At 41.8% G+C, this 72,089-nt stretch overlaps 1 protein-coding gene across 2 annotated transcripts; it reads right to left on the reverse strand.

Annotated features, from left to right (window-relative positions):
- Positions 1–15,329: 15,329 nt before the first annotated feature.
- Positions 15,330–59,271, reverse strand: Ppm1a (protein phosphatase, Mg2+/Mn2+ dependent 1A). Of its 2 annotated transcripts, none has more exons than XM_038335824.2 (6): positions 59,163–59,271; positions 26,596–27,449; positions 24,582–24,699; positions 20,458–20,566; positions 17,855–17,912; positions 15,330–17,156 (listed from the first exon to the last, which is right to left on the reverse strand). In XM_038335824.2, exons 2-6 carry the CDS (start codon positions 27,427–27,429, stop codon positions 17,127–17,129), a joined length of 1,149 nt encoding a protein of 382 aa, XP_038191752.1. In that variant the 5' UTR covers positions 27,430–27,449; positions 59,163–59,271; the 3' UTR covers positions 15,330–17,126. The 2 variants fall into 2 exon arrangements, with proteins under 2 accessions (XP_038191752.1, XP_038191753.1); XM_038335825.2 differs by lacking the exon at positions 59,163–59,271 and adding an exon at positions 58,345–58,684.
- Between the last annotated feature and the right edge of the window lie 12,818 nt (positions 59,272–72,089).

The raw sequence follows: 72,089 nt of genomic DNA on the forward strand, positions 1-72,089 counted from the left end.
CCAGCACTCAGAAGGCAAAGGCAGGTGGATCTCTGCGAGTTCGAGGCCAGCCTGGTCTACAAGAGCTAGTTCCAGGACAGCTAGAACTGTTATACAGAGAAAACCTATCTCAAAAAATAAAAAGAAGGGGGTAGGATGGGGGTGGGGAAGTTCAACCTCCTTCAGTTCTGTAGTACTATCTCTGTGAGGTCAACCTGACTCTCTAGTCTACAAATAAATCTCCCATGAGTTGGGAGAGGCACATGTAGTCAGACCATTAGCACAAGCAAACCAGGTAATTTAGAACATGATGCAGGTACCTTGCCATGCATAAGATTGTAATCTTGGAAGGCCTTTTCCTAGCCAGTCTTCCCCACCACCTTATTTACTGACCCTTGTCCCTCCCCTCGACCCATGTTGCTCCATCCCTGGGAGGGATGTAGGAGAGTAGCAGTCCACCTGAAAGAGGGTTTCCCACCTTTGGCTTTGCTGAATTCCTGTGTCTAATTTTGAGACTGATAAGGATTGTGCATCCGGGATTAGTAAACTCTGGTCAGTCTTATCTCTACGGAGTCTGAGGCTCAAGTGACATCCATCTGCCATTGTCCTCAGTGACCTTTTTTCCAAGGGAGGACACAAGTTACTCTGATAGCAGTTGGGGTGCTGTGCAGTCTTTATTGTTCCTAGGTGGGAGGCTTGGTGAGAGCTGTAACCAATAGCCTCCCACCATCCTTGTTTATCCTGTTTGGCCAGTTGTTGTTTTGCCCAGTCCCTCTTGCTCCAGGGTGTATTCTGGGTGGTCAGGTAGACTACTAAGACTTGGAGAGGCTCCACGGGTTCTAGGGCCATTTCCCTGGTGGCCAAGTCAGCCACTCAGCCACTCCGTTGCCTCTGGCTTCTGGGGAATCCCCTTTTCAGCATCTTATGGAATGGACAATGACCACCCTCCTGAGGAACCAGATATCTTCCAATCGGGCTAAGATTTCTTCTCTATTTTGATCTCTTTTAGCAATCTTCTTTTCCTGAACAGAGAGAGCTCCATGCACATAGGCCATGGCAAAAGCATATGAGCTATCAGCATATCCGACGATAGCCTTAGCTTTCCCCCAGCAGAGTGGTTGAGTCAAAGCTAAAAGCTCAGCTCAGTGAGCTGAGGTTACCCAGCTTAAAGAGTACTCTTACCTTGGGTCACCACCACAGCCCCTGCATACCCGCTTCTGTCTTGGATGAAACTGCTCCCATCTGTGAACAATACCTCATCTGAGATTGCCAATGAGACATCAGTCATATCAGGTCTGATAGGCTGGTTCAGGTCAGTTACCTCAAGACAGTCATGCAGAGGACCCGTGGAGTTGTCAGTTAGCAGGAGACTGGCAAGGCTGAGGGCTGACATCTTGTGTAACCAAATGTGGGACTGATCTAGAGGCAGGGCTTCATTGGGTCACTTGGGCATTAGACATCCATCTCTCGAGTGCCCCCCCCCTAAAGAGGGACTCAACAGAGTGTGGGACATCAGGAAGAGTTTGTGACCTAAAGTTAATTTGTCAGCTTCTTTTACCAGCAGGGTTGTGGCAGCCATCCAGCTGCAAATAGGCCAAGTTCCTTGGACAGACAAACCACGGGTCTTTCCCAGAGTTCCAGGGTTTGCATGAAGACCTCCACTGGCGATACCTCCGGCCTCATCCACACACAAGTGGAATGGCTTAGGAATGTCTGGGAGGTCCAGGTCCAAGGCAAACACCAGGGCCTTCGTCAAGGCTTTGAAGACTATCTTGGTTAGGATTTCTATTGCTTTGAAGAGACACTGTGACCAAGGCAACTCTTAGAAAGGAAAACATTTAGCTGGGGTGGACCGCTTACAGTTCAGAGGTTTCGTCCATTATTTTCATGGCAGGAAGCAAGGCAGTGTGCAGGGAGACATGGTGGTGGAACGGAGTCCTTACATGAGTCCTTATATCTTGATTCAAAGGCAACAGAAGTGAATTGACTCACTGGGCATGGCTTGAGCACCTCCACAATGACAACCTTCCTCTAAGACCACACACACTCCAAAATGCTACACCTCCTAAGGTGCTACTCCCTTTGGGGGCCATTTTCCTTTCAAACCACCACAAAGACCCTCTGCTTTGTCTCAGTCCATTCTAAATGCTGCATACCCCCAGTGCTGGTAAGGGGCTTGACTATCTCCGAACATCCCATCATCCATAGCTGGCAGTATCCAACCACCCCAGTTATTTCTGTACTCTTTCATTGTTTTTCTTTTTCATACTTTCTTTTGATGTGAGGGTCGGGGATTTACAGGATGGCTGAAATAATTTTGGGGGAAGCAATGGCTTTCCTTATCTAGGTTGTAGATTGGGTATTTGCCCTGAGGGACACACAACTGAGACTTCTTGGCTAGACTCTGTACCTTAAGGCTTGGAAGGCCCTAAAAAGGTCTTCCCTTTGCCTGTCTACATTCCTCCTCTGTGGTCAGAGCCACGAGGAGGCATCCAAACACTGGAGCGGGGTGTTTTGTGGACATCTTCATGGGAACCCACAAAAGTGGATCCTTTCCACCTTGACTAAAGGTCAGAGAGTTCAGGCCTATTCTTGCTCCTTCAAGGTTATGGCAGGAGGTTTGACCTAAGCTGTGGCTACTAACAGGATGCTTTGACCTAGGGTGTGGTTATTTGTTGCTTTGGGTATTGAGAAGGTAATTAGTTTGTTCTTTGTTTCTTGGTAAAGAAGTCTTTTGCCTTCCCCTCCCTTATGGATTGGGGTATATAAAGGCTGTAAGAAACCTGAATCAAATCTCAGTATTTCCTAGATGCCCTCCTGACTCTATCTGTTGTCTCTTGTCTATTTCTTTCTTAATCCTCACACTTCCCTCCAAGCATGGAAGAATAAACCAGGTAGGACCTGGCAGTTGTCACCTGGATGCAGGACACAACATATCTTTGTCTAAACTCCAACAGATCTGCACTCAGGGCACCATAAAGCAATGTTGGTGAGTTCCTAAATCCCCTCTCCTGGTCTATTTCCCCCATTTTCTCTCATCTGTTTCCCTAAGGGCAGTGGTCACAGTTGGACATAATTTATTTCCCTCTCTGTCTTTGACTGAATCTTGACTATTATAAACTCTGAGAAATTTCCAAAAGTTGAGACCTATTCATCCCTTCAAATCCCTGTAATTTCTGGAGCTTTCTCCTTATGTCTGGGACCAACTTCATGACAAATGCAATATCATTGGCTTGCTGGGGTTTGGGGGAGCGGTCCCTGGGTCTCTGGGAGTAAATATACAATATATCTCACAGAGCCTTTCCAGAAACCCAGCAGCCCTTGAGTAACCTGGTCTACCTTGGATCAGTTGGCATGTTTCTGACTGCCTCTTTTAATTCCCCCAATAATGTTTGGCAGAAAAGAAAGTCCAATGCCCTCTTACTTTAAAACAGCTTCCAACAGGCTGATATGGGCCTGCAGCCTGGAGGGCTTGGGGGTCTTTGAATTATCCAAGCCACTGGAGAAAAAGAAGATGTGAGTTGTGAATGTAGAGGAGCTGAACTTGCACTTTTTCCCAGGCATGACTCGGCGAATTGCTTCTTCCTGCCAGGTGCAACCAGGTGCTTAGAACAGTCTGGGAAATGATTACAGAACACATTGCTATGGGACCTATTTCTCCCTCCAAGCACTCGGGGGCCCTCCAATAGAGACCAGGATCAGGACCCCAGGACTGAGTGAGGGCCAAGTGACCAAACAAGTTGAAATTGAGCACTCAGGAGTAAGAAGGGTCAGGGAGATCAATTTCCAGTGTCAGGTAGGGCTGAGAGAACACATGGAGATTTTGGGGTTTCTTTGGGTAACCTGGTGTGGCTAAAAGGATTTGGGTCTCCAAGAAGAAGGCACAGGTCTTAAGCCAAAGGATGGGTGGGGGTGGCGTCTCACACCAGAGAAAGCCATTGTTTATTACATGGAAGCTGGTGACTATAGCTGGCTCCAAAGCAGCAGGTATTGCCATACCAACAGAACTAGCCAGCCACGTATATGCGGCCACAGTCACCACTAGAAGGGAGACACCGCAGCATGGGTGGGCAGCCCTGGAGTGGCTTGTGAGCCTGGAGAAAATCATGCAACACTTCAGCTAGCTATGGCTGTGGTCTTGGGACAACTCATTCCATGCTTCAATATTAGAACTGTTTTCTCCAACCAACAGAAGTGACAGAATCACACAGAGTGTGCTGGATAGTTTTATGTCAACTTGACACAAGCTAGTCATTGAAGATGAGGGAGCCTCAATTAAGAGAAATTCTTCCATGATGAGGCTATAGGCAAGCCTGTAGGGCATCTTCTTAATTAATGATTGATGGGGAGGACCCAGCCCATTGTAGGTGGTGCCATCCCTGGCTGGTGGGTATGAGTTCTATAAGAAAGTAGGCTGAGTGAACAAGCTTTTGATGTTGAGCAAGTCAGTAAGCAGCATTCTTCCATGACCTCTGCATTAGCTCCTGCTTCCAGGTTCCTACCCTGCTTGAGTTCCTCCCCTCATTCCTTTTGATGATGAACTGTGATATAGAATTGTGAGTAAAAAAAACCCTTCCCTTCCCAAGTTGCTTTTGGTCATGGTGTTTTATCACAGCAACAATAACCCTAAATAAGAGACAGCAAAACACAGTAATACAGAGAAACAGACAGTGAAGGCAAACAGGTGTGGCCACCAGACATTCACACACCTGAACAGAGCAGGGGAGTTTAGTGATGTCTCACACAAATCCCAGACACGGGATCTATAGTCACATTGAACCTCCCCTCTTGTGTCTTAACCAGATGGTGCCTCCTACAGACCAAACTTACTTCTGGAGGTGTTCAGACAAGATGACTTTCAATTTATAATTTTTCTCCTTCAGGTGGCAGGGCTGGGTACTCTGCAGTGCTTGGTAGTGATGGTTCAGAGATGGAGCCCTGGAACTTATCAGTGTGCAAACCCTAAGAGTCCTGTGCAGCAGGCTCAGTCTTCTCCAATCCCGGGGGGCCTGAGGCATCTAAGTATCAGAATCCAGTGTCTAGCGATCTCGCTGGGGCCTCTAAAATATCACAGGGAGTCAACTACAGCTGACCAGATCCAGTGCATAGACAATTGAAAGTCTTTATTCCATCCAGCTGGGACCACACTCAGGTATTTGGGGACCCAAGTGTAGCCCCTCAAGCGTTTAGACCAAAGAGCTTTTAAAGGCAAAAACTACATTCTGGTATCTTGCTCAGCAGCTGTAGGAGGTAGTTTGCATAAGCAAGGTGCTTAACAGAAGTTAAGTTAGCTGGGGCATCTTGGCCTCAGATCCTGGAACAGAGTAAGGTAAATTTCCATAGGTTTTTCTATCAAGGAGATTAAGTTGCAGTTTAACCTGACATGGCCTCAACAAAAATAAAAGATGGTGGAATCTTTGCACTGTCTTGCCCTGTCATAACTGGGAACTAAGTGTTCAAATCCTGAACCCTGATTGGGGGGGGGCGTTATTTCTCATTCAAACCCACCATACCCCACCATATATGCTAAGGACAGATCTTTCCTCTAGTTATCCAAATATACCTATTCTGACCTGTTTTGTAGCCTTCACATTCACAACTGTAAATAACTCCAGTTTTAGGAGATCTGACACCTTCACACCAATGCCTGTCCTGGAACTCCCTTTGTACAACAGGCTGGCCTCAAACTCAAACTCAGAGAGAGATCTACCTGCCTCTGCCTCCTGAGTGCTGGGATTAAAGGCGTGCACCACCACCGCCCAGCTGACCATAGCATCTCTTATGAAGGAAAACTTTTTCCCCCCCGAGACAGGGTTTCTCTGCAGCTTTGGAGCCTTTCCTGGAACTAGCTCTTGTAGACCAGGCTGACCTTGAACTCAAAGAGATCCTCCTGCCTCTGCCTCCTTGAGTGCTGGGACTAAGGGCATGAGCTACCACTGCCCGGCTGAAGGAAAACATTTCATTGGTGCTGGCTTAGAATTTGAGAGTTTGGTCCATTATCATTATGGCAGAACATGGCAGGCAGACATGGTGCTGGAGAAGGAGCTAAGAACCCTACATCTTGAGCCACAGGCAACAGAAGGAAAAACTGTGTACTGGGCATAGCTTGAATATATGAGACCTCAAAGCCTGTCCTTAGAGTGACACACTTCCTCCAACAAGGCCTCACCTCCTAATAGTGCCAGTCCTATCGGCCAAATATTCAAACACCTGAGTATAGTGGGGGGCATAACCTATTCAAACCACCACCACAATGAGCATTTACAGCATGAAGCCATTTCACATGGTTGTATCATCACTGCTATGGTGGTGTACACCTTTAATTCCAGCGCTTGCGAGGTGGAGGTAGGTGGACCTCAGTGAGTTCAAGCCCAGCTTGATTTACATAGTTCTAGGCTAGCTACACAATGAAAAATCTTATCTAAAAACAACAAAAACCCACAAATGAAATGGCGCAGCAGGAGACAAGACACATAAAACCAATCTCTTGTCTGCACAGACACACATGCAACCCTGTTCAATCGAATGCACACTGGATTCCCCCAGTAAAGACCAGGGTTTGTTCTTTCAGGTTTCCTTGAACTCTCCTGTGACCTGCGTTGGCCAATGAGACATCCGGGAAGGGGTAAGAGCGAATACCTGTAAGATTTTAGGGTTTGAGACAGGTGCAGTCAGGAATAGCCAGAAGTGTGGCCAAGGCAGAAGGAAGAGGGAGGTGAGTCTAGGCAGAGAAACCAGACATTAGAGGCTTTGTAGAGCAGCCCAGGGATGTCTTTGGGTCATGGTCACTAGTGACCTAGGTGGCCTCAGACTTGGTATGTACCAGAGGACCTTAACCTTTTGATCCTCTTGACTTTCTGTCCCAAGTGCTGAGATTATGGGTGTGCCCTCAGCACAGGTTCTCGTGATGTGCTAGGCTAGCACTCTCCAGAGCTGCATGCCCAGCCCCAGCGTGGGGATTTGAAAGGTGGGTCAGCTGACTGTGAGCCAAGGGGAGGCAAAGGAGGGTGCCTGCTTCCCTGGGGAGGAGCTTAACTTTCAGTGGGAACTTCCCCATAAAGCAGTCCCTGTAAAGTGTTTGGTTTTCAGGCTTCCAGGTCATTCCATCTTGTTGGTTAGGTGCAGACTACCGCTTCAAAGGTTTGGTAATAGAGGGGCATCTGTAATTTCTTCATCTTTGATCACTATGAGCATATTGATGATTTATGGTGACTAATTTCACTTTAATATCAGAAAAGTAGCATTTTCTCAACTTAAATATTATAACCTTGTTTTTAACTTTCTAACCTTAAGCATTATATCATTTTCTCCACATTCCCTTTGTTTCTTCGTCATCCAACAGGAAAATGTCAAGTTCATTTTTTTATTTTTTATTTTTTGGTTTTTCGAGACAGGGTTTCTCTGTAGGTTTTGGAGCCTGTCCTGGAACTAACTCTTGTAGACCAGGCTGGCCTCAAACTCAGAGATCCGCCTGCCTCTGCCTACTGAGTGCTGGGATTAAAGGCATGTGCCACCACCGCCTGGCCAAGTTCATTATTTAAAATAATTTCATTAAGTAACTTCAAGTTGCAGAGTTCAATCATTTCCCCCATGAAAACCCTTAAGTTTTATACTTGAACAAAAGATTTTTAAACAAAAACATTTGACATTCCACCCAGAAAATCAGAATATGAACTGCTCCAAGAGAGCCAACCATGTAATCTTCAAAACCTAACACCCCATTCCTAGCTCACTATGGAGACTTGCTCTACAGAAGTTCCCTTCACGAAGCACTGCTCCTCCTGGGCTGAAACTTCCCAGACAGATCTGGTCTCCAAGCCCTCACGCCTCTTTGAAGGTCAAGGTGACTGTGGAGTTGACTTTGAATAAGGACATGATAATATGTAATATACTTTGACCCATAACACAGCATGCCTACGGAGTTGCACAAGTCAGGAGAGAATATACAACCAAGAGCCTACAAGGACGTGCAAGAATGTAGACTGGAGGCCGGGCGGTGGTGGCGCACGCCTTTAATCCCAGCACTCGGGAGGCAGAGGCAGGCGGATCTCTGAGTTCGAGGCCAGCCTGGTCTACAAGAGCTAGTTCCAGGACAGGCTCTAGAAACTACAGGGAAACCCTGTCTCGAAAAACCAAAAAAAAAAAAAAAAAAAAAAAAAAAAAGAATGTAGACTGGATTTCAGGATTCTCAGAGTATTCACCAAAGTCCTAAAGCAGAGTGTATTCTGGGAACGTGTGTATTTAAAATAAAAACAACGGATGGGGTAGGGGGCCCTAGAATTTCTAGACCCTAGACCCGCAAGTAAATATTTAAAAATAATGGCAAGTCTGCATGCGTGCACGCACACATACACACACACACACACACACACACAGAGGCATGCCCGCAGTTTAACTGCATCCAGGAAGTACCAAGGCCACTTTCATTCTAAGGGTAAGTGTAGCAGGGAGCCTAAAGGAGGCAATGGGGGTCAGTTACACAGGTATCTACTTACTTTGCCTAACAATGAGTTGTCTTTTTAATCACTTCCTATAAACGGGGACTTTACCATTATTTACTATAACCACCAACAATGTGTCATCTTTTAGAAACATTCTTGAAACTGTTAGTGTAAAAAGGTTTCTGCAGTTCTGAGTAGTTAAAAAGTTAAATAATTGAGAATAACTATGTTCTTAGCATAATAAACAGTGACTACTTAAAAAAAATTTGTTACACAGAATCAAATGCGGTCAAGACTGTTTGATATACTGAGAATGAGAAGCTCAGGGTCTACTTTCAGGCCCCGGCAAGCCACACACTGGCATTTGATTTTTTAATTCTATACAATGTTGCCAATTGTTACATAGACAAACATAATAGTAAAATACAAGTTAAAAAAGATTTTCAGAAAATTGCCAGTTTAAATAATTTTCACATCCCGAAGGAAAGCTGGATTTAAAGAACAGTTATTTTCAGAGAACTTTTAAAAACTGAGTTGGACCCCCCAACACCAATACTCCAATAAAATATTAAAAAGAACTTTCTATGCATCTCAACTTATACCGTTGTTTGTGAGCATGCTGTGTCATATGGTGTGTGTGTGTGTGTGTGTGTGTGTATGTGCACACGCGCAGAAGTTGCAGCATGTGTGTGGAGGTCAGAGGACAAATCTGTGGAGTTAGTTCTCTTTGCACGAGTCCCAAGGATTGAACTCAGGTTGCTAGGATGTGCGTGCGAGTACCTTTACCGGATGAGTGACCTTGTTGACTGAAGGTAGGATTATCTTGCCATCTTCAGTTTACTATCTATGAGGGAACAGTGCTCTGAACGTTTCGGCTTGGCACCATTTCCTTCCCTCACCACTGCTGGAGAAACACACCCCGGAGTGACATGCAAGCTGTACACTGGCTTGGATATATCAAACCTGTATAAACGTAGTATTGCCTATTATCAAAAACTCCCTACCTGCAAATTTGCTGATGTAGGTACCTCTATACAGATACATACGTGTATTTTTCTCACCCATTCCAATGGTGAAAAATACCTGCTACTGACACCCTAGCTGGTTGAAAACAACTCATTTCAAAGGACATCAAATTGAAGAATTTAAAACAACTTCTTTAGTAGATCAATAATGGCCAAATATTGGAAATCCTGCTGATTCAAATTAACTTCTGGAAAACACTTTGTATGTGGTTGTAAGGACAGCTGTAGGAGCACTTTGGTCTAGAAGATGCCAGCCTGTGCCTAAAAACTAAAGCCATGACGCTCTTGGAGTAGCTAATCCTACATAGGCAACAATAAAACTATCACCATAAAACCATTTAATAAAAAGCCCTTAGAATATAAACATAAAATATGAATCTCATGCTGACTCCAGGCAACCAGTGAAGCAAAATCTTTTCTGGGGCCATGTGGTGGATTCTGCTGTAAACCTCACATCCTCTAACAGTTCATCGAGAATATTATCTTCAACTAGAATCACACCTGATTTGACAGCAAGTTCAGTCACGGCTAACAAGGAAAGGAACATTTCAGAACACTAGATTTTAGCAAGCATCGAGTAGAAGCAGCTTGCAACGTACAGAACTTCCATTAAATCACCTACTCAGTTTTCAAATTTCTAATGGTGGAAGTGAAGCCCAGACTGGAAATCTGGAGGTCATTTTGAGACCTGGGTGAAGACGAAATATCCGCTAGAGCCAATCATTAGGAGCCGAGCAAGCGCCTCCTTCTGCATCCTCCTCATACACACATACACCAGGGCTGCTACCAGCTGACAGGCCTGCTCCAGATCACTTCCATCCCAGTCTCCACTCTTCTTGTCCAAGAGGAACAACAACTGGCTTCTTTATTTCTGGAGTCTTCATAACAATAACCACCAACCCAACCTTTGTGGCTATCAACTATCTCCCAAAAATTAGGGACAATTCTAGTTCAAATTATTATTTCATTGATCTGATCAGCCAATTTACCAAGTTCCACTAGCGAAAAAAATTCTCTTAAGATCACATAATAATTAATCCCCAGATTTCTAGATTCCTCAGCACAACACACACGCTCCTGGCAGCAAACAATCATGAACACACACATTATGCAATTGCCTGTTTATTTAGTGGCACCGATTTTGCAAACTAGAAACTTCTACTTCCCACCTCACATACAATCTGTAACCATCCACAGGCGGAATGCAGTTTTTCAGAGAACTAGAAAACAAAAGTACAGTCTTAAAATTAGGACTAAATTCACATATTTTCTTTGGACCAGGAAATGGTACATAATACAAAATATACATTTATGGAATTTCTTTAAAACTGTGGGTCACATAAACTGCAAAGTGGAGAATTCTGTTACATATTATGTTTAAGAAAAATATTTCTGCAGTTCTTACATCGATAAGTTTAAAAAACTGAATTTATGTGTAATGCAACATGCTTGTAACATGTACAATGTCTCCCCACTCAAAACACTCATAGAAATGATGTGAAATAATTACAGCTGTAAAACTAATTAGTGCTGGGCATCACTGCTACACAGTATTCTCCTGCAGATATGCTATGGCGTTAGTTCAGGGCTAGCCAGGTAAAATAATGAATTCTGTTTCTACTTCCACAGACATAAATCAAGCTAGAACTGAACATGAAATTTTGGCAACAAATTTAACAATCATTTTTCAATGTAATTATGGTATCTTTGTAGCAGTATCATCAACCTTCTACACTGCTATGTAAGACCTCATTTTAAATGTTCTTTATTAAGTACTTAATTCCTTAGAATCTGAAACGAAGTTCGTATTTAATGAAAATCTTAAAGCCTGAGTGAGACCCGACAGCTAATGTGCTGTTAACATATGTTAACAAATTAACCTACACTCTGGAGGGTCAGAAACACGCCAGCCACATCCAATCTCCATTCTACTTTTTGGGTTACAAGACTGGTAAACCTTAAGTGACATTGACCTCCAAAAGCTGGCCTCATTGCCATCCTTCCACTTTTACAGATAGGTTCCCACAACATAGGCCCTCAGGGGAAAACCCAAACCAGACAAAAAACAAAACGAAAAACACCCTCACACCAGATTCCAGTCAGGATCCGGCTCTCCTCCTTTCTCTTTTCAAAGTAAAACAAACAATCTCTTCTATAAGACTGCTGTGCTCTTGGGATATTTTGAGCTCTGCTGGAGAAGGACGGTGCCCCACTATTTAAGAGAGGGTCTTGACCAGGCCAAAGAGACATTCTTGGGGAGTTATATATATCATACGCATTTTCCCAGGTGCAGTCAGATTCAAAGGGTTGTGACCCCCAAAAGCTTAAGACCCTCAAGAACCTGTGCTATTCGATGTACGCAATCAAGATCTAAGTTTGTTCTATAGCTACCCAAGCTCTATATGAACTAGCTCACTTCAGACAGGACCATACAGACACAGGCATTACTCAGCGGTCCTTCATTAGTCAGGACTATACACAATGAACAACTGTCTTAAACATTTAGTTTAATGAGAAGGCAGCCAGTAGAAATGGATGGATTTCTAGCAATGAAGAGCAAAGGAGTGGATGTGGGTGAATAAACAGCTTCTCAGTTGCTTGTGTTGAATCAGTAACTATCAGCAGATCAGAAAAGCAAACTCAATTGTCTCTGGCTGACTTCTGTGACGCTCAGTTCTGGAACAGTGGCAGCCAAGGTCCAAAGCAATTATAGTGACCCCCCCCCCACACACACACTATTCCACATCCTGAGTTTTCCTACTTTTAACCCAGTAAAATAAAGTTATTAATTGGCCTTGATGAGGTAATTCATGGTTATTCTTGTTCAAGAGAATAGAACTGGCCTATTTAAGAAGTGTGTGGGGGGGTGTGGCACCAAGGGAAGAGAGAAAATGGAGGTGGGTGTGTGGGGGGGATTATTTCATGAAGAATGAGGAAAAATGGTCATTTATTGTTACTTCAATTTAAACAGCGTTCCTGTCTTGTAAAAGCAACTGCAGTTTGAATACCATTTGAGTTTTTCTTTTTTGGGAGGTTGAGACAGGGTTTCTCTATGTAGCCCTGGCTGTCTTGGAACTTGCTCTGTAGACCAGGCTGGCCTCCAACTCAAGAGATCCACCTGCCTCTACCTCTGGAGTGCTGGCATTAAAGCTGTGTACCACCGCACCTGGCTCCATCTGAGTTTTTCTGACACTCCACCATGCTGTTTAAATGGATAGGAAGAAAGCAGAAGCCAATAGCTGAGTACGTAGCAGATAAAAAACAAAGAATGTGTGTTGAATTGACCCTGAATGGGAATTGCTCATTTGACAACACAGCAGAGGCAATGCCTGTCATATGGCATTCTCCCGGTAATGGCAGTTAGTGAGTTACTGACCAACATGAAAACACAGTCTTAAATATTTCAAGCATATTCTGAAATAATATATAATTTAAAACAACTGCAAACCAAAACGAACAGCACATTATTGTTAAGATATAAAGTAAAATCAGGCTTCTAAAAGACATTCAAATGCCTGAAAGAAAATCTAATTAGAAGACTAGTAAATTTAAAATGGTTATCTCATTATCTCATTACCAGAATATGTGAGAATATATAACATCCTTGAAGGTCCCTCCAAACAAAAACCTTAAATGAGAAACATTTACATGCTAAAATATTTACATCTTCTCAGATACCAAATGTATACTGTAAAATCAGCGAAGTTTGAACTAGAAGTATAGCATGAAGTTAAAAACTAAAACAAAGCCAATTCATCAGTCTTTTGGGAATTCATGTGTTAAATTCCCAGGCTAATTTGTTCAGTAAGGACAGGCAGTAAGCATGGCTACTCTAAAACACTTAACGCGCATTCGATAGCACGACGATTCCATATGAACACTGGTGCTGTAACTTAAGGAAGAACCTACAGAAGGCCCTAAGCTTAGATCCCACCCCATCCTGGGGGTTGGAGAACTCTAGGACATCCATTACTTGCTTGTGACTTGCTGTAGTCAGCAGGAAAAGTCAAGGCCAAGAGAGAACAGGAATTCTATATAGACACTAAGACACACTTCAGCAGTCCATTTACTCTTATGCGGAGCATACTCTTCAATTGAATGATTTCAACTTTTGGGAAGAAGAAACTAAACAATTTTGGGGAACAAAGGAATAGCAACTATTCTTCCAGGTGGTGACCTACTTTGTTGAAGAAAGTTCTAGGAAAAGAGGGGGCAGGCAATGCATCTTTATTTATCTGAATGATCCACTTATAATACATACACTGGATTCTCAATTCTGCCCAGACGTGAACTCCCTGAGAACAAGGACCTCCTTCATCTCTTTACAGTCCCCAGGGACCTAACCTAGAACAGTAGTTTGGTAACACTGAACACTTTGTGGGAAAGCAGAGCTTTGCTGGTTTAATGTGTTCAAACACACGGTCTCTGTAAGCAGTACTGTAATTCAAACTATTTGTATCACATAACTCTTTAATTTAAAAAAAAAAATTCAGAGAGGGTATCACTTTGTGGCCAGTTTAAGTCTTAAGCCCATGATGCTCTTGCTTCAGCCTCCCAAGTGCTAAGATCAGAGGCAGAGCCTTCACACCGACCGGGCTTTCCCACCAACTTCCTAACACTATGGTGGTAGCAAAAGAACAGCTGCTTCGTGATCTAGAGTCAAATAAATGCACAATAACTGATGGTGTTTGACAAGTGTTCTGAAGCCAAGCAAGTGACCATTTGGTTTTTATAAAGTTTATGCTGGCCATGAGATGCTTTTGCTATCAGTGGAAGAATACTCTACAAGAGAGTGAAAATGGGACGAGTCTCACTGTGTAGCCCCAGCAGTCCTAGAGCTCTGAGCTCTGTAGACCACACCGGCCTTGAACGCAGACACACCTGCCAAGATTGTCGAGTGCTGGCATTAAAGGTGTGCACCACTGTGCCTGGCTTATTTTACTCTTATGATCACTTGTTAAAATAGTAAGAGATATGAAAAGCATTTTTAGTGGAGGGGTTGAGACAGGGCTTCTCTGGGTAGCCCTGTCCTGGGTCTTGCTCTGTAGCCCGGGTTAGCTTTGAACTCAAGAGATTCACATGCCTCTGCCTCCCCAGTGCTGGGATTAGAGGTGTCCGCTGGCTTACTCAAAACTTTTTAATGTAAGTTAGCAAAAGATTGCTATGCAGAACTGAAATTTTCACTGACATAAAAAGTATATTCTGCATGTTATATTACCATCACACAAGAACTTTTCCTCTCCACATAAAAACAAAACAAAACCTACACATCCGAATATTTTGAGGCATTTGTCCTGAGATGTTAATTAGCAGGAAAGGGGATGGGGAACAAGAACAAAGTGTACCATGCAGGCATGAACATCCCCCTTCAAAAAAGTGTTGCACGGCCATTTTCCCAGGAAGTCGGCACGATCTGCTTTTACAAGGCACACCTCCTTCCTGTAGTTCCATAATGCAAAATGGCACCCAGTGTGGCGCTGACTCGTGGAAAGATCTAGTCTCCTTAGATCACAGCACTTTCTGACTCCAGTCTTCAGAATTAATGATTTCAACAGAAGAGCATTTGAATTTCCTTTTCTGCTGAGACAATCTTAGTTAGACAAGGCTGACCTGACTAAGCTGCTGTCGTTTGAAACAGTTTCCCACCATGGCAGTTTCACAAGCCGCACAAGAAAACCCCGGCTGGAGGCTTTGAAATTTCTAAAACTAAAGGTTTTCAGGTTACTTCTAAAAACGAAGGACCCAGGTCATCTGTCAGGATTTCAGCTTCCGCTGTCAGCCTAGCGCCCAGTCTGTGCTAGGAGCACTGGATTTCATGAAATGCACAGGCCCATCTTTGCAAGCCACAGCTCGAACATTACCATACTTCCAACTCTCCCACAGATTTAGACATTAAGCATTTATTAAGTTTGGAATTGGTTCTGTAATTGCAGCTGTTATGAATTTCTAAATATCAAGAGTATTTCAGCTTTTCTTCATTCATGCTGGACTAAGATATAAATTAAATACAATGACGTTACATCAGCTCACGAGAGGGGTAATGAAGAGTCCGCTGGTATTATAGCTACTGAAGTCTGCGGCACTTCTCAGTGCTCTCCTACTATTCCCTTAACGTTACAGTGGTTTTAAGGCTGTATATACAAACATGTCTATTTCCAAGATTGGGGAAAACAAATAGAACAAAATGTATTACACTAACTTTTGTACACAAAGTTGTGACTTTGTATCTAACGTATTTGAATTGGTTCCTAGGGACTCGGTCACATGTTGGTAAATGCAGTACTCAACCTACAGAGACGGAAACACAGACGGGTACAGAACAGTAGTCTTTATGATGTGACAGACCAGAAAACTTACTCTTACATGCTTAATCGGAGGGGGGTTAAGCCTAAATTAAATTAGGTATTTTATATCTACAATTCCTTAAGCTTTGAAGTTTATTTTTAAAGGCCAACAGCTAAATATTATCAACATGCTATATTTCAAATCACAAATACATCTTAACCTCTTAGATTCTAAAGACGTGGGTCAATTAAAAGTTACAGACAAACACACATTCAACACACACACATCTATCATAGTGTTAAGATTGTCAAACTTGGACAATTCTTTTCATTAACAGTAGGTAAACCCAAGCTGATGCACATCTTACTGACAAGCAAGCAGCCTGGAAGAAACTCATTTTAAAAACAGGTTAGGACAACACAGACTTTGACTTCTCGATCCATCTGTACCTGGGGTAATACCACCATCCAATTTAAGGAGACTAACACCTTTCCCTAGGAGGCATGTCCCATTTACAATAGCATGGGGTTCTGAAAGCCGGGGCAAGAGGAACTACGCGTACATGATTAAATTTCTTGTTTGTTAAACCAAGCTTTATTGATAAAATGGAATTCAGAATATCTTACTAGGAACAGCAGCAGGCCCAGCCAATCATGATAGGAAAAAAAAAAATGTGGCAGTCTCCTACTGTGTAGGAAGCTGCTGCTTACCAATTAGTAACTGAATGTAGGACTCATGAAGAGGTGCAAAGAATCAAGGCATTTCAGCCCCAAATCGATACTGTCACCAACACTTGGTGCCACCTGCAGTGCTCTCAGCTGCAGGAGAGGCCATCCTAGAGACAGGTAAGAAGGAGAGGCTGCACGAACAAGCCAGTCCCTCGCCAGAACACAGAGACAGTTTTCCATAACTCCCTGGGTGTTCAGCTTTGTAAGATTTTGGAATTCTTCATAATCATGCGCGCATGAGCGTCGAGCTACGTGGCTGCTGCTCTCCCTGTCCACAGCACGACTGTATCTGTTGTGTCACACAACAAGCCAAACATTTCCTTTATCGTTGACCGTGATTTTAAAGCAGTTCATAATTAAATATGAGCACTTTGTACAAGGACAATTACACTTTACAAAAAACCAAAATCATACAACAAAAATTGCTGGAGTCTGATTTACAACATGAATTACGGTTTGAAATCACGTTTACATAAGTCTCAAATTTACAATTAAAAAAAAAAAATCCGTTCTGGGCTAGCTGTTCCACCGCTCAAGCTCTCTGGTGTAGTCCCTCAGCCACGTCGTACCCCTTCTTCCTTAAAGTTGATGATGGCTGTTCAAAGGTTCGGCCAAGTTGAGCTGCACTCTCCTTTGGCGGCGAAGGCGACCCATGGCCATGAGCGGCTTCACCACATGTCATCGGTTGACGCAGAGTCCTTCACAGGGGAGAACAAACAAACAGGGCATTAGATGTACCACTCCCTGGAGAGTGCAGAAAGACAAGGTTTTATAATATACCAATTATAGAACTTAGCTGGTTTCAAAAATATGTATGTCTACATATGAAATACTAATATTTAATCTGCTTAGTTAAAAAATAAGAAATCTTTGGCTTGGCCCTGTTGACCAAAAATTTCCATAAACAAACAAATCCTTTGGTTTGAAAAAATATTTGAATGATTTTACTACAAGTATGAACAAATTTATCACTAAACCAACAAAATTACTAAAAAGCTTTACCTAACTTATTTTAAACCTCCACTTTCATTAAGCTTATTGCACTGTGGGAGTGAAGAGGTTAAGAGCTTCATGATGCAGCACACAGCTGCACTCAGTGCTTCTCTAGTGTCTTAGTGCGGGTTCGGCCTTGGGACTGTGGCAAAGATATCTGCATGCATAAAAATGCTTCACGATGAACATTCTGAATTCTGCTGTTGCTCCTTGTAAAACTCAGAATAATCTAAGATTCTGAGGAAAGAGATCCCTAACTTAATAAAAAAAGGAAGGCAGGTCTTCTGAAGTTGATTGTAGAGTACGGCCGGCCGAGCCAAGAGCAGTAGCACTGACCCCTCAGCTGTGTGCTAGAGCAGACCCACGGGGAGGACAGGAGAGCAGAGGAGCGAACACTACTCACAGTGTCATCGTTTTTGTAAGGGTTCAGTCTATTGTAAACGGCTTCAATTACATTCCGCCTAAATGTTAGAAAATGCAGAAAGTTAATCTTTCAGAAAGTAAATCACAGCTAATAACCCCAGTCCAGTGTTCACTAAAACTTTAAATACACTTCACATACATTTGGTTCTAGTTCCTGCTGTCAACACCAAGTCTGTCTTTAAGATATCTGTGTCCCGATGCTAAAGCAGAGGCACGGTCTCTCTAACATGAAATACTCTAACACTTCACTGATCTAAATAACACTGGAGCAAAAGTCACAGTTTATTTCAGTTAGTTAACAAACCAACTGATGATTTTCTTCTTTTTAGCTCATTTACTGTGTACACATATGTATCGAGGTCACAGGACAGCGGGCAGGAGTCTCTTCTCTATTTCTACTATATGGGTTCTGGGGACCAAAGGCAGTCACCAGGCTCGGGAGCAGGAGCCTTTACAAAATTAAAACAAAAGTAGCCTCCCAAGAAATCCAGCTTAGGGATCTAGCAGCTCGCTGGTAAAGGGTTTCCTGCACAAGCACAGACCTTGGTTGAGACCCCAGTGCCCACACAGTGGCCTGCATCTGTGACTTTAGCACTGGAAGGTCAAGAACAAGTGATCCCTGGAGTTTACTGGCCAGCCAGCTAGTGAGCTCTGGGTATAGTGAGACCAATCTCACTATATTGTAGAGAGCAACATAGGGAGATGTTGCCTGTCTTCTGCCTTATGTGATCTCTGGCCACCAAGCACATGCACTCACACGTACACACATGCAGGCATGCATACATATACACGTGTGCAGACTAAAAAGTCTATAAGGTCCTACTTCTATTTGAGCTGACTTAAATGGCTACAAGTGAGCAACAGCAATCAGAAGGCATACTAATTAAGAATGGTACTAATTAAGTAGAAGCAGCTTTAACATGTCAAAGTAGAACAATCCAGCATACATCTTGTCTTTGCTTCTCTTAACATTCCTTCAAAAAAACTTCTACAAAAACTAGAGCATTGAATACTTCCATGACAAGTATAAGGATTAGTTTTTGAATATTGTGTTGTAAAGTCTAGCCGTGTGTTGGTACATGCCTAATCCCAGCACTGAACATCTGAGGCAAGGTTACTTGAGTCAGGAAATCTTGGGCTATACAAGAAGATCATGTTTGCCTGTCTCCTTCAAAGAAAAAGGTGATGTGGAAGTCCCTTCCCCTCTGTGTGCTGTGGTTACCATTAATGGATAAAGAAACTGTCTTGGCCTGTCGATAGGGCAGAACTTAGTTAGGCAGGGAAGACAGAACTAAATTCTGGGAAGAAGACAGTCAGAGAGATGCCATGAATCTGCCACCACAGTAAGACATGCTGAATCTTTGCTGGTAAGCCACTGCCATGTGGTGATATACAGATTAATAATAGAAATGGATTAAATTGATGTGTGAGGAGTTAGCCAATAAGAAGCTAGAGCTAACGTGCCAAGCAGTGATTTAATTAATAGTTTTTGTGTGGTTATTTCAGTTCTGGGCGGCCAGGACAAACAAGGGACCCTCCCCTTCTACAAAAAGAGAGGTGTGGGGGAACACTTCTTTAATCCTCAATGGCAGAGAACTTATCTAGCAAGTGTGAGACATTGAGCTTATTCTTCAATATAACAAACCACACACACACACCCCTACCTCTGTGTCTGTCTGTCTGTAATGCAACGGTGCTTTTACAGTTACAGCCTTCACACTTCTAAAACTGATGGAACGCAATTTTATAGACAGTCTTATCAAAGATGGTCATGTGAAAGTTTTCAAAAGCTACAAGTTTCAACAGGAACTTTAGAATTCGTGGTGAAATGACCACAACGAATAAAGAGAGCAGTGCAAACTACAGAAAATCAGAAACGGCCACAATATCCCTCTGTACACCAAGCACTGAATTAAAACAAGACAAAATGAAACACTTGGCAGTGGTGGGCACACCTTTAATCCAGTACTAGGGAGGCAGAGGCAAGCAGATCTCTGTGAGTTCAAGGCTGGCCTGCTTTACACAGCGAGTTCCAGGACAGCCAGGGCTACACAGGGAAACACTGTTGCAACAAACAAACAAACAAACAAACACCTGAATTGTACAATGTACATTGTTAACTGCAGATATAAGTTTAATATCTAACACAAACTAGTATGGTTCTATGAAACAATAGAAAAGGAAAAACAAGCAAAGGAAAAAAGTGTCTACTCTTTCTGAACCAAACACCAATCAGCAATAAACAAGCAAACACTGCCCAGACTGAAGACAGTCTTTGGAGTGTTAAGTTATACAAGGATTGACGACAGAAAACACCAGCACCACGACTACAGCCACTTACCCTTCTGCAGCCATTGCTATTTCATGTATAACCTCTCACTTCATTATCTCATTCATTCCTTGTGGAAATCAGTGTCACCCAAGCTTCCACTAAAGACAATTCTTAGTACAATTATAAACAGTGACAATTAAGTACTGATCCCAATCAAGGAGCACACTTCCTAACAGTAAAGGCATGGCATGGACCTTCAGAATAAACGCACAGTTCCTACAGACAAGGCTGAACACACAGAACATACTCACTTGCTTGCCAGTTCACCCCCTGGTGGGAGGCTGGGGATGTTCTCGCTGGCTAGCGTGCGCATCACGTGGACTAAGTCAGGGACTCCTTCCCCCTGCTTCTTTATGATTTCTGGGAATCAGAAGTACCTTTTTTGTAAGTGTTATCAAAACTCAATTTTAAACACTGAAGCAAAGACACCTTAGGTTATCACAGCCGAATTACTTGTCCTACACCTGAGACTTTCTAAACTACTATGAAAATAATCACTCATCTTCAAAAATTTAAGGCCAGGGAATGCAGAAAAAGACACAAAACATCAACTTCAATGAATGAAAACAAGATAAAAATAGGAAAATAAAAAATTAGTTTGTGTTAACTTGATGTGTTACACAATCAAGGTGGGTATAAATGACTTCTTTTAAGATGTTAACTAGTTACTGTTGAAATCAACCCCTGTCCTTACACAGGACACGGGTTTTCTGTAAAATACAATTGCACATAAAAATAAATAAATAAAAACTCAAGATTTGAAAAGGCACCTTTAAGTATAGGGCAATTTATTAAAGATATACTAGTTCCTAAATTTTTAACCTATATTTTTATAGTGGCAACATGACTTAAGTAGCATAAACAAATGAATGATATACTTGAATATCACTCTGCATAACAATTTTCCCTCTAGGAAATGACACATAAATAAACACACACCACCCCCTTCATTTGTTACTTAAGCAAGACTTGAAATGAAAGGATCTAAATTTCATGACAAAACAATTAAGAGCAGAAAGAAAGACCTAGTAACTGTGCAGCTGCATTTAGAATTAGTTTCATATCAGGCTCCCACTGAGGGCACAGAGAGGGGATCTGTAGCGCTATCAGGCAGATGCTGTAATTCTTATCAGAGACCATCGCAGAGCTGTGAACAAAGACCCTCACCCCATCTCTAAACTAAGTACAAGGCCTCACCTGGAGACTAAGCACAGTTACTCTCGGTGCAAATCCCAGCCCAAGGCACCGCAACATTTTTATTCTCAATATTTATAGTAAATGGTATTTTCTAGGCCACCAGAGCAAGAAATTATTCTATTTCTCCACTTGTAAATTCCTCTGAAAATCACAAAAACTTTATTCTCTATCAAGCCTCAAAATGTTTCTTCACCATTAAAGGCACATGTAAAGACAGACATTGCTTCTCATGAAATCTCTTTAAATGGTTTAAAATTATCCTCCTAAAATAAAGGCCAAACTTTGCATGTATTATATATGCCTTCTTTTCCTTAAAAAAATGAACAAAATAAAGCAGTCTTAAATCTGAACAAAAAGCAAGGATCTCAGATTTGGTTTGCCAAGTTCCTTTATTGTATAGTCTTTTAACATTTTGGCATATTGATTTTCTACATGGTGCTAGTGCTGAAGATGTACTATACAAAAATAAAGGGATTTGATGCTTGCCTATGCTACACAAGTTCACAATCTAGACGGGTAACACACAACACAGTGTCTACTAAGCCAATACAATCATTTGGTTTGAGCTCTGGATACAGGAGAAATGAACACTGATAAATTCAACCAATAATGGTTTCGGTTCTAAGTTAAAAAAAAAACCCGCTGTATTTGATGTAGCTTACATCTTCATTAGAATATGTTATGATATTTTAATTGTTAAGAATACAGGAAAGCAAATTCTTTTAATAAAGACTTTAGAACCAATTAGAATCTCTTATTTGATGTGGGACAGTCATTTAAACTGAACACTTACACTATCCCGCTTCCTTCAGCTTCTAGAAAAGTTCTGGATGTTAAGAAAAATTCCTGTAATTGTTTTTGGACTATACATTTTAATTAGACTGCAAAAACTCGGTGCTTCCATAAAGAATATAAATGTCAAGAATTCTGTTTCATAAACAGACAAACACACCCTGATCCCCCTCTTTCCTCAAGAAAGCTTAAGGAATTCTCAGTTTCCTCCACATTAGCAACTTTTCAGGGAGTCAGGCCAGTAGCAGACGAGAGTCACACACAGGTGAGAATAATCTTAAACAGCCCTCTGGTTACTAAGGCAGCCAAGAGTCTCCTCATCACCTCCCCTCAGTAAAGGTGACACAGTGGGAGGAGGGAGGGTCTGAGGAGCTTTGTCCTTTCGATGTTGTAGACACAGAAGCCAAAAATGTTGAAAACAAATCAAATGAGGCTTAGTAGATCACAGCAATTTAGTCAAGGCATGTATTTAAACAAGGAGAAAGGTATTTGGTGCCTGTGTTAGAAGCTGCGTACTTGTTCATTTAGACATACATCTTTTACAGTGCAAAGATACATTCCTTCTGTGCTTTTAAGTAGCAGCAACGTTAACACGACTTTCTCTCTAGTTGCATCTCATCAGTTCTTAAAATACCATACTTAATTCATGACACATTACCTCCAATTGCACGGTGCAACAGTTGAACATAGTACAATATTGACTATTAATGTAAACTCTGCCCAGGTGGCAACTGCCACTTGATAGCATGAAATATAAAACTTATTATAATAAAATTATATGCAGTGACTATTTTATAACTTCACCAAAAACTCACTTTAAAATAAGCACACTGAAGAGAAAAATAGTAATTCATTCCTAAAACTGGATCCTATTCCATAGTAAAAATACTAAGTTACTTATTATTTCTTTATACCAATAAAAAGTATTCCCAGGCTAAGGTGCCAAAACAGCAACATCAACTACCCCATACACATCTTTTTGGTTTCATAATTTTCTACTAAACAGCAATTTAGACCAAACGCTCTGTAATATTCTAAGTATTTTTAGAGTATTTTAGAATAACAATTGAAATGACTTAAGATGTGAAAAATTACAAGACCCCTGAAAATAGTGAAGAAAAATGCATTGACTAGTATACTCAATGGATGAAATACTAAACAATACAAACACGTTACCATCAGGGGAGGGAGGGTAGTAACAAAACCTCAAATCTCTAGGTACACTAACAACCCAAACCAAGCACAACTCTACTAGACAGATTACAAATGATATCAAGCAATAAAAAGAGAAAATAAAATTAAGATGCACACTAATTTTAAAAATGAAGACGTAGTGGGATGCAATAGTATGGTAGGTCGATGCTCGCATGCCAATTATGTTATCAGGAGAGCAAAATGCACTTTTTACCCTGAAGTGTTTCTGTTTATAGGGCATGCATAATCTCTGTGCTTACTGTATCTGTCCACATAGTGAACCTAGTGTCTGGGGAGACAATGTGTACGCTTATGCTTAGTGAGCTGCTTCATCAAAGATCATGTAAGGGCTGGGGTGGGGTTCAGAGGGAAATACTTGCTCACTGTGCAAGAAACCTTAGATTTGGTCCCCAGTTCTACAACCAACCAACCAACCCACCCCACCAACAAAAGATAAATTTCTTCCAATATTTAAAAGCATCACATTTTTTGAGGTACAAATGCTTTCCATTTGTTATAAAATAATCTGCAGAAATCTAAGAACCACACTCCCACAGTTCCAAAACACTTTCCTGATCTCATTTGAGAGTTGATTCCTGCCAGGTCTGTGCTGTAAGGTGAAAGGGCCCATGACTTAGGAGGGAAGCCGTCAGAGAACTGAAAACTAAGTGTGGACAGCTGTGGGGTGTGACTGCTGCTAGTAACCGTGTGACCTTCCAAGTTATCAAAAACAAACCAACCAAACAAACAAACAAAACAAACCACCCAGAAAACAACCAACAAAAACAGAGGTCTTATACAAACTATTCTGGAGATTTGAAGTTAGCCCACATGGCTTTCTCACAGGAAGATGAAATACTCAAATGCAGGACAAACTGCGTTCTCCGGGCATAAAACTCCTCACGCCAGTGAGGTCAGCAAGAATTTTGGAGCCACACTTCAACCATTCAGAACAAAAGTTTCTTAACCAGAAAACTCATGTTTGCATGAGGCTGTACTAGTTATCTCTAATCTGACAGGGTGCCTTGGGCAGACATCTAAATGCTTACTACGAGAATGTCCTTTCCACTTTTCTATGGTAAGTACTAGACGTTAAAGGCATGTAAAGAACTAAAAACTCTAGAGTGTTAAACTTTCTGTTGTAGGTTTTGTTTTTTAAAGAAAGCTACTTATTTTTTGTTAAATGATCCACCTTCTACTCTGCATTCCAGGTACTTGTCCAGCTCTGCCTCCTTCTTCACGGCTTCTGCTGAGACTTTAGGTGCATTGGGAAAACAGATCAGAATCACACTCATGTTGTCTCGACTTCCCTGGAAAGAGAAAGGGCAAGAAAATATTTGGTTTTCTTTCTACTTTTTAAAACCTTGAGAATCTATACCTATGCCAATTATAACTATATTGTGTCTATAAAAATGTTATTTTTAGCCGGGCAGCAGTGGCATATGCCTTTAATCCCAGCACTCGGGAGGCAGAGGCAGGCAGATCTCTTGAGTTCGAGGCCAACCTGGTCTACAAGAACTGGTTACAGGGCAGGCTCCAAAGCTACAGAGAAACCCTGTCTCAAAAAACAAAACAAACATAACAACAAAAAAGTTACTTTTAAGGAGAAAAAAAGCAGACATGTTGGTGGGGGACAGCTGCCTCCATATAATATATTAACTATTATAAACAGCAATCATTACAGGCTACATCCTCGTGAGAATTATTGGCAAAGAGCCTATAAAACAAAAATTACCCTAAAACTTCTCTGTTGGCCACTTTGCTTGAAGTCACCTGCCATGTCATATAGCATGGTGGAGCTTGTCAGGACTAGTCTTTACCGTCCCTGTCACAATACACTTAGTCACAACGCACTGTGGGGTCAATGCATTTGTTTCTGCAGTAGAAATATGAAATCAGAAGGAAAACTAGAAGAAGTTTATACTTTTGTAATATATATTATGTATTACTTATATAATAAAAGTACTGATTTAACTTAGGAAGTACATTCAAATCATTATTCGAACTGTTGTTAAATAGAATACTTGAATTGATAGCCTTCCTACATTTTCCTTACCTTTAGTATTTAATTCAGCTATATGGAAACATTGGTCTTATACACATTAAACAAATACCTCAAACCGTTTAAAACGAAGATAGACTGACAGCACACTATCACAGTTGCCCTTTACAGACACACAAGCTGGAAGATACACAAATTCTACTTCTAATAGAATTGGGATTTCACACTGAGTGAATGTGTGGTACATAAACATTTGCTTTCAAATAGCAGTCACCAAGTGCTGCTGACAAAACACAACAGTGTGGCACAGGCGACGCCGATGCTAAGTCAAGGCCCCAGCTTTCCTAGTCTGGGGCTGCGACTAAAGCTGTGTGATATTGTAAATGAGTTCTGAGTTCCCCAGCATGAATTGACTACATATTACCTATCAGACTAGAGTGTACACGAGCACACATGCAGGCAGGCATGTATGCACATGTAAATCCTTAATAGAGGCTAGAAGTTACATATTATCTATATTTTATAGCAGAGAGAGAGTGAACTTGTTTAGGACTGAAGAGCACAAAGGCAATAGAGGTAAAGCCTCGATTCCAGGTCTGCTCGACACTTTAAGTCCGCAGAACTTTCTCTAGCTTCAGCTTCCTCATCTGTTTCTCTATGTACACGAGCCTATTTGATCCTCCTCCCAGCAGCCCCACTACACAGGGTAATCTCTGTTCTTTCAGGAAACAAGAGTTTACCAAGTCACAGGGTCTCACATGAGGTCCTTCTGAGCCCACAACCAAGGCTATTTGTATTGCCCCATACCCAGCACTCACTGGACTCTGCTGTTCTGACGCTACAGAACTCATGTTCGAGTGGTGGAAACACTGAAGTAGCGTCCTACAGCATATCCGGAACTTACACAGACACAGAGCTCCAGATCTCCCCACCTGCTTTCTCGTGCACTCAGAATCTTTTCTCTCTAATATTCTTCTATAGTACCAAAAGCTTAAGTACCCATGGTTACAGACCAAGTATTTAGATTCAGCTATTGCACAGATGGTAACTGGCTAGTTTCTAAAGTATCCCTATATTTTCACAGTTGGTAGAGTATCCTGTAATTGTGCCAAAAATTTATTTTTGATATCTACAGGCTCCATGATAATTAAAAGGAACAGTAATTAATGGCATAAAGTTGATTGAAAAGAAAAAGTCTAGCTACCTTATACAAACAGGTGTCGACTACTTCATTGCAAACTTTCTCAAGGTCATCAGTGACTTCAAGTCTGGATCTCACAAAGTCACAGAGCTCTTCGTTCCCCATGACGTCCCAGATACCATCACATGCAAGAATAATGAACTGATCGTCCTCTTCAGACCTTTCAATATCATGGACTTCTGGCTCTGGTGAGACAAGCTGCTCTGTGGGACCTTTTCCATGGACACATTTGTAATCGAAATCCCCAAGGGCCCTTGACACAGCCAGAGAACCATTAACACGCTGAATCATCACAGAGCCCCCTGCATTCTGAATTCGTTCTTTTTCCAGCGGATTACTTGGTTTGTGGTCTTGTGTGAAGAAGTGAACTTTCCTGTTCCTACAAAGCAAACCTCTCGAGTCTCCACAGTTAATGAAATAGGTGTGCTGGGGAGAAATTAAGACCCCCACAGCTGTTGACCCACTTCTATCTGCACCATGTTTCTTCTCTGACATAACTCTCATGTGTTCATCGATCTCCAGAAAACCTGTTCTGATTCCATTCTTTACATTTTCCACAGATGGCGCTCCTGCAGAGCCTTTAAAATCCTGGTTATTGGTGATGTGATCTAACAGATGCTCACAGCAGTATTTGGCAACCTGAGAACCAGCATGCCCATCATACACAGCAAAGAACGACCATGTCTCAAGTCCACTTGGCAAGCCGATCACAGCTGTGTGTGCGTCCTCCATTTCAACACGCCAGCCTTGCATGCTGCTCAGGCCATAGCGCAACCCGTTCCCCTGCCCCTGGGCATTATGCTTTTCCATCTTTGGCTTGTCTAAAAATGCTCCCATTATGACTTGATCCTCTAGGTCTGTAAAGGAAGAGAAATAAGAAAGTCAGTAACTGTTTTTGAAACAAAACATACACCCAACAGTCTTTTTGAAGCACCTCTGAGATACAAGGAAATTCTAAAAACTCATGGGCTATAGCCATAAGCATTGTGTTACTGACCTGAAATGTGCAGTTAACAAGGAAGGGAGAGGCTGATCGAATAGAGCTCACTTAGACAAGCAGCAGAGGGAACTAAGTCACCAGCAAAAGGAGAGTTTGTCTGCCTCTCTCTGATACTAAGGAGACCCAGCAGTGACCATTAACTTACATGATCCAGGCATGATTCCAGGGTGTACTCATCAAATGTAACCTTGCAATTATGTTGTGTGTCAATAAAAAAGCTAATTCATAAGACATATGAGTATCTCCTACTTCAGAAACCTTAGCTGAATACTAAGAAATTTTGAGAGTTTGATTTCAAACTATTTCATTTTGTTTCCATAACAAGAAAACTCTGTAAATTACTCACACTGATCCAAATTTTCAAGGCCTTTCTTTAAGCCCTTGTGCAGGTCATACGCCTTAGCTTGAATCCCTGCCTCATCTCTTTACTAACAGAAACAAACACACCTGTATGATGTAGGTGTGTCTTCTATCTATCTGATAATTTCATTGGTTAATTAATAAAGAAACTGCTTGGCCTAATAGGTTAGAACATAGGTGGGTGGAGTAGACAGAACAGGATGCTGGGAGTGCGGCAGATGCCTTGGGCAATCGACAAGCCTCTCCTCTCTGAGTCAGATGCAATGGAGCCAGCCGCCAAGTCAGACATGCTGAATCTTTCCCGGTAAGACACCACTCGTGGTGTTACACAGATTATTAGATATGGGTTAGTCAAGACATGAGTAAGAGGCTGAAACTAATGGGCCAGGCAGTTTGTGTGTTGTTATTTCCGGGGTTAAGCTAGCCAGGCAGCCGGGAGCCTGGTGGGATGAAAAGCAGGCCTGCCCGCAGCTCCTCACTACACCTGTATCTGTCCTTTAAAGTCTAGCTCAGATTCTACTCCCTTCATTAGACTTTGCAGTCTTTGACAAATCCAGTAGGTTACTAAAGCAGTCAGCTTCAATTTTCAAGTAATAATGCGCTTTAATGACAAATTTTATTATACGAAAAATTTAACAAAATTAATCTGATAATTAAGCTAACAGTAATAATAAGTATCATTATTATATGCTTTATGACCACCAGGTATAAATCATAAAAGATTCGAAGGGTCTAGTTCGGTTCCTCTAATCCTTTGCCAACACTTAACAGCCAGTTCCCTGATTTGGAATGGACCCACAAAGGCAGACACAGTGGGTCAAGACGTAGGCTAGCTCTTGATCAAGCAATATTTTAATAATGCATTTAATAATGCAGTCCAAGTAATCAAATGAGTCATAAACTAAAGAAAATCTTAAAGTAAAATAGAATATTGAAGAGAGAAAGGAGGTAGAGGAGACGTATATAATAAGGGGAGGATAGTGTCCAGATGATGTTCTGAAACTAGGGGACTAAAGATACTAGTAATGATAAACTCAGAGAGAAATAGCATGGAAACTCCTTGGGAAAGAAATAAAGGATTCTGTTTCGCAAACATCCCCTCCCCACTACTTCTTTTTTCCTTCTGACCGACTGATGCACAGGGAGAGAAAGCTCAAAACTCCTCCAAGTTCTCTGACTTACACTGTGTGCAGATGTGTATGCACACGCGCGCGCGCACACACACACACACACACACACACACACACACGCACTCAGTAAAAACTCAAAGGATTACAGTTTTAAAATTCCTATGTGATTTTATAAGGCATACCAAAGTTGCAGAGCATAGGGGGTAAAAATCAGATGAACTACACAAAAAGTGTAAAAGTCGAGGTAAAGCCAGGTGCAGTGGCTCACGCCTAGAATCCCAGCAGAAGCAGGCGTCTCTGTGAGAAGCAGTCCAGGGCAGCCATGACTACATCACAGAGGAACTCTGCCTCACTGCCCATCACACCCTCCAAAATGGCAGGGAGGGATGGAAAAAGATGCCAACATCTGGATAAGAGTCCAAGAGAAAAACAGCTCAAAATATGATTACTAGAAATAACTACTTGAAGGTGGGGGGAGTAAAATTCAAATTGAAGTTTATTTCATAGACAAACCAAAAGAAAGATCATGAACCACAGACTCCTAAGACTTTCCCAATGGAACCAAGCACTGAAGAATACAAGTTATAAAGTTAGACCTGACTGGCTCTATCTCTTTGTAACAGTACGACCACAGCAAGCATACTAGTTTTTCTGAACTGCTTTCTTCATCTGTGTAATAAGGCGCTGATCCCCGCACCCCCAAGACAGGGTTTCTCTGTGTAACAACAGCCTAGGCTGTCCTGGAACTCACTTTGTAGACCAGGCTGGCCTTGAACTCACAGAGAGCGGACTGCCTCTACCTCCTGAATGCTGAGATTAAAAGTGTGCACCACCACCACCCAGCTAAACTTTTTTTTAAAGACAGCCGGGTATAGTGGTTCATGCCTATAATCCCAGCACTTTTAATCTCAGGCAAAGGCAGGGATCTCTGAATTTGAGGCCAGCCTTATCTATACAGAGTGAGTTCCAGGACAGCCAGGGCTGCACAGAGAAACCCTGTCTCGAAAAACAAAAACAAAAAAAACAAAAACAAAAACAACAAAAACATCAAAAGACAGGGTCTCACTGTATAGCTCTGGCTGGCCTGAGACTAACAGAAATACCTGCCTCAGCTTCTGAAGTGCTGAGATTAAAGGTGTGTACCATCATGCCCAGCATAGGTGCTAATCTTATGGGATTCTTACAAAGAATAAATGTTTAATGTGCTTGCAGCATGTCTAGTACACTATACACACTTAATATAGTGAAGCTGTTTATTATTAAGCAATGCTTATATAGTATTATTTTTCTACCAGAGCAAGGGAGTCAGTTATAATGATGTTTTTCTCCTGGACACCAGCTTTGTCTGTCTTTTAGTAAAAAATCTGTACATCATATACTTTTGGGAGTGGCAGTGATTAAACTCCAAACCTCACTCATGCTAGTCTACTAATGGGCTACACAGTTAGCCTTTGTGTAATACACTTTAAAACATACTTTAAACACATTATTAGTAAATGGGGGAGGCGATTAAGAAAGTCAATTCCTGCCTGCCTGACATACCAGAAGCAGGGAGAGTGTGAGGAAAACAGGAACTCCAGCATCATACTAACAGCAGAAGCTGGAGCAGAAGCTGGACGATGCACGGCACAACAGCACAGCGGTCCTATGGCCATTCCAGAGCAGTGTGCTAGCAAGGGCAGGCAATGCTCAGGTGACAGAGTCACCTCTGCGGCCGTGTCTGACCTGCATCTTACAGGGCCGGAGTAAGGCAGCAAAGGTAAGGTTTCTGCTCCACAAGTTCACGTGCATTAACAGACTCAAGCACACCACGATTCTAACTGTAGTTGGTTAAAGAACCTGACATACAGAATCTTAAAGAAATTGTCCTATCTACCAAGAAAATGTGTAGTGACCATTACTAAGAGCTATAAATGGCAAACACTGGAAATAACTTGCTTATTAGAAGGTACAGTAGATAGCATTTAACAACAGACATTTAATTCTATCATTTTTTCCCAACAAAAGGCAGTATCTTGAGTAATGCAGCAAAGCAATTCTACATAATGCACAGTACAGTACATATAATGAGGGCAGCAGTGAGTGGATGCAAACTCCATGAGGACAGGGACTTTCACTAGGGTGCCCCCAGCACTCAGAGCCTAACAGCAGAAACTCAAGAGCACATAAAACTACTCGTTTCTCTCTGGAAAGAAAAAGAGACAGCATGGCTTCAGGAAGAAGTCCAACATGGGAGTTTGGCTGTATTAAAGGGACAAAGGGACTTGAGAACACTGCTTCTTCTAAAGAAAACCAAACCAAGACATGTTTTAAAAGCACATGACATTCTCTTAAAACCTAGAGCCCACACCCTCACCTCTCAACAACTGGAGAAGGTATTAGTGAATGATTACTGGCCTAGAAGTAACATCTCACAGAGACTGGGTGCATGTGGGGGAGGGGTACCAGCCAAGCACTATTCAGAAGTTTTATGAATGTATTAATGTTTTTACATCATTATGCCAATATTGGCATTATTATACCCCATCTTACCAATGAAGAAACTGAGCCATTAAGTTACCTACTAAAGGCCAACAGCCAAGTTGCCTCATCTGGGTGTGAACTGCCTTGCTAGGTTGACTAGTCAGTTATGTGTGAGTTGTGATTAAGACACCTAGATGATTAACACATCTAGATAGATGCCTATCTAGACTAGCATCCCTCAATTTCTTCACTGTGCAGCGGACATATTAATACTGACCTTCTGAATGATACTTCAATGCAGTCAGTCTGGTAAGAATGAGGCATTGAACAAAAGAACACTATTCAATCACTATTATATTCCTACAAACAGCAAATCTAGATTTTTCACTTTGCATAACAGAGACCTTACTCTCCCCTTTAGAAACAAGTCCAGGACTTATTTACCAGATATGCATATGAAATTACCAAATAAATTAATTCCTCAAAACTAAAGTATGCAATTTATGAATCTCATCTACTTAATAGTTTGAATAATTTATAAAAACTTAGTGACGTAGCCAACTGTAAACTACATAAAAAATATGATGCTGATTATAACTATGTCAGAAAGTCTTTACTAATATAAATATTGTTTACACAGGCCTCTTACATACATGGATGACTACACAATGTTTTATTATTACAATTATTAGTACAATTATTAAATGAACAAGTGTGTGTGTGTGTGTGTGTGTGTGTTTGGGAATGAAAGTTTAACTCAGTTTGAGTCTTATACCTACTTGAATACATACTGCAACTCATCACAAATATTAGCAGCTGATCTGAATTTCAAGAGTGATGTGGTAAACATTTTGAGTCCTTTAAAATGAAACCAACATCTAAATTGAGAAATACACTCATTAAAGATCAACCACTGCCTTCTCTTTCCTGTAATGCCCAGAACCTGGTGTATGTTACAGTCGATAGCAAAACTACATCTGCAACCCCTTGGCAGCTTGTGCCTTTCATGAAGCAAAGCTAATGTAATAATCTAATAGTCAAGTGGTTTAATTCACTAAGAATCACACTGAATAGTAGTTTTAACAAGCTTTACATATTTTACTGTTGACCTTCTCTGAAAACTGTAATAGCCAAACATGGAAACAACTTGACTGCTCCTTAAAAGGCATAAGAAATAAATAAGGGGATACTATTTATACTATACTATGGTGTAAGAGGTCCTTCTGATTATGTGTTGCTTTCATTGGTTAATCAATAAAGAAATTGCTTGGCCTGATAGGGCAGAACTTAGGTAGGCAGAGAAGACAGAACTGAATTCTGGGAGGAAGAAAGCAGAGTCAGAGAACTGCCATGTCAGACATGCTAAATCTTTCCTGGGAAAACACGACCTCGTGGTGAACACAGATTAATAGAAATGGGTTAAATAAAGATGGGAGAGTTAGCCAATAGGAGGCTAGAGCTAATGGCCAAGCAGTGTTTTAATTAATACAGTTCCTGTGTGATTATTTCAGGTGTAAGCTAGTCAGGTAGCTGGAACAAGGGGCCCCACTCCCTGTAACTATACTATACTATACTATACTATACTATACTATACTATACTATACTATACATCCCTATGCAAATCCATTTTGAGCAGTCTTTAAAAAATTGAATCAAACTTTACAAAAATATTTGCCTGTGGACAGTCTAATGAAACAATCCTCCAAGTTTCTATGTCAAACAGACCCACGTAAACAATGGGAAAATAATACTCTCTTAGCAACTGGTGCCGCATCATTCTCACATGGAGCCCTACATGCTGGGAAGCAACATTTAATGTGGATATTTATAGCAGAGGTTGGTAAGATTCAAGGATATTCTCAAATAACAAAGAACCCTGCTAAACTGTCATTCTAACAGAGGATGTTGGGGACTAGAGGGCCTTTGGTGAGCATTAAAATAGATTTAGTTATAAAAAAGGGGGGAATATCTGGAATAGATCTGCCTAAGAAATAGGAACCTAAAGATGGAAAAGAAAGGCACAGAGAAGTGCAAAGGCCCTGGCTGAGAGCACAGGAAGCATGGATGCAGAAATGCTCCAGTGCCACCCATCTCTGCACTGTACACAGTCCACCAGTACTGCTGTCCTCAGAGTCAGCTGGCTTCTCAAGTGCACACTGACGAGGAGTGCTGGGCAACACATCAAACAGCTGCAGCTCAGGAAAGCAACACAAACTGCTTACTGTCACATCCCTGAAAAGGGTAACTTGGCCACACAAAACACTTAATTTCCTAAGCCACGATTCATTAAGGCAGCTACCTCAAGGTTGTAAGAGAGAAGCACATAAAAAACTGCAACAGATTGGGAGGGAAGAGCTAATAAAAAGGGGAAAACATACAAAAACAGCAATACATATTCACAAATTTAGTTCTGGTATAAATGCAGAAGTAATCTGTCAAAATCTAATTTTACAAACAAGAAGGTAGAGAAATAGTAGAGGTAAGGCTAAAAAGAGGACCCGTATTTCTAGATTTGCACTCCAATTCTACACATGCCATCACATGTACATGGAAATGAAATAACGAAAAACTTAAAATACGGGAGGTATATGTTTGGGTTTTTTTTTTTCCTTTTTTTAAAGATTTAGTTATTTATTTTGTTTACAGTATTCTGTCTGCATGTCTGCCTGCAGGCCAGAAGAGGGCACCAGATTTCATTACAGATGGTTGTGAGCCACCATGTGGTTGCTGGGAGTTGAACTCAGGACCTCTGGAAGAACAATCAGTTCTTTTAACCTCTAAGCCATCTCTCCAGCCCCCGGGAGGTAAATGTTTGAAGATGATATGAAGTACTCAAGGTTGTCAGAGAACAAAATTAAAACTCCTTCAGAGTTAATATTATTCCCTGCCTACAAGTCTATAATTTTTTAAATCCCTATACTTTCAAGAGAGGGAAAAAAATCTAAAATTTATGATTAAAGGCCACACACATTAGAAACATGTAGCATCTTACACATAAAAGGCTGTATTTGACATCAAAAGTCAAGAAGTGGTTATAGTGGTACATTATTTGTGTTTTAATAAATAAAGCTTATGAATGAAGATCGGGGGTAAAGCAGCCACACTAGTCAGCCATAAAGGCCAGGGAGTGGTGGCACACACCTTTAATCCCAGACTCAGGAGACAGAGGCAGAGGAATCTCAGTGAGTTCAATGCCAGCATGGGCTACAATGAGAATGATCCAGAAAAAGAACCAGGCGTTGATGGTTCACATCTTTAATCCCAGTGTTTGGGAGTAACGCACTTTTAATCCTAGCACTAGGGAGGTGGAGACAGGAGTAATATGGCTGGTGGAGAGAGGAATATAAAGAGGAAGAGGCAGGCACTCAGTGGAGTGTGGAGTCTGAGGATCCGCAGAGACAGGATCTCGCCCTTTTGGTAGAGATTAGGTAGAGGTAAAAGGTCTCTCCAGTGGCTGGCTGCTCTGCTTTTCTGACCTTCAGCTCAAACCCCAGGATCTGTCTCTAGGTTTTATTATTCGTGCTGCAGTAATGGACTGTATTAACTCCAAATCGGAAGTCACCTATCAAGATGAGATGACACCGAATGAGGCTATCAATTTTTAAAACAGCATTCTGAAAATAGTTTTCTGGAAATGAAAAATAAAGATGAAAAATGGAGAGCTGCAATGGACACAGAGATGGCAGTGGTCGGGAAATAAGATCAAATTCCTCTCAGAACTCTTCTGGCCTCATCTAGTTTTATTTTGATGGAGACTGTTTCTTGTTTAGGATGACCCCTTCTGTGAGAGCTCTGGAGTCCAGGCTACTCTACTTTTCTGGGCCCCACACTACTATCTTCCCTGGATCTTCACATCATCATCTTTCCATTGGTGGGACTAACTTCTTTCTTTCCGCACAGGGTTTCCGCACAGTGGCCCTGGCTGTCTATATAAATAAGAGCAGCCTCCAGATCGCAGAGCCCTGCAATCACACTTGTTTCAGGAGTGCTGGTTAAAAGAATGCGCCTCTATACCAGGCCTTGAAGCATGACGCTCAGAGACACTCGAGCGCTATTCATGTCGCCCACAAAATCTCAGTGTACACGCTCCCAGCCAGCGATTCCCCAAAGTATCACTTTGAAGTGATACCTTTTTTTTTTTTTTTTTTTTTTTTTGGTGGTGTGGGGGGGAATTCGTGCTTTTACTTTATGTATGAATGTTCTGCCTGATGTACGTCTGTGGACCACAAGCCTACCCAGTACTCACAGAGGCTAGAAGGTGGCATCAGATCCCCTGGAAGTGGAGTTACAGACAATTGTGTGCTGCCATGTGGGTGCTGGGAGCTGTCCTGGGTCCTCTGGAAGTACAGCCAGTGCTCTTACCATCATCTCATGGCCCCATCTGACTGACTGCTCACACTACCTTTCCCCACTATGATCCCTCCTGAAAACATTCTTTCCCTGCCTTTAAGCTGCCACCTCGCCCCCTGCAATTTCCATACTACGCCAGGTTCCCCAAAGTTGTCTCTTTGGGAGGCTTACCACCATCTCCCCAGCCATTGAGTACTGGCACTCCTCAGGCTTCTTCCTAGGTCTTCTTCCACATGCTGCCTCCCTAAGTTCTTCCATCAAGTCTCATACATTATACTTCTTTAGTGTTTCTATCAAACAATCTCCAAGCTATCATTATTGTCAGTTCATAATATCAACTTCTTTGTCCCTTTGCAGGCTGGCACTACTCCAAACTACTTTTTTAAATTAAAATATTTATTACATTTATTTTTATTTTATATTGAGTGTTTTGCTTGCATGTCTGTCTATGCACCATGTGAAAACTGCCATGTGGGTACTGGAATCAAACCTGGGCCTCTGGAAGAGCAGCAAGTTCAGACAAACTTAACATGTCCCCTTCTTCTCAGAAAGAGACACATGAGCCTGGCTGCAGACCTCTTTAGGATATCCAATAGGCAATGATGAAATGATGTCTGCACATCCTGTGGCTAAAGAAGCATACTCCAACTATTATATATTATTGTGCAAACATGCTCATTAACTGATAAAAAAATTAAATAAACCACCAGTGTTCATTTCAGAAAGACAGCTATAGACCAGTATCAGAGATCTTAACAATACATTATTTCTTTAGAAATTCAAAGGAGTCATGTGTGGTGCCACACGCCTTTAATCCCAGCACTCAGGAAACAGAGGCAGGCATGGATAGATCTCTTTGAGTTTGAGGCTAGTCCGGTCCACACAGTAAGGTCCAGGTCAGCAAAGGGTGTAATAGACCACCTCAAAACAAAACAAAAGCCCTAAAAAGCCCAAAACTTCAAAAAAACGCACAACTATATCATTCCCTAAAAGACAATGGGTAAAACCCATTCTTTGATAATTCATATTTAAAATCAAAGATGAAACACTGTGATTAGAACAATTCCTAGGAAAAACACAAGATTATTATTCCTGTAACTTAGCAATGTCTAGCAAGACTCATCAATACAGTGGGATAAAATAAAGAGATGCAAAATGATAACAAATCAAACTATTGCCAGCAGCTATTCAAAATCTAACATCTACATGAAAAGACTGTGAGGTCATAGGGATATAGAAGAATCACAAGAACACTATTAAGATCTGTCACTTAGAAAAATCAAGAGAAACAGCGATACAAATAAGACATTTCCAAACGGGCTATGGCAGCACATGTCCATTATCCCAGCATATAGAAGTCTTGAGGAAGACTATCACGTTCAAGGCCAGCAGGGGCAGCACAGCAAGGCCCTGTAGCAGAGTCAGAAAGAACTAAGGCTTTAAGGAAGCTTTGGAATAAGAGACTCCACCAAAACAGGTTCATTGTAAAAATGGCTACCATCTCATTTTAGTGAGCTATAAACTCAATGACAAGTAGCCCTTTTGGTTCCCAGACCTTGATGAAAAATGTATTTTTCAAAATACACTGAAAAAACACCAAGCAAGTGGATGTCCAGCATATTCTCAAATATGAGATTTTGCACAATCAAGGTAAGAAGTGGTGCTGAAACAGAAAAAACTGATGAGGGAGATAGAACTACATGATTTCTGAGGGAATGTGGGAACAGGTTCAGCAATGGTGAGACCAGCTGACCTTTCCCACCCTTGCAGCGGGAGGCTACCCCACACCTTAAAAACAACACAAGAGTTAAGAGTTCTGTCTTGAATTTAATAACAAAGCCATCCTGGTCCCCCTGTAAAGGTTTCTATAATTATGGCAGAAAGGGCGTTTTCCGAGAGTAGCAGTGCTGGTGCAGAGGGAAATAGGAAATCTGGAAAAGAGCTGCAGCTGATAAACTCTTATACTCAAAACAAAGCTTATAAACCTGTAGGGGGAGTGTTTAGTGATACGCCCTTTTGGACAGGAGGGTCATACATTTGAGGACAGCAAGACCCTATGCAGTTCAAAAACAAAATAACACAACAACAATCAACACCAACAAAAAATTCAGAGGGGCAAGCAATTTTAAGTATCTGCAATAAATGAAACAAAAATTAATATTCCTAAAATGTGTAAAAGGTTCTTTTAAGGATAATTTTGAGATTTGAGTCTATGGTAGTCAGGGGCGTGGAGCTAGGTGAGGCCCAAGGCAACTTAAAAGTCCTAATCCTCCATCTTTCACCAGTGGAAAAACCCTTCAAAAGAAATGAAAGAGTAGAAAGATATGAACAGGTGATTAAATGAATAAATAATAAAACAAATGACTAACAGATACAGGGAACAATGGCCAACATCACTAGTCATATTTATTACCTTACTTTTTAAAAGTTTTTTACATTTATTCACATATATAGCTGTTTGCCTGAATGTATATACATGCATCATTTGTGTGCTTGGATGTCTGAAGGTGCCAGAAACCTTGCATGAGTTTTTTGGTTGAGTCGGGCCCAAGCATATTACCTGAGCCATTTCTCCCGTCTTCTTGAAGGTTATTCATAATTCCCACTACTGGCAAAGGAGCTTTTTTTTTTTTTAAAAAAAAAATATCTCATACTAGTATCATTCTAAAGGATATACAAGCTCTATTAGAATAACGAGCAACAAACATAGATATGAAGATGCAGGCACTGTGGAACATCCGAAGCCCACGGTCCATTAACTCAGCTCTGTTCCTATTGATCCCTGGTTTAAGGGGGTGGCAGAGCTCGCTAGTGTCACCTATTGCACAGACACTCAAAGCCACCAAAGCAGTAGCAACTACAATGAGCAAAATCTTTAGCAAATATTCCGACAGCTCATGTTTTCTAAATATTTTATATCAAGGAGAAACCTGTGCCACCAGATGCCCTGGAACTGGAATTAACAGATGACTGTGAGCCACCATGTTGATGTTGGGCATACTTATATTAATGGCACAGATTTTCTGACAAGGCCTATTAGTTGGTAGTTTACACAGGCAACATCTTTAGAATGTCACACTAATTTTCCTCTCAGGATTATAAATATTTTCTTAGATTTCTCTTGATTCAATTATTATTTTAAAACAAAACACCCAATGTAATCTGCACATTAACTAGCTAAAAAACAATAAATACTCATAAGTTTCTCCTAGTTTTTTATAAGAGTAATTTATAAGTTAATGCAGATTTATATGGAAGTTCTTTACAAAGCATCCTTATTATTAAAACAAATAATACACATATTATAAACCTGTTTCCATTACAAGTTCAATATAAAACAGTCAATTTTGTTAAAATAATGAACCAACAGGTGATGGGGGCATGACTTTAATCCCAGCACTGGGGAGGTAGAGGCAGGCCGATCTCTGTGAGTTCCAGGCCAGCCAGGGGAATCCCTGCCTTGAAACGCTCCCATCTGCAAAAAAAGAACCCTACTTGCTCTAAGAAAACAACACATTTCCCACTTGGTCCTTAAAAGAATTATATAAAAAATATTCTAGGCAGGCTGGGGGGCGGTGGCACACGCTTTTAATCCCAGCACTCAGGAGGCAGAGGCAGGCGGATCTCTGTGAGTTCAAGCCAGCCTGGTCTACAGAGTGAGTTCCAGGACAGCCAAGGCTATAAAGAGAAACTGTCTCAAAAACAAAAACAAAAAACAAACAAACAAAAACAAACTAGGCAATATTGGATACAAAGAACTAAGTATATGCAGGGACATAAAAGGCATATTAAATGAAAAGCCCAACACTGCATGCTTCCCACGCCCTCACACAGCAGACAGAGAAGAGAAGAGGGACCAGTGAAAGCAGGGTGGGAAAAGGAGACACAAGGCCCAGCTGTGAGAGCAAGGTGCAGTGATGACACGTGTACAAAGATGCCAATCAAATCCTTTATTCTGTACAACAACAACAAAACCGAAACAAGTTAATTCATAAGCCAGTGGGGAAGGGGTAAAAGCCTACTTTCATCATCATTTTAAAAACTGTACATACATGGAGCTAGAGAGAAGGTTTGCCATTTAAGAACCCCTGCCATTCTTACAGTGGACCTGACTTTGCTTCTCCGCACTGACAGGGTGGCTCACAATCATGTTTATTCGAATTCCAGAGGATCTAATGCGTCCTTTGACCCCCAAGGGCACCAGGCACAATATGGTTCAAAGACATACATGCACATCAACACTCATATATATATAATAGACATAAAATATTCTTGGCACTATTTCTAATCTAAAGAAGTGAATATAAACCGGGCAGTGGTGGCACAAACCTTTAATCCCAGCACTCTGGGGGCAGAGGCAGGCGGATCTCTGTGAGTTCGAGGCCGTCCTAGTCTACAGAGTTAAAGCTACAGAGAAACCCTGTCTCAAACACACACACACACACACACACACACACACACAAAAGCTGAATACAATGTTAACTGATCGTCACACATATACTATGACTTCTGATAGTTCATACCCTGTGCCCTCAAATTTCCAATTTCTCTACCATAGCACTTTATTGACTTCAAATTCTACATTACATGGCTTTCTGACTTCTGGAGGGCACTTTCACTGACTAACCCTAAAATCTTACTAGTAATTCTGACTAAACCAGACAGTCTTTCTCTTCCCCCATTGAGTAACTTTCTAATTAGCTCTAATTTGCTGGCTAATGAGGGACTTTCAAAGTAACCCTGTTGTGTGATATTTTGATCATGTTCTGACAAAAAAAAATTGCTTTGAATTAGAGGACAGAGATAGAAAAAAAATAACTGTAGAGGTTTTGAAGGACTGAGGACAGATAGGGAGCAAGAAGTAGAGAGAGATCTCAGCCCTTTTGAATGGAGGAATGACAGAGATAGGAGGCCACCACTCACTCTTTTGCCACTTCTCTGAAAATTCAGGTTTTCTCTTGTTTTTATTGAGCTGTATGTTTTTCTCCACTCTCCTCCCTGCCTCTCTCATGATCCCCATGTTCCAATTTACTCAGAGTATCTTGTCTCTTTCTACTTCCCATGTAGATTAGATCCATGTATATCTCTCTTAGGGTCCTCACTGTTGTTTAGGTTCTCTGGCATTGTGAATTATAGGCTGATTTTTCTTTGCTTTATGTTTAAATGCCACTTATGAGTGAATACATACATTTGTATTTCTGGGTCTAGGTTACTTCACTCAATATGTTTTCTAGATCCATCCATTTGTCCCAAATTTCAAGATGTCATTATTTTTTTCTGCTGTGTAATACTCCATTGTGTAAATGTACCACATTTTCCTTATCCATTCTTCGGTCGAGGGGCATTTAGGTTGTTTCCAGGTTCTGGCTATGACAAACAAAGCTTCTATGAACATAGTTGAGCACATGTCTTGTTGCACGATTGAACATCCTCTGGATATATACCCAAAAGTAGTATTGCTGTGTCTGGAGGAAGGTTGTTTCCTAATTTTCTGAGAAACTGCCATACTGATATCCGAAGGGGCTGTACCAGCTTGCACTCCTACCAGCAATGCAGGAGTGTTCCCTTTACACCACATCCTCTCCAGCATAAGTTATCATCAGTGTTTTTGATCTTGGCCATTCTTACAGGTGTAAGATGGAATCTCAGAGTTGTTTTGATTTGTATTTCTCTGATGGCTAATGATATTGAGCATTTCCTTAAGTGTCTTTCAGTCATTTTAGATTCATCTGTTGAGAATTCTGTTTCGGTTTGTACATGATATGGGACTCCCCCCTGTATGTTGTGAATACCATTGGTTAATAAAGAAGCTGCTTTGGGCCTATTGCAGGGCAGAATAGGGCAAGGTGGGAATTCCAAGCAAATAGAGGAGAGAGTAGGCAGAATTAGGGAGAAACCATGTACCCACCACAGAAGACAGACATGGGAACCTTATCAGTAAGCCACAACCATGTGGCAATACACAGATTAACAGTAATGGGTTAATTTAAGATGTAAGAGCTAACCAACAAGAACTATGAACTAATAGGCCAAGCAGTTCGAGTCTGGGCAGCCGGGAAACAAACAAGCAGCCTCCTTCAACATGTACCCCATTTTTAAAATTGGATTATTTGTTTGTTCTTTTGATGACAAATTTCTTGAATTCCTTGTATATTTTGGAGATCAGCCCTGTGTCTAATATGGAGTTGGTGAAGATCTTTTCTCATTCTGTAAGCTGTCATTTTGTCTTGTTGACCGTGTCCTTTGCTTGACAGAAGCTTCTCAGTTTCAGGAGATCCCATCTGTTGTTTCTCTCAGTATCTGTTCTACTGGGGTTGTATTTAGAAAGTGGTCTCTTGTGCCAATGCATTCAAGTGTGCTTCCCACTTTCTCTTTTATGAACTTCAGTGTGGTTGATTTTCTGTTAAGGTCTTTGATGCATTTGAACTTGAGTTTTGTGCATGGCGATAGATCTGATAGATCTACTGATCTATTTTCATTCTTCTACATGCTGATATTTAGTTATGCCAGCACCATTTGTTAGATATGCTTTCTTTTTTCCTTCTTTGTCAAAAATCAGGTGTTCGTAGGTGTGTGGACTGACATCCGAGTCTTCTATTTGGTTCCACTGGTCCTCCTGTCTGTTTTTATGCCAATACCAGGCTGTTTTCAGTACCGTAGCTCTGTAGAAGTGTTTGAAGTCAGAGTTTGTGATGCCTCCAGAATTTCTTTATTATACTGACTGTTTTGGCTATCCGGAGTATTTTGTTTTTCCATATAAATTGAGTATTCTTCTTTCAAGGTCTGTGAAAAATTTTGTTGGGATTTTTATGGGCATTGCAAATCTTTCCATTTTCTGGTGTCTTCTTCAATTTTTTCCTTCAAAGATTTAAAGTTCTTGTCATACAAGTCTTTCACTTGTTTGGTTAGATTTACTCCAAGCCATTTTATGTTATTTGTGGCTATTGTGAATGGTGATGTTTCCTCTGATTTCTTTCTCAGTCCATTTATCATCTGTGTAAAGGAGGGCTCCTGTCTTTTTTTGAGTTAATCTTGTGTCCTGCTACATTACTGAAAGTGTTTATGAGTTGTAGAAGTTCCTTGGTTGAACTTTTGGGGTTACTTATGTAAACTATCCTATCATCAGCAAATAGAGTTTGACCTCTTCTTGTCCCATTTTGATCTCCTTTTGTTGTCTTATTGCTCTAGCTAGAACTTCAAGTACTATATTGAATAGATATGGCGAGAATGGCCAACCTTGTCTTGTTCCTGATCACTCAGGTTCTTATTCCAATATCTGCCTCCCAAGTTCTTATCAATAAAGAATAATTAAATCAATGCACCACAACCCTGTATGGGCAGTATTCAAACCCAGGCAGATGCTCTGGGAAATTCCTCCAAAAACCTATTTTAAGGTTACTCTCTGGCTTTACTACTCACTAGCTCCAAACTGAATGGCTTGGATAACAGACAAGACTATTGCTCACTTTCAAAATTTCTAAACAAGGGTCTAGAAAAACAAAAACTCTTAATGATATTAAGTTCAGAAAGGTAGTTAATTGTGTTTGTCACTGAAGTATGAATGGGATCACACAGCACTGTTTTCTAAACTCATCTGTCTGTGACGTTTTATCACATTACATTTTTGCTTGAAGTCCTCCTCTTCCCCATCTCTCTCAGGGTGCCCTGGCTAGCCTAGAACTTGCTGTGTAGACCAGGTGTGACCTTGAATCAGAGACTGGTTTGCCTCTGCCCCCCAAGTGTTGGTATTATAATTGTATCCTATAATGCCCAGCTTTATTCTTTTCTTCAACAACTGTAGCAAGAATAATAAAAACCCAGAGACAGGTATTGGGGTTCAACCCAAAAACAAAACAAAACAAACAAACAAAAAACAACAAAACAAAACAAAACAAAACAAAACAAAAAAAAACCCAAATAGCCACCAGAAGTCTTACCTTTATCAAGGCTAGGCGACTGCAGACTAAGCAGACCCAACTTCTGTTTCCTCTAGTGCTGGCATTAAAGATGTGAGGCACTACCACTGGGATTTGTTTCTGCATTGATCTTGTGCAGCCCAGGGTGGCCTTGAACTCACAGAGATCCATCTGCCTCTGTCTCCTAAATCCTGGGATCAAAGACGTGTGCTACCATTGCCTCACTTCTAGTGGCTTAGCTTTGCCCTTTGATATTCAGGCAAACTCTGTTTATTAAAACAGTGCTATAGCTGGGCAGTGGTGGTGCATACTTTTTTCAAGACAGGGTTTCTCTGTGTAGTCCTGGCTGTCCTGGAACTCAGTCTGTAGACCAGGCTGAGCTCCTCAAACTCAAGAGATTCACTTGCCTCTGCCTCCTGAGTGCTGCACCACCACTGTCTGGCTTGAAACTAAGATTTTTAAGATAAGAGCTGTGTCCAAAGACAAGGTGTAAGAGGAAAAACAAAACATCTTTTATTGCAGTTGATGTAAGAATGGACTTCAAGAATTTGTGTAGCAGTATGTAAAATTGTTTAGGGAGCTGGAAAGATGGTTCAAAGGTTAAGAGCACTTGATGCTCTTGAAGAGGAACCCAGGTTCATTCCAAACATCTACATGGTGGCTTACAACCACCACTAACTCCAGTTCCAGGGAACTTGAAGCCTTCCTTCAGGTCTCCTTGGATACTAGACACACACGCAGTACAGACATGCGCACAGGCAAAACCCTCTTACACAAAAAGTAAATCTTTAAAAAGTTTTGTAATTTTTTTGCACCCTGAGTCTTAACGGAAGCAGTCAAAATCATGCAAGGATATATGATGTAAGTCATAGATAATATATTACCAGGTTTCTTATTTAACCTGTTCACTTCACAATGTCTAAACATAAGACCCCATGGTACTGTTAGACTAAAAGGTTTGTAAATCTCATATAGAGAAACTCAGCGTTCAATATACTTTACCTGAAGCTTCTCTATTTCTGTCTTTGCAGCTTGTTTAAACCCAGCAGCAGGCAGATCTCTGTAAATTCTGTAAGTTCGAGGTCAGCTTGGTCTACAAGAGCTAGTTCCAGGACAGTCAGGGCTGTTACACAAGAAACCCTGACTCAATAAAAAAAATATTAATTAAAAAAAAGTAAAACACTATAAACAACTTCAAGTTTTATTCTATTGTCCACAAATTCAGTGTGATGGAGATCCAAATAGCCATTCCAATTCAGTTCTTACCATTATGCTCCTTCACACCTTGAACAATGTTACACGATATAACCATCTTGCTTTTAAGTTTTCCTTATAGAATTTAGGACTAAAGAAGAACAGTTAAATCCAAGGCTGACATTGCAAAGAAAACTATTTCAGTGGAACTCTGGGAAGTCTGAGTTTCAGACTAAGGGGAGGAAAAGCAAAAAGACCACAACAGTAGCATTTTTAAAAGCGGAAGCAACTGAGCAACCACCAAAAGCACTAGCGGCCTACAGCACACTTTCAGTTATGCTGGAGACAAGTTTAATTCTTGATTTAAATTTGGACACAATCTCTGAATTTCCATGTATTTTTTCCTAGTCAGACAAGAAAGCAGTGATTACTGGATTTACCTATAACTAGCTCTCCTGCAAGCATTTATGTCTCCTGGGGTTAAAAATTAAAATATTGATCAAAGTTACCTGCATTGCATTATATCACATATTCACATAGACAAATCTATAAACAGAAAAGCAATAAAAGAGATTTTTAAAAGGAGAGAAAGGAACAGGGACTGACTGCTGGAGAGCACAGTTTATCTTAGAGACCGTGAAAACACCAACAAAACTGGGGAAGGGGGCACAGCACACAGCTGTGGTCTCAGTTCCTTGAGGTAGGAGGATTGACGAAACCCAGGAACTAGAGACCAGTTTGGGTGGCAGTATTAAGATCCTGTCCCCCCTTCCCCCCAAAAACCCAATATAACAAAAAAATCTTGTACCCCCCCCAAACAGTTTAAAAACAAGCATACAGCACAACTATAATAATGGCTGCATAATTCTGTGAACATAAAAAAACCTCAACTATAAATTTTAAATAGACAAATTTATGATGTGAGTTATAAAGCTGCTTAAGACTATCACTATAGCTTTTTTTTGTATTTTAACATAAAATGGTTATATTAATACAGAAAATACTAATAGACATACTAATATGGAAAAGACTTGTATTTGTTTTTCTAAAGGTGAAAGAAATTACTGGATAATTTCTCAGGTGCCAAATATTTCACGGTATAGCCTCAAATATTTACCTTCCTTCAACAACAAAAAGCTGTAAATAAATTTTTTTTGTTTTTTGTTTTTCAAGACAGGGTTTCTCTGTAGCTTTGGAGCCTGTCCTGGAACTAGCTCTTGTAGACCAGGCTGACCTTGAACTCAAGAGATCTACCTGCCTCTGCCTCCCAAATGCTGGGATTAAAGGTGTGTGCCACCAGAGCCCTGCAGCTTTAAATAATTCTAATGCAAATGAACCCCATGTATTAAATATGCCCCCAAATAAAAGCTTTTTAAAAAAATTCAGAATGAAACTAGAATTAACTAATTGAACAAATCAAAGTAAGACAAAGGTCTACTCTGCTAAAGGTCATTTTTCTAAGCCCTGAATTATTAAGAAAGAATCAGTTGTCAGACTAGGTACAAATTTACAGGTATCCCAGCTAGTCAGTTTGCACAGATTTTGACAACAGTTTCAGAGTGCATATTATAGTTTTGTTACCTGTGGTTCATTTAAGAAAAGAAAAAAGCAATATCTTCTAGACCTGTTGAGATTTGATTGCATACTGCATTAGGTCATTGCCTCAAGTTTTACCTAGGTGTGTCTCACAATTTTTTTAAAAAAATTCTTTTCTTTTTTTAAGTTTATTTATGTATTTTATGTAACATGAGTGCTCTGTCCTTACGCACACCAGAAGAGGGCATCAGATCACAATACAGATGGTTGTGAGCCACCATGTGGTTCCTGGGGAATTGAACTCAGGACCTTTGGAAGAGCAGGCAGTGCTCTTAACTGCTGAGTCACCTCTCCAGCCCCTCACCCAATTTTTTAAAGTAAATTTTACAAGTATACTGAATAACTGCCTGAAAAAATACTAGTTACCATAAAAATTAGAGACTGATTTATTTTCTCCAACAATTATAGTAGAGATTTAAATGGCACAGAGCTATTTTATCTGTGAAGTTTTTAAAGAATGTTTGATATGCACAATGTCATGTTAACTGATCCAAATTTACCAGTTTTGAATACAAATTTTTATATCTAATTCCTAGTTTGGTAATTTTAAATTCTTGCATAATGATTCATATTTGGCTGACCCAAAAAACAATAGCTGACTTACTAAGCCAATATACTTTTTGTTTTGCTAAAAACAAGTCCCTCAACTGAACATCTTCAATATTTGCTAAAACTTTGTATATTTAAGTCAAAAGAGGGGAGCAATGTAACTTATTTAACAGTTAAGGCAAGAAATGCTTCATCAACAAATAAAATATATGGGGTTCTAAATATTTTACACATGAAATGTCTCCTCTAGGAAAGAGCCAATAGCAGCTGCTCTGAAAAGACTTCTGTGTAGATGTGTCTTCCTAACCAAACACAGTCACTGAATCTACACACTGGCACACATACTTTCTAATAAGTAGGAAGGAGTACCTGGAAAGTAAGGAAGAATAAAAACTTAAGATGAAAAAAAATCCTATCTAACTGCTGCCTAGATTTGATAGTCTCGCCTCTAATGGCATAGCCCAAAAGGAACATCATGTCCCTATCATTTTCCTTGTCTCAGGAAACAGATCCACCAACAGCTTCATGCTCATAGCAGCCTGTATTTCCCTTAGTAGGACTCACTGCCAGAGCAATCTCTCCTTTTATATTTCAGATTCATAAAGGAAAAGAGCATGGCTTTTGGGTCAGTATTTAGCAGAGGCTAATACCTAATAGGATTAGGATACATGTGTGGAGGAAATGAATGGCAGCAACCATCTTAACTTGCTCAGTGATTCTTTTCTACACAAGGAGATAATCTCATGGAAGCTGACCTACCAATAGTGTCTTAACCATTTCCATCTTGCTTAGACTACAGAATGAACAGTTCATTCTATTTCATCACCACAGAAACAATAATACATCATAAATATGAAAATATTGAGCAGGACATTGGTGTGAGAAGTCCTTTTGTATATGTGTTGCTTTTATTGGTTAATGAATAAAGAATCTGCCGTGGCCTGTGATGGGGAGAGTAGAGCTGGAGTGGGGCACTACACTGACTGCTGGGAGAGAGAAGGCAGAGTCGGAGAGACGCCATGGAGCCACCAGAAAAGACTCAAGTCAGCAGCCAGAACCTTGCTGGTAGGCCACAAGATTCGTGATAAAATATAAAATAATAGAAATGGGTTAATTTAAGAGCTAAGAGTGAGCTAAAAATGTGCATAAGCTAATAGGCCAAGCAGTGTTACAATTAATACAGTTTTTGAGTGATTATTTCCGGAGTGTGGATGGCCAGGAATGAACAAGTGGCCTCCTAAAACAGGGCATGGCAGTACACATGTGAAATGGGGGAGGGAGAATAAGGTGGCAATGTCTCTTCTGCTGCTTAGCGACCAGCCTGGTCAACCTGGTGAGATACCCATCTCGCCAGAAGAGTTGTAGATGGCATAATTAAAAATTATAAGGCAATTCAGACATGACAAGGACTAACTAATGGAAGCAGGAGCCATTCTCTCCATGCGGTCTTGGAATTATACTAGAGGAGCGCTGCTTTCCCACTGCCTACAGCCTCATCTGCAGTTCTGTGACTGACCAGAAGCCGAAGGAAGCATCATTATAGAGAGATGAAAGATCTGAACTCACATGGGGCAGACTGTGGGCTGACCACAGAACAGAACCTGCAGGTGTAGGAGGTCCTTCTGTTTATGTGTTGCTTTCACTGGTTAATCAATAAAGAAACTGCTTGGCCTGATGGGCAGAACTTAGGTAGGCAGAGAAGACAGAACTGAATTCTGGGAGGAAGCAGACTCAGGGAAACGCCATGGATCCAAGGCTGGAGGTAGATATGCTTAAACTTTTCTGGTAGGCCACGACCTCATGGTGGTACATTGATAGAAATGGGTTAAACTAAGATGTAAGAGTTAGCCAATGGGCCAGGCAGTATTTAAATTAATCCAGTTTCTGTGTGATTATTTCGTGTGTAAGCTAGCTGGGCGGCCAGGAAAAATAAGAGGGCCCACTCCTTGTAACAACCTGCCACTTCCAAGATCTGCCTGACATCTCAATGTTAACTGTTTACCATATTCCAGCCAGGACAATCAACCTACTCCCTACCACACCATTCTGAAGTATGATGACAAGCTGCAAAGATGTTTTTCTAAAGCCTGATTAAAGGAGATTCTGCATAGAAAACATGACAAGATATATAACTATGCTTTACTTGTCTTTCACTATGGAATTCTGTTAACAAAGGAAGGCAAACCATATCCTATAGATGTAAAAGCAAATTTGGTTAAATTTTCAACCAACCATACTACAGGAAGTAGCACTAAGAATTTAGACATTCAAAGCTGGTAATCAATTACGTTATTCTTTGAAAGAGAACAGATAGTTCTTGAATAACATATTCACTAAAATAATTAAGATACATATAGATAACATGAATAAAAATGATTTTTTTCCATCTCTACTTCAGACAGTCACATCATAGATGAATGCAAAGCACCAGTCTAAATTTAAACTAAATTACACATGACCTACGCTTTCTCATAGTCTGACATATTTCTGGCTCACATTCAATTTTTGCCATGTAATCAGAAACCAGAAGAGACTGAAAAGATTAAACAGACACACAATGAGGATCTATTTCCAATGAGTAAAGATAGGACCCAGTTTTCAAGGACTTTCTTTTGTACTAGATCCCTACCTATCTTGTGTGTGTGTGTGTGTGTGTGTGTGTGTGTGTGTGTGTATGTGTAGCTCTGCTTGGTGAAAAGTTCTAAAGGAAGGTAATGTGACATAGTGATGTGTTTTAGAAGTATACACAGCCATCTTAGATTCCAACTCATCACAAGAGTCAGATCCTTGGTACAATAGAACTGAGGTCATATCCTTTGTATACAAAGACTTTGACACACCACTACCACCGACAGACTTCCAACAGCAGCAATAAAAGTGCGATGACCCACATTTAGAGTTAGTTTCCAAAGTCCCAGAATATGCATTTGGCTTTAAAGCTGTCTTAATTTCCTTGTTAGTTAGGATATAACTAATAATGCTATCTATCTGATAGAAATATTGCAAAGCTTTGAAGTGATAACTGGAAATATCATCTAGCAGTTCCTGTTACATAAATGCTTGTTGTTACTAGTCAGTGTCAAGGTCCGAAAAATAAAAAGCACATAAAGATTAAGTTCATGACTCTGATCTCATTAGGATCAGAGTCAATAAATGAATTGAAGTAACTAATTATAAGGAATTACCCACTTGAAATCTAGTAAGAGAATATTAACACATTTTGTAAATACTAGAGCTAGTTTACAATTTGTACATTTGTAAAAAAAAATTGTAAAGCTTAATCTTGGAGGTCTACATGAACAGATTACATGTTAGCAATCTGGTTGAAATTAAATCTGTTGATAACTTTTCTTTAACGAATGCACTGTAAAATTCCTGTGACTACATAATTCCCCTGTGACTACAAAGACAACTATGACATGATAATATTTGCATTGTCAGATATTCTGAAAAGAAATGTGTAATCATAAATGTCCTATTAACCCCCAAAGCCCAAAGATAAGAAGTTAAGAGTAAAGCTGTCAAGTCTATAATCAGAGAACAATAAGAATCTTGTGCCACTTCAGATTTATGTAACCTTCACACTTAACCATCTATGTTCACAAAGTCATACCAGGAAGCTCATAGGCCACTCCACCTCCTCTAGCAGGAACTCACATGTCAGACAGACCTTGATTACTCCTTACCAAATATCTGAACGTCTACTAGCCACACAAAATAGCAGTAGGCCCTGGAAATAAAATATTGTTTTCCCTTTCAGAATCAAGCATAACTAAGATACACATCCCTAGAAGTAAAATACATGACTTAAAAGCCATAGAAATAATACAGGTATACTATTAAAAATGAGCTTTGGCTTAAAAAAGAAGGGTGGCTGGAGCAAATTCCAGACTGCAAATTAGTATAAGGAAAACCCTAGCAAGAAAAGTAATGGATGCACTCCAGAGACAAGGGTTCAGCTTAATGGAAACATGATGCCTGGTATCTAATCATAGAAGGCACAAGAAGGAATTACTGAAGAATGAGGAGAGGGAAACTATGAATAACAGTATCAGGGAGAGAATTTTGTATTTATAGATTGGATTGGTGGTGGGACAGGATTAAAGGGACAGAGACCAGTTACTGCGCTGGTGCTGGTCTGGGTTGAGGTAGTGGATCTAGCGTGCTCCACCTTAAACAACCCATGACAGACACAAAGCCTTACTGTCCATTATAAAGGTTAATTTTTTTCTAAAAAAAAAAAAAGCAGAATCTTTTCTGCTTGTTTCTAACCATGAAATTTAACTCCTCTTCAAAATACCAACTCAACTCTACCCTACTCATTGATTATTCTCACCTTTGCTTTATTACTGCTATTCTTTATCACCAATTTCATCACCTACTATTGCTTAATCACCAACTCCAAACCCAGGATGACCCTTTCCAACTCCAGAAAGCCAGGTAAAATTTTCATACTTAACTTTCTTTTACTTGACATTCATTCTGTGCATATGAAAGCTCTATATACCCAACAGTCTTTACAGTGTGTTCTCAATTTTCTACTCACACTCAACCAATATTCCCCTAAGTATCTTAAGATTCCATAAACTTAGCCCAGTGTGGTAGCACACACCTTTAATCATAGCACTCGGGAGGCAGAGGCAGGCGGATCTCTGTGAGTTCGAGGCCAGTCTGGTCTACAAAGTGAATTGCAGGGGAAAAAAAAAAAGAAAAAAGAAGATTCCATAATAGCTAACAATTATTTGGTATTTTCTTTTTTTTTTTTTTTTTGTTTTTTTTTTTTTTTTTGTTTTTCGAGACAGGGTTTCTCTGCAGCTTTTTTAGAGCCTGTCCTGGAACTAGCTCTTGTAGACCAGGCTGGCCTCGAACTCACAGAGATCCGCCTGCCTCTGCCTCCCGAGTGCTGGGATTAAAGGCGTGCGCCACCACCGCCCGGCTTATTTGGTATTTTCTTTATGATGGAAAATTTCAAGCACCCCGCCACCCCCTTTTCTGAGAAAAAGACCCTGCTATGTAGCCTTGGCAGCCTTGAGCTTCCTATATAGATCAGGCTGGCATGAAACTTACAGAAATCACACCAAGTGCTGGCATGAGTCGCCATGGCAAATACAAGTTTTTTTCTTTTTCTGGGGAGCGGGGGTTTCAAGTCAGGGCTTCTCAGTAGCTATGGAGCCAGCCTTGGAACACGTTCTGTAGACCAGGCTGGCCTCGAACTCACAGAGATCCACCTGTCTCTGCCTCCCGGGTGCTGGGATTAAAGGTGTGCGCCACCATCACCCGGCTCAATGAAAGTCTTTACATAATTATTCCACCATATTTTTAAGACAACCTTCTAATATAAAGTTCCATTTGACAGATAAATAAAACAGACCTAAAATTAAGTAAATGGCTGATTTTGCCCCCCTTCTCCTCTGTGGAGCCTTTTGTGAGGCTCTGCTGGTCCAGCAGCTCAGAGACAGTCAATGTTCTTCACTCAGGCTCTCAGCCACTCAAGAATACCAATTCTACTCACCCATCTCAACAGTGCTGGGCCAGGCCAACATTTTTGGTTTTAACTTCTAAAGCCCTAGAAATGAAAAGCTAAGCATCGTCACATATCCTTTCTGAAGAGATTATTGCAGAGGATGACATCTATGTACTTACTCCTTCTAACAGCACAAAGCCACAATTCAGAAATGCTAACCTTCAGTTTTTAAAATTCCGGTTCCAGGAATAACAAGAGAACCCACTCGGGAGCATTTTCAGACTATTTTTAAATCTATAGATATGATTCTGCAATGTCACTTAGGTTCACCAAGCCCATATATAGCTATCCACTGGCACTTAACAAGGCATTGGTTGCAGGATTCCACACGTCCCTCATTTAAGAAGGTATAGAATCTTCATGGAACCTATAACCACTCTCCTGTATACATTGAGTCACCTTTAGTTCACTTAATACCAAATACAATGGAAATGCTACTGTAAATTAAGCATATATTGTTTAGAGAATAAGTACAAAAAATGTATAAATGTTTAGAAACATATGCAATTTAAAAATACTTATTTAAGGTTGCTTGAACCAAGGAGGCAAACTATTTGTCAAGAGGAAGCTTATACTACAGCCAGGACAGCCAGAACTGTTACACAGAGAAACACTATCCTGAAAAACAAACAGAAAGGAATGAATAGACACCTGTCATGAAAGCTAAGGGTAACTAACTGAAGGTATCCAACAAGGAGAAAGGAGGTTTTTGTGGAAGGGGACCAATAAGAACCACAAGGAAATCTACTATTTTGTTTTTGTGTATATGTTGTATGTATGTGTATGTTTGTTGGGGGTGGGGGAAGGACTCGTTCTAGCCCAGAACTTACTCCTGACTAGTATTGGTTGACCTCCAACTTGTGTATCTCCTGCCTCAGCCTCCTAAGTGCTAGGAGTCCACCACTATGCCCAGCTTAAAACCCGTGTGTATGCCAATTTAAAAAATTGAATTCAAATTGGGTGGTGAGGGTGCACGCTTTAATCCCAGCACTTGGGAGGCAAGGCAAGTGGATAATCTACACAGTAAGCTTTAGGACAGCTATGGCTATGTAGAAAAATCCTATCTCAAAACAAAACAAGAACAGTTACCATCATGTATTTTAGAGGACTGTTAGCTTGACACAAATAAATGGTCAATAAAGTATATGGTTTTTTGTTGTTGTTGTTATTTTTTGAAACAGAGTTTCTCTGTGTAGGCTTGGCTGTCCTGGAACTCTTTCTATAGATCAGGCTGATCTCTGCCTCCCTAGTGCTGGGATTACAGCTATGCACCACCACTTCCAGGAAAGTATAGTTTTCATTATTTACTTTCTGCTATTTATCAAAGAACTTTAGTTTCATGATTTCCAAATCATTATCTGCCACAAAATTCAGATCTTAAATATTAATACTACATATACTTGAATCAATAGGTTCGAAATAAAACTCAGAAGCAGGCAGGTCTCTGTGAGTTCGAGGTCAGCCTGGTCTACAAGAGTTAGTTCCAGAACAGGCTCCAAACCTACAAAGAAATCCTGTCTCAAAAATAAATAAATAAAAATAAACAATAAACTCAGCCGGACAAGGTGACGGTATGCTTTAATTCCAACACTCAGAAGGCACAAGAAGCAGAAATGGATCTCTATGAGTTCGAGCCCAGCCTGGTCTACCAAGTCAGTTCTAGGACAGTCAGAGCAGAAAAACCCTGTCTCGAAAAACCAAAAGCAAAACAACAAAAACTAAAAATTATGAAAAATCATCGCTCACTCAAAGAAAGCTTAAAACATCTCTATTAAAAACACACATTAATCTCAGTGAGTTCAAGCCGGGCGGTGGTGGTACATGCCTTTAATACCAGCACTCGGGAGGCAGAGGCAGGTGGATCTCTGTGAGTTTGAGGCCAGCCTGGGCTAGTTCCAGGACAGGCTCCAAAGCTCCGGAGAAACCCTCTCAAAAAAACAAACAAACAAAAACAAAACAGAACAAAAAAAATTTCTGTGAGCTCAAGGTCAGGCTGGTCTATTGAGAAAGTTCTAGGACAGCCAAGGCTACACAGAGGAACCCTGTGTGTGTGTTGGAGGAGGGGAGGCACAGATGGATCAGTATTATTTATTTTTATTTTATGTATGTGAATGCTTTGCCTTCACGTGTATCTGCATACTACAGCTGGTGGAGGGAGGCCAGAAGGCATCGGATTCTCTGGAAGTGGAATTACTGATGATTACGAGCTGCCATGTTGGTGCTAAGAACCAAATCTCAGTTCTCGGCTGCAAGAGCAGTAAATGTTCTTAACCAGAGACACCACAGTCTAATTTATCAATGTATATAAATTTGCACTTCTCAGTTTCTTATAAGAATTGTCAAGTCTTACTACATTTTAGGTAAAGGTATATGAGCTCATTGCACTCAATACTTTCTCTAGCTCTTCCCACCTGCAGGGGTGGGGGAGAGTTCAAGAGTGTAGGTAGCATATAGACAGGTAATGTAAAGGTTCAAATCATATATATATATGGAAACATAATGAAGTATAAAATTGCTACTTGTATCCAGGTGTGGTGGCACATGCATTTATTCCCAGCACTCAGGAGACAAGAGTCAGGTGGATGAGTTTCAGACCAACCTGGTCTGCACAGTGAGTTCCAGGCCAACCATGGCTACATAGTGAGACTCCCACTTCAAAAAACAAAACAAGAATACATATATAAAAATGTAATTTAAATAATATTGAGTACATTAAACATTAGACAGCTTAAACCATGGAAAACTATAATCACTCTTTCTTTTGCTATACATTAATCCAAGCTTCTTTTATGAGAATGGCTAAATAACGTGCCAGAAATAAATACATCCCGTTAAAAACAGCAACATAATTCATGAGGCAACTGAGTTTTTAAACATTTTTGCTATCTAAAGACAGGACAAACGTGACAACACATACAAAGAAATATTTTCCTAATTACCTCATATCATCTATTTCCCCTTTCCCAAGGTTCATTCTTATATGTATGTCATGTGGCCAAGACATTTCATTTTATCTTTTTGTGTTAACTCTTAACAAAATTCTGCTTAAGCTGTTTTTAGTTTAAGACAGTCTTCTGATTTAATTAATGATAGAAAGTATTTCAAGGTTATAACTCAGACAACAGATGATCATTTGAAGGAAAAAAATCAAATATAATATCAGAATTATTTTTGTACGTTAGGATAATCCAGTCTTTAGTTTAAAATTATAAAGTAAATAATTTCGATAAAACCACAACCAGCAATACAATCTACTGGTCATACAGTAAAAAGTCAAGGTGTGGTCTAAAAAAATGTAAAAGATGAAGGCTTTTAGTAACCACTTAGCAATATTTACCAGGTGACAAATGAGGTTGCTATACACTTGAGGGGGGGAGGGTTAAATCAGAAAAATTTCCAAACAAAAGTTTAATAAGGCAAAATCAACCACACTCAGCTTGAACCAACAAAAATATATACACACACACCATATATGTATGTATATTCTTATAATGCCCATCATATCCAACTAGTGAGGGTCCCAACTTCTTCTAACATGCCGTAGGACAGATGTCCACCCTCCTCTCTCTCCCAGTTCTTTCAGACTTCCCAATGGCAAGAGAAAGACCTGTGAGGTCCACCACAGGAAGTTTCCTAAAGCACAACCCCAAACTTCATGTTCTCTTAAATACATCATAGCCCAGAAAGAAAAATAAGCTGCAGAAGGCTGAAATATCTAAGAGGCTGGCACCTATCAGGCATGTATTCATTAAAGGTATGTGTAACTGCCACAGGGTGCCAAGAGAACAAAAACTTCACTAAGTGGACATGTGATGACATAATCTACCCCTCAGCTTCACTGACTCAGAACCGAGACTCCAGAGGTTAGAGGACTTGTCAATGAACACAAATATTTCAGAGCACAGCCATTCCTCCATTATTCCAGCAGAGCAGCGTTCCTCCCAACAGGTTATACTATAATTATGGTTCAGCTCTTCAGCCCTTCATACTGAAATATAGTTATCCAATCCATGTGAAAATATGGATACAAACCCTGCATGCAAGAAGCAACTTGACGGTTCCAGTAGCCAATTATACTATTTCTCAAACACATATTAAGGTAACTAATACGGAATGTTATCCGTCTTAATATTTCATACCACCATCATAATTACTTCCCAGATGTGTTTAATATTAACTAAAAATGTTTGAAGCAACTTTACACATGTAGTTCGCTATAATTGCAATGCGTTACTGCTGTAAGCTTCCGGGTCAAAGGCAGTTATCCCAACACAGTTGACTGTTAATCAATATATACAAGGTAGACAAATGAGAACGTGGGCCAACAGTGTTACTCTTGCACCAGGCGAGAGGCCCTGGGTCAGACCTATGCCCAACAATGCAAAACAAAACAAACATAAAAACCCCAGGAAAGAACTGTAACACCGGGAGGATGATGTGGTTTGTGCTTCAAACTATTAAGGGGTAAAGCAGACATTAAACCAATAAAGGCAATGTCTAAGATTTAAAAATAGGGGGTAAAACTGCTCACTATCTTCCTCGTCTCAAGTTTCCTCATCTCTAACTACAGAAATAATCTTTGGAAAAGGCCCAGAATATATATAAAAGACTAAAGTGTGAAAGTGAGGCATTCTGTTTGGTTAAAGGGAGGTAGGAACCAAGCACTACTTGACTATGGAGTGAACGAACGAAGGCATCAGGAACCCTAAGGCCCAGAAGAGAAACCGTTTAAATGCTATGAATCTTCAAAAGGCTTCTCTTCCATCCAGAAAATGGTCATGTTTGAAATCTCACAGCCCGCGTCTAAAAGGATCATTTTTTTCCTCTCACAAATATTGAAAGTTACTAATTTCCATATCGTCAAATCATTTGTTCTTCCCAAACAATGCCATTCTCCTATACACTAACCACGTTTAAAAATACATCAGGCTCATTATTCCAACTAGCGGGAAACTTGGGGTGGGGGTGGCACTGTAGGTTGCTTAAGACTCTGACCCCTGTGAATTTCTAAGTACCATGCGGTGCTTGAGAAAAGAGAAAACTAACTTCGGATGGTGAAATTTGCAAAGCATCTAAAACTCCAGTTGGCAGAAGGCTCTCCACAGCCAGCTGTCTTTCAAGAAAAGGATCCGAGTGTGTATTTACAACCTCCAAACAGAAACGAGCCCCGCCTCAACTAAAAACTCTAACATAAAAGAACTTTCCTTCAATATACAAGGCCAAAATGATGCAAAACCTGTCGTTGACTTCAATGGGTTTGCTTGAAGCCGGAATAATGAATGAACTGGAGGCATCATTACCGAGTTAGGGGCCTCACTTTCAGCCCAGCCGCAGAGTCTCCAAACCGTGGGGACTCGCGGGCTGGTCAGCTCCAAGGGGCGGCCCCGCTTCGGGCTCCCCGAAAGTTCCGGGGCCGCTGGGGCCCGCCCCGCCCGGGCGAGGGTCGCGCCCCCCTCCCCGCCACCGTGCTCAGCCTTCCCCCGCCCCCGCCGCGCGTTAACCCCTCGTCGCCAGCCGCGGGCTCCGGGAGGAGGCCGCCCAGGGGGTGGAGTTGTCGCGTCTCCTCCCGGGAGCGCCCGGGCAAACGCCCGGCTTGTTTACAGGCCCCAGGCCTGGCCGCCGCCGCCGCGCAGGCCCGCCCGCCCGCCCTCGCCCGAGCGACGCGCTTACCCGGAGCAGCCGCGGGCGGGCGGGTCCCTTGATCGGCCGGGGCGGCGGCGGCGACGGCGGCCGGGTTCGGGGGTCCCGCGACGGCAGCGGCCGGGCCCGGGCGAAGGAGGGGAGGAGCCGGGCTGGGTCCGGGCCCCCAGCTCTCGGAGCCCTCGCGGCTCAGATCATCCGGGCGTCGGAGCGGGAGGCAGAGAGCGGGGCCCGCGGGAGGCGGAGGAGGCGCCCAGGACTCATCGCTTGCCGCCCCACCTGCCTGGGCCCCCCTCCCCCCGCCCCAGCCACCCGATCCCGAGCTGCGGACCCGGCCGGCGCGGAGACCACTGCGTTCTGGCTCCTGCGCGCGCTCCCGCCCCTCGCGCCGCCGCCGCCGCCTCTAGCGCGGCCCCGCGCACGCGCGCTCTCGACGGCGCCGCCCCTCCCCCCGCCGGGCCCCGCCCCGCGCCGCCCGCTCCCCCGCCCTGCAGCTGCGGCGAGGCCCAGCGGCTGGAGGGACCCGGATGTGGGAGGGCCGGAACTGCGGCGAGGGCGGGGGAGGGGCTGTGGTGACGTCACTGCCCGGCTGCCCCTTAGCGGGTTGCTGTAGGGCGGCCGGCGCCTGGGGCTAGTCTCTAGGGAGCACTGGAGTCCTGGGTGGGGGCCGGCTCCAGACCTTCGCGCTGGGGCGCTGAGGTCCCCTCCAGACCCGGCCGTCGTTGTCACACCGCCTTATTACACCTGCCTACCGACGCCGATCTTCTGACGCAGTCGCGGTTAAGGGCCCGGCGCGGGGGAGTCAGCCTCCCCTTCGACCCCAGGAGTCCCACACGGGTGCCACATACCGCATACGTGTGTGTACGTGTAACCAGTTCACGCCTTGGGACACGTGCCTAGAGCTTTTGGCAGGTTGTCCCTGTGTCGCTCCAGGGATTCCGAATTGTATTAATGTGCACGTTACACGGTCACGTGATTCGGCCTCAACGGGCATTTCCAAAGACCTCCAGTGAGGTTATTGGAACCGAGGGTTTTCCAAAATCTAGAGGACAATCAGAAACGTGACAGCTGCCTCCTCGAAGAGCTAGAGATGCGCTAAAGGTAGTTGAAACTGCACGTGCAGGCGGCCAGAATCCAGTTTAGCTAGCTAGACCACAGAAAACCCGACCCACGCTGCTTGCAGACGCCGGGAGATAGAATGACAAACCCTAGGCAGCCAATGAATCAGAGCTGGAAAGCAGTACATCACCAGTATGAGTTCCCATTGGCTGGGGTGCCTTCCCAGCTTCTCGGTCACCAGTTTAACCCTTGCACCAAATTCGCAGGAACCGAAGTTTAAGAGAGATTCTGGTATAATACAAAGAAAAACCAAATATTTTGTTGAAATAAGCTAGTACTTTAAAACGAATACTAAAACTATTGGCCAAATTGAGTTCTGGCCAGTAAGAAGCTGAATTGCGTTAAGGCCTTCCCTTTTTCACGCTGGAGCGTACTGCCGCAATTTGCACCCTGCTACTTTGTGTCTCCTAAAATTACTCCATTGTCTTGGCTGTTAGATCAAATGCAAACTGTTTTTCTCAGTCTGCAGTCCAACAAACTATGTATCTACTTCGGAAGTTGTGAAACCGTTTCCGATACTTTCAGCATGGCTTTTTGAGATTCTGTTTCCTTCACTTTTACACCTGACACCTAACGACAATGACCTCATCTTCACTGAACCTCCAAATCACTCAATATATAGGAGTAAGATGAAAATGTAAGATTTCCAGGAATTTAAAGTAAAGATAAGACTCGCTATGCGTTTCTTAGTTCTCTACACAAGTGCTGAAAATAAATAAAATTAAATGGAAAATCTTTTAATAAAATGCTGCCTTGTTGGAATAATTATATTTTAACATATTATAATACATATTAATATATTTAGGGTTTTTTTTTTTTATTAAGTGGTGATGCTGGGTCTTGAAGCCAGGCCCTTTGCTCGTTAGTCATGTACACAACCGCTGTCCTCAGCCCTGGTTAGGGATTTTGCTGGTGGTGGTTTTGTGTGTATGTGCCTGTGTTTGTTTCATTTTGTTTTTGAGACAGAGTCTCTATATAGCTCTGGCTGGCCTAGAATTCTCTATGTAGATCAGGCTTGCCTCAAACATACAGTGACCCTCCCGATTCTGCCTCTGGATTGCTGATATTACCAGCGTGTTCCACCACACCTGGCTAAATTCTTAGTACTTTTAATACTCCAACAAGTTGCGGCAGGAGGAGCTTGCTAGTGAATTCATAAACATTCTGCCATACAAAGTCACGTGACAGCTATCATTTAGTTCTCTGTGTGTGGGTGTGTTTCAGGACTGGAGTCTTATCTCAGGCTGACCTTGAACTTTTTAATTCCCCTTCCTTGGCTTCCACCTCCCTACTCCTGGGGGCACCACCACACCTGTCTAGAGTGCAATAAATATTCTTGTTGTAGGAGAAGCTGAGTCATCTAGGTAGGCTATAGGGTTTTGTCAGGCTTCTTCTAGGTTTACATTCCAGAAGCCTCTCTGTTCTATCTTTGTTAGAAAGTCCAGGTCACAAGAGAGGTAGAAAATTTAAAAATGCCATCATAAGGAGATTTTGTTCAGGAGTCTTCCCAGTATGTCACAGCCAGCCAGTCAACTGTACTTGCCAAGTCTCATATTTGGACACAATTTGCAGGAACATTTTCGAACGAATGAGGAAACTTGTGTGCTATAAAGCTAACATTTAAAAACTTGGAATAAGACATTAATATTGTCTAATTAAATGTTGGTTATGCTCTTCCCTTATCTTATTAAATTGCTTTGTTGTTTGAAACAGGATCTCTTTATATAGCGTTAAGCTGTCCTGGAACTCACTGAGTAGAAGAGGCTGGCCTGGAACTCACAGAGATCCACCTGCCTTGGCCTCAGTGCTGGGACTGAAGATATGTGCCACCACACCCAGTTCTCTTATACCTAGAAATGTATATAGGAGGAAAGGAACTTTAGAAATAAGAGGGTTGCTGGGTGGTGGTGGCGTACTCCTTTAATCCCAGCAGTCGGGAGGCAGAGGCAGGCAGATCTTTGTGAGTTCAAGACCAGCCTGGTCTACAAGAGCTAGTTCCAGGACAGGCTCCAAAGCTACAGAGAAACACTGTCTCAAAAAACAAAACAAAACAAAACCAAAACCAAAAAAAAATAGGGTTAATTGTTTTTCTGTTTTGAACTATAAGACTTTACTTAATCTTCTAACACATGTATGAAGTCTTTACAATAAGTTTTGGTGAGATATCAGTTTGGTCATTTTTTACATATCTCAAACTATCGTATTCTACATGGAGAGTTTGATGTTTCTATTTTAGTTAACACTGAGAAAGGAAGCTGAAAGGCTGGTTTCAAAGTGCTGAATGTACTGTGCTCCAGCAGCTTAGGGACTGAGCGACCTGGGCAAGGACTAGGGCTACATTAGGGAAGCTAAAGCCTAATATTGAAATGCACTATTAATTTACAATTAATAGTCAATAGTCTCCCATTTCTAAAGATGATCTATTAGTATACATTTAGACTCTAGTTACACTCAATACTCTCTCCATTTCCTCTGCAATCCTGACTTTAAAAGAAGAAAAAGCATAGGAAGGTGGTTTACATTCCATATTCCATAACTATTGGGGATGCACCCAGAGATTCAGCCCTGAGATGGCCTCACCTGGGCCTCTCACAGTGCTTCCCAGTCAGGTAAGTGACTTGCACAGGATGCCTGAGAAGCCCCCTCCCCCAGCCAGCCAACCATCCTTCCACAACAAGCTGAGGACTACCCAAGAGTTGGAAGCCAAGGGCACCAGAGGTCCAGCTTTCCCTCCCTCTGCCCCTTCCTCTGTTTCACTACCTGGTTCGTGCTTCTCCCTCTCCCAAAGCCACTTCTGGAGTCCTCTTGCCTGTTTTCTTCTTGTCTCTCTTCGCCCCCTTTTCTGTACTCTTAGCTCATTTTTCTTTCTCGCTTTCATTTTTCTCTTCCTTGATTTGAATAGCTTAATCCAAAATGTAGTTTCTGTTAGCCATTTTCTCCTGAACTTGAACATAGATAGCCCTAAACTAATTTCCTTCAGGGGTGGGGTACCCCATCCCATCCCCTCCCTCCCTCTCTCCCCTCACCATATCATGCTAATGAAAAACAACTGTTTACAGCACTGGGGAAGAATGAGAAGGGTTAGAGAATCTTGCCCTATGTGATGTCACCACTAGGTGGGGGGGGGTAGCCCTCCCAGGGTGGGACAGACGGGAGCCAGGCACTTTTTGCTGTTTCTGCATCGCCTCCTGGTCCCTGAGAAAAATGTGGATAACTCTTAGACACTAGTAGCCAAGTCCTAATGAGGGGCTTCTTTCCTCAAAGCCCGGCATGTGGCTGTGCCTAACACTGGCTCTTAGCAGATAAGCATCTCTGTTTGACAGATAGTCATTGTGTGCCAGGCACTGGGCTGGAGGTGGTGGCAAATGACATCAATGGAAAAGATCCCTGCCCCCACAGAAGCGGTCTTATAATAAGGGACATTCACAACGAAGTGAGTGAATACATAAATTAGGTGTCATGGAGGTGGTAGATGGGGCAGTGGAGGAGGTGAATTAAACCCAGCTGTTTAGAATAAGAAGTTTAGCTTGATAAAGAATTGGGGGACACTTTTCAGGCAGAGGTAACTGTGCATGTGGTGTGTGCGTATCTACGTGTATGTGGACATATGTGCACATGCATGTGTGGAAGCCAGAGTTTGGCATCTAGTGTCTTCCTCTGTCTATCCACTTTTTTTTTAGTTATTTATTTTGAGACAAGGCTTTCACTGAAACTGGAGTTTACCGTTTCAGTTATGACTGAATGGCCACCAAGCCTCCTATCTCCATTTCCCCTGTAGGATTACAGGGTTTCTCTGTAGCTTAGAAGCTTGTCCCAGAACTCCTTCTATGACCAGGCTAGCCTCGAACTCACAGAGTTCCGCCTGCCTCTGCCTCCCACTACAGCCCAGCCATACCTGGCTTTTTGTGTTACTGGGATCTGAAATCATTTCCTCAGACTTTCAGAGCAAGCATTTTACAAACTGAGTCATTTCCTGGGGGAACTGTTTTTAATCAGTAAATATTACCAAACTTTTTTATTTATATTTTATTTTTTATTTTTTTATTGAAAATTTCCACCTCTTCCCCTCCTCCCACTTCCCTCCCCCTCCCTCTCCAGTCCAAAGAGCAGTCAGAGTTCCCTGCCCTGTTAATTTACATTTTTAAAAAATTGTCTTTTCAGCTGGTCAGTGGTGGTGCACACCTTTGATCCCAGAACTTGGGAGGCAGAAGCAGGCAGATCTCTGTGAGTTCAAGGCCAGTATGGTCTATGGAGCTAGTGCCAGAACAGGTTCCAAAGCTACAGAGAAACCCTGTTTCAAAAAACCAAAAACCAAAACAAAAACTATCAGCTCAGCAGGGCAGTGGTGGAACATACCTTTAATCCCAGCACTCGGGAGGCAGAGGCAGGCAGATCTCTGTGAGTCTGAGGCCAGTATGGTCTACAGAGCAAAGTCCCAGGACTGGCTCCATAGCTACAGAGAAACCCTATCTCGAAAAACCAAAAAACAAACAAACAAACAAAAAAACAAAACTATCTTTTCTCACTTGACAATCCCAGTTTCCATTCTCTTCTCGAGCCCCCCACTTTTCTCCCCACCCCACCCTCATCAACTCCTCAGAGAGGTTAAGTCTAGCACTTTGCTTTGAGGCAGAACCAAGGTTCTCCCCTACTGTATTGAGGCTGAGCAAGGTATCCCTCCAAAGAGAATGAGATCCAAAAAGCCAGTACATGCAGAAGGGATAAATCCTGGTCTCACTGCCAGTGGCCCCACAGTCTGCCCCAGTCATACTACTGTCACCCACATTCAAGGCCCTAGTTTGGTCCCATGCTGGTGTCTCATCCCCCCCCCCCACCCACCCTTGTTAGGAAGGAGTGGGTAAGCTCCCATTAGCTCAGGTCAACTGGTTAAGTGGGTATCCCCATCATGGTCTTGACCCCTTTGCTCATATTATTGCTCCTCGCTCTTCAACTGAACGTTGGGAGCTCAGCCTGGTTATCAAGTTCACCTAATACTGGCAACCTTTAGGGAGACTCCTTGCAAACATTCACTTGGCTTTCCCACTTCCTGGCATTGTGGGAGATCCTAAGCTAAACCACATCCTTAGAAGTAAAATCGCAACACTTTTGCGTTTTACCAATGACAACTTGATTGGAAACAATCAAATAAATGGCACAGAGACCTGTGACTTAATCCTGTCAACAAGCTCGGTGTGTGGGCAGGCCAAGGACTGGGGAGCCTCCTTTACAGAAGAGAAAACCATGCTCCAGAGAGGCAGCAGTTACTCAGGCTCACAGGAAGCGATGGCTGGTACCCTGGACTTTTCCCACTAGCCTCTCCACCACAGCAATACAGGCAGCAGAGAGAAGGGAAGCACACGGATCTTACAGTTAGACAGCGCTGTGAACATCTAACCTGCAAGCTCAGTTAACTTACAGAAGTTCTTACAGCTGTTGCTAAATATTAGCCATTATTAAAAAATTAACTAAGCCAGGCGGTGATGGCGCACGCCTTTAATCCCAGCACTCGGGAGGCAGAGGCAGGCGGATCTCTGTGAGTTCGAGACCAGCCTGGTCTACAAGAGCTAGTTCCAGGACAGGCTCTAAAGCTGCAGAGAAACCCTGTCTCGAAAAACCAAAAAAAAAAAAAAATTAACTAACGCCAGGCATGATAGCACGATTTTGATCCCAGCACTTGGGAGGCAGAGGCAGGCGGATCTCTGTGAGTTTGAGGCCAGCCTGATCTAAAATGAGCCCCAGGAAAGCAAGGGCTGTTACACAGAGAAACCCTGTCCGGAAAAACATAAATAAATAAATAAATAAATAGGGGCTGGAGAGATGACTCAGTGATTAAGAGCACTGGCTGTTCTTCCAGAGGAGCGGGGTCAGTTCCCATCCCCCACATGGCAGCTCACAACTGTCTATAACTCCAGTTCCAGGGATTCTGACACCTTCACGCCAGTGCACATAAAGTTAAATATTTTTAAAAAGAAGTCATTAATACATAAATAAATAAAATAGAAAATAAAAATTAACTATTAATATAGGTAGGTCCACTTAAATAAAAATTAAACCTGATTATAATGAGTCACCTCCACTTTGCTTTAGCATTTTTAGTGTGATCTGTGTTTCTGAGGTAATTGATGCATAAGGTTTCTGAACGGTGGAAATCCAGAGACCTAATTTTAGTGACTGGAAACTGGCCACGAAGGGAGAACTAACACTGCACAGATAAAGGCTTGGTGGTACCTTCTACTCGAATTTAAGAAAGGGACTGAGCAAATGTTTCCTGAAGATTAAACTAGGCATGTCATATCTCTAACTTCTTCATGGGATTTCTTTCCTTTTTTTTTTGTACAGAACATGCAGTTGACCACAGAGTCCCTCATACCAGTAACAAATGAGCCAACAGGCATGTCAGAACCACAACTGGAGAGCCTCTTGGTAAACATGGGCCAGCACATTGCTGGATCTGCAGTCACTGTACCATGTGGGCCCCATTACTGCTTCTTCTAACTTAATACCAATTTCTTCCTGCACAAAATGCTTCCTCCAAGGCTAAAGGGGTTAAAGGAGACCAGGTACTTTGGAAAAAGTCATGGTTGACGTTGGCTGTACCCACGAGAAACAACGTCGTCTCTGTTGGCAGTTCTTTCTCTCACCAGCGTTTGTATGTGAATGTGTATTCTCTCCTCCCTTGTATCTTAGACCAGAGTACAAATCATACACCTCTCTTTTTTTGTCTTTGTATTTTTTCAAGACAGGGTTTCTCTGTGTAGCCTTGGCTCTCCTGGAACTCTCTGTAGACCAGGCTGGCCTTGAACTCACAAAGCTCAATCTGCCTCACTAAAGGCACACACCACCCCTGCCAGACTCAGTCATGCACCTCTTAGTGCTGGGAGATGCCTTGAGAACTGTTAGGATTCATCATCATATGAGGATTTTTGCAAACCTAACAGTTGAAGTTCAATCACTCCATGCCTTGATGCATCCAGAGATGTGGGAAACAGGACACATTTGAGGTCATCACCACGGTATCCCAGCAGTGTTTCATAGGAAACATTTTTTTATGTAGGTGAACACCAAAAACAAACAAACAAACAAACAAACTGAGTGGTTGTGGCACAGTTTCTTAAGGGAGGGAGAGGCAGATCTCTGAGTTCAAGGCCAGCCTGGTCTACAGAGTGAGTTCCAGGACAGCCAGGATACACAGTGAAACCCTGTCTTGAAAAATTGCCCCCCAAAATTAATAAATAAAAAACCAAAAGTATATAAACTGGTAACATAATTGTTTATCATCATTGTTTGAGTACGATATACTGCTTGTGATTGTATTGTTATGCTTTTTAAAAAAAATATGTATTACTGACAGAACAGTAAACTTCGTTCCAGCATCACCTCAAGCAGGAGTCATGCACACATGATGCAAGGATGTCGTCACAGCTGTCTTGTTGCTAGAGGGTATGAATTTCTACCCCCCATGGGACTAAAATAATCTTCTCGGACTTACAGACAACACCAGACCTGTGGTCTACTACTAAAGTGTCACTGTGTGACACTTATCCCAGCCTATGTACCAGCAGGGCACTGGTATGTCGCAAATGGAACACCAGAGTGCAGCTAGGGTGCTGAAGTAAAGCACGGTTAATAAAAACTCAGAGACTGGAATTGGGGTTCAACCTGAGGGTCTGAAAAGCAAACAGTCAGTTGCTGGCTCTTACCTCGACTTCAGTCCGAAATGGCAACCCTGCCTCCAGAAATCTCAGAATGAGACTGTGTCTGAGAGCTGTCTCCTCTCATTTTATAATCCTCTCTGGGGCTGGGATTAAAGGTGTGCACCGCTGGGATTAAAATCCTGCACCGCCCGGTTTCTATGGCAACTAATGTGGCTACTGGGATTAAAGGTGTGTGTCACCATTAATCCTAATTTGTAAGGCTGACCAGTGGGGCTGTTTTACTCTCAGATCTTCAGGCAAGCTTTATTTATTAAAATACAATTGAAATGCCACTGCACTGAGGTCCTGCAGAGTTCCCAGTTTAGCTGCCAGCTACCTCATCCAGGACCCTCTGCACCCTAAGAACACAATCTAGTTGTATCATGACACGAAAGGGGTAGAAAGCGTCATCTTGGGGTGCAGATAGATGTGGTCAACTTCTGCCCATTAGGACCTGAGAAATCCTGATGAGATGAATCTGGAAAGCTCTGTAAAATAGAGTCACACGAGGAAAACATGCCATTTGCAGCCATGTTTTGTATATGTGTAAGCCTGGATTTTCCAGGGGAATGATGGCCAATCTGTGTACTACACAGCCACAGCATTCAGCCTACTTCTGCAGCAATTGCCTACTTCTGGAACTTTTATTAAAGTAGGGATTGATTAATTAGTTAATTAATTTTGAGATAGGGTCCTCCTACATAGCCCTGGCTTGCAAGGCACCCTATGTAGATTGGGTAGGGTGGCCTTGAATGCAGAGATCTGCCCGTTCTCTGCTGAGATTAAAGGTGTAAAGGACGCCACCACGCCTGGCTCAGGGAGAGGGGATGTGAAATGTTCCTTATTGATAAGACCACTTTTTACAAATTTGGTGATTTGTAACTATGAGCACCCAAGCAGACACCAGGAGCACCAGCTTGTCTGTTGCACCTGGCAAGAGCTCATTGAGCTAATCTACACACTGGGTCCTTTGTCTTTGGAAAAACTAACATAGTCAGTTGGCCACTGATCTTTATTTTGTTTGTTTGTTTTTCTAGACAGGGTTTCTCTGTGAAATAGTCCTGGCTATCCTGTGATTCACTCTGTAGACCAGGCTGGCCTCAAACTCACAGAGATCTTCCTGCCTCTACCCCCAAGTACTAGGATCAAAGGCGTGTGCCACCACTACCCAGCATGGCCACTAGTCTTAGCTCTTAAATATCTGAAGACTTTTTGTTCCCTTTCCCTTTCCCTTTTATTCTTTATCTCATTTCTCTCGTAACAGTGGTTTGGTTTTGTTTTTTAGTTGGTGAAATAGTAGTTGCAAAGTCATTTGAAACTTAAACCAACTAAATGCAGAGAGACGGCATGTCCTTTTTCTCGAAGAACCTGGACAGGGGCTACTTTTCAATGGATGAGGTCTCAGAAGCACTACATTTGGCAGAGGAGATCCCGAACTAACTCATGAGAACTACAAAGAAAATTTCCTTTCCTTGGCCTAGAATATTGCATACCTCATCCTAGGCCCCTTATGAGTGTGATCGAATTTAATTCTTATAACTTTGCCAAGAAATAAATTATATGTGTGTGTATTAGATATATGCAATACATGGTATATATGTCTACACACACACACACACACACACACACACACACACATATATATATATATATATATATATATATATATATATATATATATTGATTTTCTGGTTCCAGTATTTGCTGTTGCAAAGCTGGTTGAGCCTTCTCGGGATGGCTTGCTATCTTGCTGAAAGGGACCTTTTCGGATCATTATTTTGTAAATGAAAACAAAACCAAAGAGGTCTCCCCAACAAAACAACAATCCCCCCCAATAAGATCACAAAAGGGACAATCCTGACAGTGGTATCATCATCAACCATGTCTTGGGGAAAAGAAGAGGTGTGTGTCACGCAGCAACCGCGATCACTTTCCCTGTAGAATTATCACTTTGCCTAGAAGTTGGCTTTCAACGTCTGTTCTCCATTCTTCTCTCTCCACCCAGGAAGACCTCCCTGTTTGTGCTAATACACCACCCTTTCTTCTCCATACACTTATCATAAATCTTACATCATAAGACAAAGCCCGGCACAACGCCCATGTTCCTCCATGTTCAGGATGAATCTTTAGGCCTCCTGTCACAGGGACGACTGTAGCAGCAGCCAATGAGGGGAACAGGAGGTGGTGCGGGGTTCAGGTAAAGGTCCGAGAGTGAACACACAAGGGCTCGGGATAGGACTTGTTAGCCTGTTGAGGCCAGGTTCTGTTCCTGGCACTGTAAGCCAATCAAACCAAATTGAAAACCCAAACACCCAGGTAGGGGCCAGACTGGAACCAAAAGTGTTAGTTACATCAGGCTGGGTGTAATGAAACAGGGAATGGTGGGGATTCTAAAAACTCTCATCCCAAGACCTCTCAAGGGTACTGTGGTCACGAAGGCCATCTCTCTTGTCTATCACAAAGGATTGGAGTTCAGTGGCCATCTCTGCACTATCTAGCGTGTGTACAAGTTGTTTAACCTCTCGGGCCTGATGTCCTCATCTGGAACAAAGATTAATCCCCTGGCCACAGATAAGATCCTGCATGTAATGCACCTACCACATTGTGCCTGATACAAGAGCAAGGAAATAGAATCATTTTAAGCTCATGTATCATTGTGATGTTTTGAATAACACAATAGCATTGTTAAGAAGTGAAGACCCTGACCCCTCCACCCATGCGTCGTCTCTCCCCACCCCTGTGGGGGGAGAGGGGCGGCGTGCAGGCAGGACGGAGGAGGGTATATTAAATAAATTTAAAAAAAAAAGAAGTGAAGACCCTCTATTGTAAGTTACACTGGAGTTGCCAGGGAGAGGACTAAGCTATTCTAAGACTTTTATAATATCTGGTCCTTTAGTCTAACGAAGGCCCACAGAGGGCTCTGTAGACTTCTACCTTCCCAGCACTACTGTCCCGTTTTCATTTTGTGTGCATTTTCTCCTTTGTGCAGTCTGTATCAGAGGTGACCACTTAGTTTTGAATGGCATCTTTAGACTGTATTTTTTAGAATGATTCTCAAGAAGGACCCAGTCCCCATTTGTTTTCTTTTCTCTTTTTCTTTTCTTTTTTTCTTTCTTTTTTTGTTTTGTTCTTTTTTGTTTTGTTTTGTTTTTTTGAGACAGGGTTTCTTTGTAGCTTTGGACCCTGTCCTGGAGCTAGCTCTTGTAGACCAGGTTGGCCTCAAACTCACAGAGATCTGCCTGCCTCTGCCTCCCGAGTGCTGGGATTAGAGGCATGCGTCACCACTGCTCGGCTCCCATTTGTTTTCAATGTGACCGTATTCTTACTTTTCTGTCAAAGATCTTGAGTCACCACACATCCTTCTCCACCAACAGGTACTTCCTAGGCTATGGCAGACGTAGTTCTAGATGTTTCGGGTCATTCAGTAAAGAGAGGTGGTTTTCAGGTTTACCTAGGTCAAGAGAAGTAAGCAAGGTCAATGCAAAAGGAGATCACTCTGTAAAGGAAACAAGCAAAGCTGGCCATGGTGGGTGGGGTCAGCGAGGGAGCAAAGGACAGGTTACTGCAATGTAGTATTGACATATGTGGGTAGTCCAAGTGAGTCTGTCAGAAGGGGAGGCTGGCAGCTGAGTTGGCCTGCATGGCAGAAGAAAACTGTCATGTGATGTCTGGATGGATGGTCCAACAAGGTCAAAGGCCCTAGAATGAGAATAAGTTTGGCATGTCCAGGAATAGATACCACTCTGGGAGGTCTGGCACACATTGAGGAGGGAGTGTGTGCTGTCTAGCTGGGCGCACAGAGGCAATGATAAGAACCTTCCCAGAGAAACCCGCTGGAGGTTTGTTTGCTTGCTTTTAAGGGAGGGCACGATCTGATTTCTGCTCAGCTTTCCTGTACCATAGGGAATAGACTTTTAGGAAAACAAAGTAAAAGCAGGAAAAAAATCCTTTCATGTCACTTCTATTTGTCACTACAGAGGAAGTGAAATTAGTTTCCAGCCGGAAGTGGTCGCACTTTGGTAGTGAGCGTGTAGCCTTTTGAAAGCTCCGTTTTCCTGGGACTCATGATTCTATTTTCTGGAAACTATATTTGGATACTTCTGTCAATGACTCATCAAGTAACCTTTCTTAGGAAATTCAGCAAGGATGAGAATCTCCTAGAAAAGGCCGGGCTTAGTATAGGGAAGGCAGAGGCACACTTGAGGGGTTCAATTTCATAGTCCTCAACACAATCCCTTTACTTAGACCCTTTTCTGCTCTCTCTCAGGATATGTCTGAATGCTGAAGAAAATAGTTTGCTGATTAGTTTCTATCTCATGCTCTCCAGTGAGGATGATAATTAGAATGTCCTCACATGGGGCAGGGGATTATATTAGGATAGTCACAAGATCCTTTGGAAAGAAAAGCTTTAACCCATGGGGGAGAAAGTTGCCTTGGCATGTGTTGGTGAAATGGGTTAAAGCCAAAAACAAAACAAACCTTAAGTGAAGACCTCTGTAACACCAGTGACGGGTGGCATTTCTTCCACCAGCTGGGATAGCTCCTTCTCAGGAACCCAAGCGAGGCATAGCTTTTGCTTCGTATGGCTTGTCTTCTTCCAACTGCCAGGGTCTCCTCATCTAATTTAGACACTTTTGTTGCAAATCTTCAAAGTAAGCCTAAAGCTGTTGTGGGATAATCTTTCTGTACACTGTGAAGATGTGTCTTTGCCAAGTCGTTTCCTGATTGGTTGAATAAAAAGTGGAATGGCCAATAGCTAGGCAGGAAGAGGTTAGGCAGGACTTATGGGTAGAGAGAAGAGGAGAAGAAAAAGGAAGAGGAAACAGGAGATACAAGATGGAAGAGAGGTAAAAAGTCACAAGGCAAAACGTAGATTTTAAAAATGAGTTAATTTAAGTTATAAGAGGCGGTAGTGGGACAAACCTAAACTGTAGACTATGTTTTCATAATTAATAAGTCCCT

This window comes from Arvicola amphibius, chromosome 7, assembly GCF_903992535.2.
Source record: "Arvicola amphibius chromosome 7, mArvAmp1.2, whole genome shotgun sequence".
In the NCBI taxonomy this organism is placed as follows: Eukaryota; Metazoa; Chordata; class Mammalia; order Rodentia; family Cricetidae; genus Arvicola; species Arvicola amphibius.

Excerpts from the sequence above, each read along its gene's own strand:
- Ppm1a (XM_038335824.2), bottom strand. The coding sequence starts at position 27,429 with ATGGGAGCATTTTTAGACAAGCCAAAGATGGAAAAGCATAATGCCCAG. Across the intron at positions 24,700-26,595 it reads TCGACACCTGTTTGTATAAG|GGAAGTCGAGACAACATGAG; the intron begins GTAGCTAGACTT and ends TTCTCTTTCCAG. Across the intron at positions 17,913-20,457 it reads GGGGGTGAACTGGCAAGCAA|GCGGAATGTAATTGAAGCCG; the intron begins GTGAGTATGTTC and ends TCTAACATTTAG.